General features: G+C 49.6%; 3 protein-coding genes across 9 annotated transcripts in view; all 3 read right to left on the reverse strand.

Moving 5' to 3' along the window:
- The window catches only part of LOC106822074 (solute carrier family 22 member 6-like), a 19,046-nt gene extending 10,040 nt beyond the window's left edge, over positions 1–9,006 (reverse strand). The window contains 6 exon segments of the mRNA XM_014827090.3: positions 630–745; positions 893–1,016; positions 1,377–1,545; positions 2,726–2,880; positions 4,748–4,851; positions 8,638–9,006. Of these exon segments, the coding sequence (XP_014682576.2) occupies positions 630–745; positions 893–1,016; positions 1,377–1,545; positions 2,726–2,880; positions 4,748–4,851; positions 8,638–9,006 (1,037 nt within the window).
- A 9,971-nt stretch (positions 9,007–18,977) lies between these two features.
- SLC22A6 (solute carrier family 22 member 6) lies at positions 18,978–26,560 on the reverse strand. The gene is made up of 10 exons (XM_014827099.3): positions 25,812–26,560; positions 25,346–25,449; positions 24,936–25,090; positions 23,538–23,706; positions 22,931–23,054; positions 22,659–22,774; positions 21,382–21,596; positions 21,136–21,244; positions 19,580–19,783; positions 18,978–19,280 (listed from the first exon to the last, which is right to left on the reverse strand). The coding sequence occupies exons 1-10, from the start codon at positions 26,178–26,180 to the stop codon at positions 19,190–19,192; spliced, it is 1,656 nt and encodes a 551-aa protein (XP_014682585.2). The 5' UTR covers positions 26,181–26,560; the 3' UTR covers positions 18,978–19,189.
- Positions 26,561–33,361: 6,801 nt separating this feature from the next.
- Positions 33,362–52,115, reverse strand: SLC22A8 (solute carrier family 22 member 8). 7 transcript variants are annotated; one of them, XM_070488042.1, is made up of 11 exons: positions 51,981–52,115; positions 50,951–51,307; positions 40,281–40,384; positions 39,581–39,735; positions 38,873–39,041; positions 36,569–36,692; positions 36,242–36,357; positions 35,147–35,229; positions 34,313–34,421; positions 33,962–34,165; positions 33,362–33,881 (listed from the first exon to the last, which is right to left on the reverse strand). In XM_070488042.1, exons 2-11 carry the CDS (start codon positions 51,281–51,283, stop codon positions 33,782–33,784), a joined length of 1,497 nt encoding a protein of 498 aa, XP_070344143.1. In that variant the 5' UTR covers positions 51,284–51,307; positions 51,981–52,115; the 3' UTR covers positions 33,362–33,781. The 7 variants fall into 7 exon arrangements, with proteins under 7 accessions (XP_070344143.1, XP_014682579.3, XP_070344145.1 ...); XM_014827093.3 differs by having other exon boundaries at positions 35,147–35,361; XM_070488044.1 differs by having other exon boundaries at positions 50,951–51,169; positions 51,981–52,110.
- Between the last annotated feature and the right edge of the window lie 17,417 nt (positions 52,116–69,532).

The raw sequence follows: 69,532 nt of genomic DNA on the forward strand, positions 1-69,532 counted from the left end.
ACCTCCAGCTGACAGCCAGCAAGAAGCTGGGGCTGTTGGTCCTACAACTGCGGGGAAACGAATTCAGGCAGCAACCTCAGAGAGCTTAGAAATGAATCCTTCCCTAGTCAAGCCTCCAGATGAGAACAGAGCCCATCTGATGCCTTGGTTTCAGCCTTGCAAGACCATAAGCAGAGGACTCAGCTAAGCTGTGTTTGGATTCCTGACCCAGAGAAACTGTGAGATGAGAAATGTGTGCAGCTAAATTTGTGGTAATTTGTTACCCAGCAGTAGAAGAAGATTACAGACATCTTCAGGAAAATGTGAGGGTCTATGACACAGAGTTCTTAGGGCCAGAAGCTCAGAGCTTCTTGGGGGTGGCTGTTTCTTTTTTTTCCCCGAGATCAGTGAGGCCACTTGGATGAACTCAGAGCCCTTGGGAGGGAAGGGAAGAACTCTGTAGTCTGAAGGACAGCTTGGCTTTCCCTAGAGAGGTGAGGAAGCCTCTGAGCCTCCAGAGAACCTGTGTCCTTTTCCACTTGCTGTAGGGCCTCCTCCAGCCTCTTAGCTTTCAAGCTTGCCCTGTTTTCTCAGTCTGCTTATCTGTTCATCAGTTTGTCTGACTCCTGCCTGAGTGGGGATGGACCTACCATGGTGGTAAGAGGCAGAGGAAGAGGCGGCGAACAGCAGGAGAGCGCAGCAGCTGCAACATCGAGGGCTGGGCTTGGCCCATGGTCAGGTCCTTCTGCGGACTCATCTGGAGCAGCTGCTTGGATAGATGGGATTCAGGGCCTAAGTTCCCCTAGGGTCCCCTCCCTGTATTCCATGACCTGGGAAGCACCAGATGTCTTGGGTTCTAGGGTGAGGATGGTGGCAGCCAGAGCCCTGCTGGTGTATGGCACAGGGTTCTCACCCCTATACTCAGCTTGGCACCCTCCTCCTGCTTCCCATTGATCTGGGCCACTCTCCAAAATACCTTCAGGGTGAGGTCCAGTCTTCCCAAGGAGGAGTACCAGAGGGCAGACTCAATTAAGAATCTGTGGGTGGAGGGTAAGGGAGGGTATGACTTCAGCCTGGGTTGACAGAGAGAGTTATGGCTGCCTGATAAGCGCACAGACCAAAGCAGAAAGGCACCTTGGAGGGATGGAAAGAATTATGGGCTGGTAGTTAGGAGCCCTGGTTTCCTTTCCAAGGATTGCCACTGTCTTCTTGAGATATCTGGGACAAGTCCTGCCCCTCTCTGGGCCATGATATTCCCCACCTATCAAACTGGGCATGGGTTCTTTTTGCTTTGACCTGCTTTGATACTAGGAGGGAGGTAGGGGCTGTTCCAGGAGATGCTTTGCCCACCTGTGACTTATTGTGATCCCTCTACCCTACCTTCAGGCTCCACACACCTGGAGTAGATGAAGAAAACAAAGAAGGGCAAGGATACCAACAGCTGCAGGTGGCGCCATTGGGGCATGGCATAAGCCATTCCAGCTACAAAGAACTGGCTCAGGCTGGGGACAAGTCTGACTAGGAGGCCCAGACATGGCCGGGCATGGATGGGCAGCCACTCCAGACCTGAAGAGAAGAGTAGAGCTCAGGTCAAAGTCAGGGCTGTGTGAGTATGTGTGTATGTGGAGGGTGGTAGTCAGTTCCAGATGGACAAGGATCCTCACATCAGAGCAGAAGAGCTCCTCTCTTGGGTTCAGTCCTACTCTGTACCTCTAGGCCTCTCAGAGGGTAAGGCAAGGGTGATTTGAACCCTGGCTTGGTTCAGTGTGTGTGTAGAGCAAGGGATGGGATGGAAGGCTCTGAATTCCCAGGCATGCTCATATTCAAGTCCTCAATCTCAACACTTGTATTTCCTCACTTCCCCCAAACCTCTTTTGACCTGCCTACTGCCATACCCTCTGCATTTCCTTCAACTCCTTTTAATTCAACAAACATTTAAGATTGGCAACTCAATGCCATGCATTTTGCTTGGCCTGGGAAATAGAGATGAATGAGCCCTGCCCTCACGCCATCCTGCACCACTTTCATTTCCTCCAATGGGTCACGCCCTGGCTTCTGAGTCTTGTATATTCTATTCTTTTGTCTAGAACTCTGCCCCCAAACCTTACTCCTTCTCTCTTTCTGCCTCACTTTTCACTCAGTTCTGAGCTTAGATGTCACCTCTTCTGGGGAGGTTTCCTGGCTTGCTAGGTCCTGATTGAACACCACACTTCTGAGCTCCTTCATCACCTGAGATAGCCCCCTTCCCAGCCTTTATCACACCAATTTTTTACTGCTTGGCAGTCTCCTCCGCTAGACTGTCAACTTGTTGAGGTCATGGGTAGTGTCCTTCTTCACTTCTGTATCCGCAGAGCAGGGTCTGATACAACAAACGAAGTGCCTTTTGAAATCGTGTTGAATAAATGAATATTCAGTTAAAGGCTCACAGTTTGATTGGCCTCTCTAAGCAACCCCACTCCAATCTCAAGTCTTTAACGAGTTCATCCTTTCAGTGATCCCTAAATATCTGGGATGAGTTCCAGCCCCAAATGATCAGAGCCACCAAAGAGGCCACGATCTTAATTTCCTTCTGCCCTGGGCACTGCCTACTCTGTGAGAGGCCTTGATAGGCAAGGATAGGCTGGGACAGGTGGATTCAGCTTTGGATTCAGGGAAGGAGCTGAGGTCTGAATTTTTCAGGTCCCCTTGTCCACTGAACTGTGATTCAGGAGTTCCCACGAGCTCAGCCCTCCCAATTTCCTCTCACTCAGTGTCACCGAGTTGCTGTTGATGGGAGATGTAGCCATGCCCGAGAGGAAACGGCAAATGCAGTAGGCTGAGAAGTTGGGTGTAAAGGCAGTGCAAGTCCCTGACACTGCTAACTGCAGGTAGGTCCAGATCAGCACCTTCTGGCGGCCCAGCCTGTGGAAGGAGGAGAAACTTGGGTCTGGGGAGCACATTGCTTCCTCCTCTGCCCTGTATGCTAGGCTGTCTCACCCTTGGTGCCCTGGCAATCTAACAGATGCTGTGAGGCTGCCCACATGTGACCATGAGTTTAGGTGCTGAGACGGGAGGTGGGGAATAATAAGGTGAAGGCTGGCATTTGGGGGCCCTGGTTTTGGGAGGATCGTTGGGTTGCTGCTGTCCAGGGTCCTGACACATCCCAGCACACCTCAGGGGAGCGGCTGAAACCCTCTCATCAGAATCATAGGGGTGTCCTGAAAACAGCTCTGATGCCTGAGCCCCACTCAAGGCCTGTTGAATGTCTGGAAGGTAAGCTGGAATCCTGATTCTTAACAAGCTCCCAAGGTTTGGGAATTGCTGCTCTGGGATCTGGTTGATTCTTTGACTGTTGGTTGATGGTGACTCCCTTTAGACCTTTCCTAGGAGATGGCTTTTTGTGATTTTTTCTTTCTGAGATATAATTGGCATATAACATTATGCTAGTTTCAAGTATACAACATAATTATTTGATATTTGTATACATTGGGAAATTATCACCACGGTAAGTCTACTTAAAATCTGTCGCTGTACATAGTTACAAAAACTTTTCATGTGTGTGATGAGAACTTTTAAGATCCACTCTCTTAGCAGCTTTCAAATATGCAATACAGTGTTATTGACTGTAGTCACCATGCTGTACATTACATCCCTATGACTTATTTATTTTATAACTGGAAGAATGTACCTTTTGACTCTCTTCACTCATTTCACCCACCCTCCTCCCCTGCCTCTTGCAGCCACCTGTCTCTTCTCTGTATCCATGAGCTCTGTATCTATGAGCTGTATCTATGGTTTATCTGGTTTATTTTTTGGAGAATCTTTGCAAAGTTTATGCTTTTGCAAAGTGGATGTGACTGTGGCTTATATTTTATGAATAATAAAGCTGATTTTGTGTAACTTTGATCTGCCATGACATTTCTAATATTTGCAAATTTTGTTCTTTAGAAAATTATCCCCTCATTATCCACCCTATTACCCAAACGATAATCTTTTTATGGTCTTTGGCCTGGAAGATAGTCAAGATTAGGGTAACCAACATTGAGTTCCAGGTACTAATTTAATCCTTACCACAACCCTTACCACTCCCATTTTATAGATGGAAAAACCAAGTCTAAGAGAAGTTGTTTAACTTTTCCATGGACATACAGTTAGTGGTATATCTGAGACTTATTCTTAGCTCTTACTGATTCTTAGGTCTGTGTTTGTTCCTGTGACACTCATGTGTCACATACAAGGCGGAAGTAGCAGAAAGCGACTTATTCAGGATGTCAGGAAACATGGATTCCTGTCTTGCTTTGGCCACTTATTAGCTATGTGACTGTATATTTTTAAAAAAGTAAACATTAAATTTTTACAATTATAAAAGTAATGAATTATCATAAAAGTTCAAACAACATAGTAACAAAAAGTGAAAAGTTCTCCTCTTCTTTCCAATTCCACTCCTCAGAATTTTAACAACTAATAATTTTCTTTGGTTCCTTCTAGACAGTTTGGACAAGTTATTTAACGTTTCTGAACCTCAGTTTCCTCATTGGTAAAATGTAGATAATAGTACCACTCGTGCTGGCTTCACAAGGGTATTGTGAGGAGTAATGGAAATGAAGTGAGGCATGGAAAGTGCTGATGGACTGTTGCAAGATTCCTGCAGACTTTCCAGATATGATCAGGCTTGGATGAATCAATCATGTGTCCCTTCGCAGATTCTCAGGGATGCCAGTCTCCCCTCTGTGTCCAGCCTAGAGGGCCCATGACTTTGCTCTTTGATCCAGCTATGTCCATCACTGACCTGTCTGCCAAGGTCCCGAACATCAAGGATCCAACCAGTGTCCTTGCCATGAAAATGGATTGACTCAGCTGGGGCAAGGTCTTGTGTGTGCACACGAGGTCCCACTGTGAGGAAAGAAGAGCTGGGGTCAAGGGGAGCTGGGTTGGTCCCAGGGAAGCTCCACTCTCTCTCTCCTGGTGGGGCTGAGGGTCTTGGATTAGGACCAACACATAAGGGGTGCCTCCTCCCCCTCCAACAAATCTTTCTCATCATCTTATCCTGGTGAGAATGATTCAAGTTATTTCAAAACGTGTAAAAGATGCCTTTTGGGGTGTCTGCTAAGACTACTCCTCTTTCTCTGAGCACTAACCCCTCATCCTTCTTCAGGACTCCTGAACCTGCTCCTCCTTGGCCACAGCTGAAAAAACCTGACTCTAGAGCTGGACTGGGCTAATCAGATTCTTTTTTTTTTTTTTATGAATTTGGAAATGTGACTCAGAAAGAAGATTTGTAAGGACACCTAAAGTTGGGGTTGGAGGACAAAATTTGGAATATAGAAGTGGAGTTGAGAAATAATGAGAGGAGTGAGAGAGAGACAGAGAGAGAGAGAGAGAGAAAGAGAGAGAGAGAGACAGAGAGAGAGACAGACAGAGAAAGAGACAGAGAGAGAGAGAAAGATGGAGGAGGAAGAGGGACAGGGGGATAAGAATGAAGTAATCTAGTCAAAGAGAAGTCAGAGTGAGAGCTCAGTCAGCACCAAAGAAGAGATGGAGAGTCCATCTGCCTCAGTTTCCAATTACTTGATCCCAGTCCCTTATAAGGCTGGGTTCAAGTTCTTGATCTTGGGTTCTGTCAAATACCCTTGCATCCTTCCATTCACTTTCCATAAACAAATTTGAGAGGGTTGTGTTTATTTGAAAGCCTAAAATAAACAGCAATTAGATACCTCAACACAATTTAATAGTTCAAACAATTAAATTTTGTTGCTCTTTTTAATGATTATAAGAAAAAAATTCTCATTTTGAAAGTACTGCCTCTCTAGGTGGGGTAAAACAGCTATATAGGCTGCAGAAAAATCATACCGCTGATGGATGTGCCGTTAAAATTAAGCAAAAATGATAAATAGATGTGACATTTCCTTTACCATTAAGAGCTAATTTTGTCTACTTTTGAGTGAATTTAAAAAAATTTTTTCTTTTTTCTCCCCCAAAGCCCCCTGGTACATAGTTGTATATTCTTAGTTGTGAGTCCTTCTAGTTGTGGCATGTGGGATGCCGCCTCAGCATGGCTTGATGAGTGGTGCCATGTCCACATCCAGGATTCGAACCGGTCAAACCCTGGGCTGCCACAGTGGAGCACGCGAACTTAACCACTCGGCCATGGAGCTGACCCCTTGAGTGAATTTTTAAATGGGCATTTTTTTTGTTAACAGAATAAAAGAAAAGGATCTGGACTGACCAGGATGGTTAAGGAATGTCCCCTAAGATGTGTTAATACATATCCAAATCAATTCATCTTCAAGTGTAGTTACTTGATAATCTTGATTTGGTTGGAGAGAAATCCTTATTTGTGAATATAATTACTACTGGAGAACTTTCAAACACCATATGATGTGAATTTGAGATGTTGGCATTTGAACACTTTCTCCAAAGAGCAATGGACTTTATTGCTCTTTTATTCAAATAATTGTGATTCTGTAATTCTATGTGTTGTCTGATATAGCTTTTATTTGAAAAAGATTACGGGGCTGTGTCAGCCTTGGAATTAATTTTATCAGTAGTTTATTGGAAATATGTGAATGGAATCTGACTGTGGAGATGCATGTAGGCCTTTTAGTACCTATGCCCATGTGAGGTGGTGGATGATGGTCCCATCTACAGTGCCTATTAGATAAGGATTGGATTATACTTGGCATCTCCATACATCTCAGGGAATGGGAGAACTGGGCATCTGGTCTTGTCAGTCATTGAAACCAAAAATGATGAGATTACTAGAAGTCTCCTTTTAGAAGAAAATCCAAGGTGTTCACTTACCCAGATTCTTTCTTTCTTTTGTTTTTTTTGAGGAAGATTAGCCCTGAGCTAACTACTGCCAGTCCTCCTCTTTTTGCTGAGGAAGCCTGGCCCTGAGCTAACATCCGTGCCCATCTTCCTCTACTTTATCCGTGGGATGACTACCACAGCATGGCTTTTGCCAAGCGGTGCCATGTCTGCACCTGGGATCTGAACTGGTGAACCCTGGGCCACTGAGAAGCGGAATGTGCAAACTTAACCGCTGCATCACTGGGCTGCCCCAACTTATCCAGATTCTTCGCTCTAGATGGCCAGAAATCTGAGCTTTTGGATCAAACTGCCTGCTGTTTTGAACAGAAGGGCAACAGCTAGGGTGATAGTTCCTAGAGTATTGTCCACCTTGGAGAGCAGAGTGTAGAGTTTTAAGGAGGGAAATGGGGAAGCGGAATTGGAAGGACTGATAACATACAAGTTAAGATGGGTGGATGAGGATATCTCAGAACTTGGGTTGAGGCTTGCAAATAATGAAGAAAGTCCACTCAGCTGTGCATGGAAGGAGTGGCATATGATGCTTGCATGCCTCAGAGGAAGGAGGACTAGCCATACTTAGCCACCTTCTGCTTCTGGGTCTTGGGTCTGTCTACTAGGAGTATGGCTTAACTTTTATCAGTTTCAGACAGATGCTGCATCAGGCAAGTTTGGGGACCATGCCTGACTACAGGCCTTTCTTAGGGCATCTTCTCTGCACAGCCCTGACTAATGGGCAGTGTGCCACAGAATCCCACCATATTGTCCCATGGCATGATGATTAGATGAAGTATGGACACTTGAGCCAGTTGCAGGGTGGGGGTGGGGGCTCATCAGTGTGTTGCACTGAGTCAATTAGAGCCTTTTCTAAGAATTTGAATTAAGATACACAGAAATATTCTGGTTGGTGGTGGACCCTAAATCTGAGAGGTAAAGGATCATAGCTGGGACTGGTGGTCATCTTGCAAGATGAGCTCACAGGTGAAATGTGTTGAGAAGGAAAGAAGAACAGAGTAAGTGTGTAGAGATGCTCCTGGTGCTCCCATTCCTGGTTCCAGTTTCCATGAGGCCTGGACACACTTTGTTTCCTGTCCCTGGATTCCCTGAAATCTCGGGGTCCTTGCAGTAATACCCCCTTTTCCTGTGAGCTGATTTGAGAGAGCTTCTCTTCCTTGCAACCGAAAGACCATTGATTAGAACAGGTGTTAAAAGCATGATCAATGTGACAGCTACAAAGTGCAGAATTCAGCTGGATGAACCACTTAGCAGACCAGGGTGACTCTACAATTGGGGATGTGCGTGTTTGGGAGGAGGAGCTTTAAATTGCTAGAGATGAAAGGACACCCCATAACCCTTTTCTCTTTCCCGTCTCAGTTCCTTGGCTGCTCTCCATCTCCTGGCCCCAGCTGCTGAGAGCTATTTCTAGATAAAGGCAGGAAACTGTTTTTGTCTCTAGGACTCTGAGCCCAGAATCCCCTGCTCAGGCATACCTGCTTTGCCCTCCGCCACCTGCACACCTTCTTTCTTCCTTCTTCGGTACAACCTCCCCACCTTCCTACCTTGTGAAATTGTCCAACCCCCAAAAGAAATCAAAGTAGAATATTAAACTCCCATAGCAGCGTCTCTCTCTGGTGGGGGCAGAAGGGCAGAGAGCAGCTTTCTTCAAGGAGTTGCCTGACATCCTTTACCAGAAAGTCCCCAACTCCAACCACTGCTCTCTTACCTGCATTTTGGACAAAGCTCTTCATAGCTCCAGAGTCTTCCCATATTCAGACAAACACAGGTCAGTGTCACACTGTCTGTGTCTGTGTGTGGGATGATAAGTTGGGGAAGCATGGGTTGGAAGGGGGATGGGGGCCCGGGTATCCTTACCTCAGTTACAATGTTGGAAGGGAAGGTGCTGTTGTCATAGATCCAGCCATTGGTGCAGGGCTCCGTGGCCCCGGTGCCATTGGCCTCTGTGCCATTGGGCAAGGGAGGTTCCCTTTGTGGGAAGGTAAAGCGGAGGCAGGACTCAGGCTGCCCCTGCTTGTCCCGGGGCAGCCACACCTCCAACTCCCTGTCTTTGCTGAGGTTGCCATCGGCAGGTGGGCGGCAGTGGTGAGCGGGGATGGCGGCAGTGAAGTTCTGCAGAATACTGTGCAAACTTGTCAGGAACAGGGGGAGGATCAGCAGAGTGGACTGGATCTTCTAGAAGCAGCCTATGGCCCCTACCTGCTGCAGGAGGTCATTGAAGGCCATGGGGCAGGACTTCGCAGGTGCAGCTGGAGCTGAGGCCTCCCACTCCCACAAACTGTTTCCTGTCTTTCAGTGCAAGGGGGGGGAGAGGGACTTCCCTTTGTCTCCTCAGCAAATCAGCTCCTGAATCTGCAGTAGCCCTAGCCTCCTAATGATGAGCAGTTTTTATAACTTCTTTACAGGAGACAATTTAAACTGTGACTTGAGAATAGGACATTCAATTATTAAGACTCTTCAGGTCAATGGTTTGTTCAAGGGGACCTAAGGGCAGGCAAAGCTGGATCAGGTGGAGGAAACTACCTTCCCTCGAAGGAGGGATATGCGCGATGCCCTAGCTTCTGGAAGTCTGAGTCTCCCCACCAGGCTGAAACAGGTGACTGTCTCCTTGGAGAAGAAGGTAAAATACGGAGGGTGAGCAGGGAGGTCCATGTTGGTGTGAGCACGACCTGAGCTGACCTCCCTTTTCTCAATGCCATGCTGAGCCAGATGGAGTTGGGGAAAGACTCTGAAGACCCCACACAGCAATGCTACCGTGCTATGGGTCTCAGCATCCCCTAACCGGTGAGCATTGCCCTTGTGTGAATCCCAGAGCCTGGTTCTTCAGCCCTAGGCAAGGTCCAGGCCACAGTTCAACCTTCACGCAAAGAATAAACCCTTGTCAGGGTCTTATATCATCAGTCTCTTTCCTCATTATAATATCCTCTACAATCCACGTCTAATTTTCCTCCTTCTCAGAATTGTAACAGCTAAAATCAAGGAAATGTCCACCATAGTCTATCCCATTAGCTGGTTAAACATCTTCAAGCTTTTTTTTTTTTAGATAAACTTTATTGGGGTTTAGCATACACAATAAAATGCATAAATTTTGGGGAGCACATTTTGACAAGTTTTGACAAATTTATACACCCATATAACCCCTATATAGAGCTTTTCCATCTTCCCCCCAAATTTCTTGGCACCGTATTCAAGTTAATCTCCACCTAGCCATAGGTCATAGATTTGTCTCTTCTAGAATTTCAAGTGAATATCATACAGTGTATACTCTTTTGTGTTTGTCTTCTTTGGCTCAACCAAATGTTTTTGAGATTCATCCAGGTTGCAGTGTACCAACAGTTCATTCTTTTTTATTGCTGGGTAGTATTCTGTTATGTGTATATGCCACAATTTGTTTATCCATTCACCTATTGATGAACATTTGCATTGTTTCCAGTTTTTGGCTATTTACAAATAAAGCTGCTATGAACATTTGTGTCCAATGTGTGGACATATGCTTTAATTTCTCGTGGGTACATGCCTAGAAATGGAATTGCTGGGTCATATGGTCAAGCGTGTGTTTAACTTTATCAGAAACTATCAAATTGTTTCCCAAAGTGTTTCCCAATTTTATATTTCCCCCAGAAATGTATGAGAGTTCCAGTGATTTCACATTCTTTCCAACACTTGGTATGGTCCATCTTTTGAGTTTTAGCCATTTGTATGGATGTATATTGATATCTCATCGTCTAATTTGCATTTTCTGGATGACTAATGATGGTGAGTACCTTTTCATTTACTTATTGGCTATTCCGTATGTCTTCTGTGGTGAAGATGTTCAATTTTCTGGGGGGGGGGGCATTTTTGAATTGGAGTGCTTAGCTTCTTCTTATTGAATTGCAGAGTTCTTTATATACATTGCAGATTTATAGAATTCTATGTTTGCACAACTCTTTCCTCTCCAGAAGTTTGCCCTGCAAATTCCAGCTGCCGTGGCCACTCTAAACTTGAATTTTGTCCTCCTCAACTCAGTGAGACTGTCAGGCTCTCTTTGGATTCCACTTCTCTACACTGCAGTCCAGAAATTGCCCCCAGAAAGAAAGTCTGGGTGAAGATCAGTAGGTCTTGCATCATTTGTTTCTCTTCTCAAAGAAACTACTCCCCAATGTGTGCTGCCTGTTGTCCAATATCTGAAAATTGTTTCTTACATTTCCTTCAGTTTTCTAGTTGTTACAGGTGGAGAGTTATTTTGGACCTGGATATTTCCTCATGCCTGAAACATTTTCTTTTCCATTTTTAATACTTTTAAAACAACAAATCTCTTTACGTAACTGGAAGTGGACTTTATCCCTCCCTAAAGTCCTAGGTAGGGGATGTGTGAGAAACCTCCATTATTCTGGCTTCTTGTTTCCTTGTGGAAGAAGGAATGGGTTATCTGATTGGTGAGTTTGGAAGAAGGATCAGGGCATGTATAGGCTCCTTTCTTCTCCCTCTCTTTTGGGGTCTCCCTGCCTTCAGAGAGCATGTGTTTAGATTGCCTTTGACCACATAGTAAGGTATATAACTGCTTTGTGTCTCTAAGGAGGTTCCATACCTCAGCACAGAAAAAATGGGTGTTTTGACAGTTTGTTTCATCTAGCTCCAAGTTCAGGATTCCTGGGTAATGTCTTCTTCTTTAATTCTGTTGCCATCCTGTCTTCATGATCTGTATACATTGTTTTTTATTTCTTCAGTTGTTCCTGTTTATGGAAATGTATTTGGCAAGAAGTCATGAGGACTATAATAATGTAACAGTTGCTGGGACTTCTGCTTCCAGCCAAGAAGGAGTAAGAGAGACTGGATTTACTCTCCTGCCTTAAACTAATAAAAAGCCTGTCAAATTATGTACAACAACTGTTTTCAGACATTGGACAATAACAGCACAGGACAGATATTCCCTGAGAGAAGGGAAACAAACAAAAGAAGTCTCGTGAATTGGCTTACTGACTGGAGAAAATTTCGAGGCTGTAGAACAGTGCAGGTGGAGAGAAACCTAGAAGGCTGGAAGTGTCCCAGAGTTAAGGAGATGGTTTTGGGAGTTTGGATATCTTGTAGGAAACCATGCAAGCCAGAAGATAATGGAGAAATATCTTTAACGAACTTAAAGAAAAAAACCTTGTCAACCTAAGATTCAATACCCAGGGAAAATATCCTTCAAAACCAAAGACGGAATCACAACTTTCTTTCTTTTGCTGGACAAGATTCACCCTGAACTAACATCTATTGCCAATCTTCCTCTCTTTTTTTTTTCCTCCCCAGAGGCCCAGTACATAGTTGTATATTCTAGTGGTAGGTCCTACTAGCTCTCCTATGTGAGCCACTGCCACAGCATGGCTACTGACAGATGGGTGGTGTGGTTCTGCACCTGGGAACCGAACCCGGGTCACTAAAGTGGAGTGCATCAAACTTTAACCTCTAGGCCATCAGGGCTGGCTCAGAATCATGACTTTTTCAGCCACATAAAAGTTGAAAGAATTCAGCGGTGGCAGACCTACACTACAAGAAATGTTTAATGAAATTAAATTTGTACTTAAAAATTATGTGCAAAGAACATTCCAGGCACATATGACTTCACTGGTTAATTCTGTGAAACATTTTAAAGGAATAAATAATACCAAATTCTACACAAACACCTACCAAAAGTTGAAAAGTAGAAAATAGTTCAAAACTCATTCTACGAGGCAGCATTACCTTGTGTCTTAGCTCGAGCTGCTATAAACAAAATACTATAAACTTGCTTATGGTATTTATTTATGGATGGCTTATTAACAACAGAAATTTATTTCTTGTGGTTCCAGAGGCTACAAGTCTGAGATCGTGGTGCCAGGATGGCGGGTTCTGGTGAGGCTCTCTTCTGGGTTGTAGACAGCTAACTTCTCATTCCATCCTCACATGGCAGAAAGAGACAGCTAGCTCTCTGGCCTCTTCTTATAAGGGCACTAATTGCATTCAGAGGGCTCCACTCTCACAAATTAATTATCTTCCAAAGGCCCCACCTCTAAATACCATTGTTTTGAGGATTAGATTTCAATGTATGAATTTGGAGGAACACAAACATTCAGTCTATAATACTCTGGTATTAAAACCAGACAAAAACATTACAATAAAAGAAAACTAGAGCTCAATATGCCTTATGAACATAACTGCAAAATTCTTAATATGATTTTGTCAAATTTATATATATAAAAAAGATAATGCGTTTTGACAAAGTGGGGTTTATCCCAGGAATGTAAGGTTGATTTAACATTAAAAAATCAATTAATGTAATTCACCATATTAATAGATTAAAAAGGAAAAACTATATGTTCATCTCAATAGATGCAGAAAGAGCATTTGACAAAATTCAACATCCACAACATCTGTGATAAAACTTCTCAGCAAACTAGGAATAAATGTGTAATTCTTTAAATCGGTAAAGGACATCTATGGGAAAGCTATAGTTAACCTCGTACTTAATTGTGAAAGACTAAATGCTTTACTCCTAAGTTCAGGAAAAAACCAAGGATATTCACTCTCACTTATTCAACATTGTATTGGAGTGTAATAATGTAAGTAAGAGAAATGAAAGTGTTCCAGAAAGGAAAGAAGAATAAAGTCTGCCTTTATTTTCAGACAACAAGATTGTACAGAAAATCCTCAGAAATCTACAAAAAAGCTACTAGAACTAATAAGTAATTTTAGCAAGTTTTCAGGATGCAAGGTCAGCATACAAAAATTAAGTGTATATAATAGTGACAAACAATTGGCAGTTGAAATAAAAAATCTATAATTGCAGAAAAATATGAAATGCTTAGTGTAAATTTGATAAAATATGTGTAAGCTCTGTATACTGCAAATTAGAAAACATTGCCGAGAGAAATTAAAGAAGACATAAATAAATGGAGAACCATATCATCGTTTAGAACACTCAGTATTGTTAAGATGTCAGTTATTCCCAAGATGACCTACAGATTCAATGGAATACAAATCAAAATGGCAGTAGCTTTTTTGGTAGAAATTTACAAATTGGTTTTAAAATTTATATGGAAATGTAAAGGATCTAGACTAGCCAAAACAACTTTTAAAAAGTTAAATAAAATGGAAGTATCTACACTATCTGAATTCAAGACTAATTATAAAGTTACAGTAATCAAGACAGTGTAGCATTTATGTAAAAACCAGTAAATAGATCAACCGAACAGAGAGTCCAAAAGAGAGCCACACACTAGCCATTTGATCTTTGACCAAGAAGTCTAGATAATTCAACGATGAAAAGAAAATCTTTCAACAAATGGTGCTGGAACAATTGAATATGCATATGCAAAAAACAATGAACCACAACCCTCTTACCTCACGTTATTCACAAAGATAACTCCAAATGGATCATAGACCTAAATGTAAGAGCTAAAACTACAAAATTTCTATAAGAAAACATAAAATTTTAGTGTCCTTGGGTTTGGCAAAGATTTTTAAAATCACATCAAAAAAGCATGAAAAGAATCAGTAAATTGGTTTTCATCAAAATTAAAAAAATTTTGCTATTCAAAAGTCACTGGTATAAAAATGAAAAGGCAAGCTATAAACTTGGAGAAAATATTTGTAAAACACACATCTAGCAAAGGACTTGTTTCTAGAATACATTAAAAAAAGCTTTCCACTTAACCATAAGAAATCCAACGATTAAATAAAAAGTGTGTAAAATTCCTGAACAGACACTTTGCCGAAGAAGAGACCAAGATGGAAATAGGCACATGAAAAGTTGCTCAGCATCATTAGTCATTAGGGAAATGCAAATTAAAACTACAATAATGTGCCACTACACACGCACTACAATGGCAAAGATTTAAAGTATCGATTATACCAAGTGTTGACAAAGATGTGGAGCAACTGGAACTCTCATCCATTGCTGGTGGGAATGTGAAATGTTACAACCACTTTGAAAAATGGCTATTCTTAAAGAGTGAAATATATACCTTCCATACTACCCAGTCATTCCACTTCTTGATATTTGCTCAAGAGAAATGGAAGCCTATGTCTATGCAAAGAAGGAACATGAGGAAACTTTGGGTAGTGATGGATATGTTCATTGTCTTGATTGTGGTGGTGGTTTCATGGGTATATGCATCTGTCAAAACCCATCAAATTGTACAGTGTAAAATGAGCATCGAATTGCCTATTACATTTCAGTAAAACTGTAAAAATATATTAGTTAAGATGTCTTTGGTTGCAAATCACAGAAAAACCAATTCACACAGGTTTAAAAAAGAAGCAGGATTTAAATTTAAATTCCCAAACTTAACAATTAGAGTAGAGGTAGGTGGCTTCAGGATTGGTTAAATCAGTGGCTCAATGACATCATCAAACCTCAGGTTAGTTCCATCTTTCCACTATGTTACTCTCAGTTGTTGCCTTAGTCCTTGCTCTGGTTTCCCTGTTGGGTCACAAAATGGCTGCCACAGTTCCAGACATCTCATCCAGACTCAATGTTGTCTACTACCTAAATTTAAACCCTGACCAACTGGGGCCCTAACAAGGCTGCTTGGTTTCTTTTACGGGTGTGGCTCACATGGGACTTGCTACTGGGGTCTGGGCTTCTCTTGGGGGCAGAGTTTAGTATAAGCAAGAGCAGACCTCGCCAGAGCTGATCAGGGAAACTGAGCCTAAAGTTCCTCCAGCTTATTACTCCAGCTTTTTACAATGGAGTCAGCTACTGTTTTATGCCTACAACAAGAACCACATGGAGATAGTTACATCTCAGAGAACATCATTAGATCATTTTCTTGAAAGAGGAGGAAGAATGGGGCAATAGGGTCCACTCAGTCCTTTTCTTTTGCTCCCTATACTTATGACAAAAATCCTTCTTCCCACAATTTTTAAAACATATGAAGATGAGGTGGGGGTTTAACAGAGAGGAGTCTAGAAGTCTCAAACTGAATGGCTACAAGGGTCATAGGGTTATATAAATGGGTGAATCTGACCAGATGTAAGACAATAGGGAGTGCTGAGGCCTTTGGTGATCTAGACAGTACAACCCTATGCACACCAAAAAATAGTTCATGGGAAAATAAAATCCCTATGGACCAGTTTGACCCCCCCCTGGAGGAGTCTGAGAATAAGGGATGTGCATTAGTTTCTGACCACTGTTATAATAAATTGCCACAAATTTAGTGGCTTAAAACAGTATAAATTAATTTCTTAGGTTCTAGAGGTCAGAAGTCTAAAATCAATGTGTTGGCAGGGCTATGTTCCTAACAGAGGCTTCAGAGGAGAATCTATCTCCTGGCCTTTTTCGGCTTCTAGAGGCTGTTTGCTTTTCTTGGCTTGTGGTCCCTTCTGGCATCACTCCAGCCTCTTGCTTCTGTTGTTACATCTCCTACTATCCACTCTGATTTCCTGTCTCTTTCTTATAGGGACTGTTGTGATCACATCAGGCCCACCCAGATAAGCCAAGATAATCTCCCCATCTCAAAAGAGTCCCTTTTACCATGTAAAGTAACATATTTCCAGGGTCCAGGGATTAGAATGTGGGCATCTTTGGGGGTCCATTATTCCACCTACCACATGATATGAAAGCTTCACTGGCTGGGCATTTGTTCTCTAAGGGGCCATATAAACTTCTGGGAAGGGGGAGAGAGCCTAACAGAGGAGCTTGGTGTGAAGCGAAGGCTGGGCTGTAGAGGTGGGACCTGGGATGCAAGGGTGGAGCCCTGGGAAGGCGGCTTCTTATGAGCCTGCTACCAGGGCCATGCAGTTGAGGAAACTCCTGAGTGTGCCATCCTGGCCAGGAAGTGCTCAGAGCTGCAGGTAGAGAAACGGAGGGTGGCCACAAAGCCCTACCAGCCCTGGCTGAGGATAAGACCTTGTGGTCAATACGGGAGACAGCATCTGAAGCCACTGGAGTGAGGCATGACTGTTTCAGAACTCAGGCTCAGGACCAAGGTAAGATGATGAGATGTGAGCTGGCATTCTGGGATGACTCCTTGGGGAGACAGGTCAGAAGTCACCTACTGGTGACTTAAAAGTGGGAGGAAGGTAGGGTTCCATTTCGTTGAGGGCATGGGATGAATGTAGGAAGCCCCAGTCTAGGAGCTGGGGAAATGGATTCTGTGTAGATGGTGTGAGCTGTTTGAGTCAGCACCAGGACTTGTACCAGGTTGAGGGGGTGGTGCTAGGCAGCTGGGGACGGCCGGGGGCTGGCTCTGATTGAGGCAGTTGCAGATACCAGGTGATCCAAGCATAGAGATGAGAGATCCACAGGAGTCAGAACATATCAGAGTTGCTGGTAAGGTTCTGAGGCAGAGATAGGGCAAGTCGCCAGTCCCAAGACCCCCAGATCTGCAGAAGCAGGGCTGGATCAAGGTGTCCCGCCTCCCAGGCCCAGTCCTGCCTCCTTGCTCAAGGCTGGTGAGGAAGCCATCCTAGGTGACCATCGTCAGCCATGAGGGTGGTGCTGCCTGAGAAATAGCAGCAGATGTGGGGCTGGTGCACCTTGGGCATCTACTGGGTCCTATTATGGGGAATATGGGCAGTGTCAACACCAAGGCTCCAGATGTTTCAGGAGGTGGGGTGGGCTAAGGTGATTTCTGCTCTACCCAATTTGTCCTGAGAGTTCTGCTGTCTGAGCGGCTGTAAGCTGTCCCAGGACTTTGTGGCTTTTTCAGAGGAGCTTCGGGCCACCTCCCCTCTCCAGGCTGCCCTGACTTAGCTCGAACCCTAGAGTCCCATCTGCAAGGCAACGCGTACAGTTTGAGAGGTGTGGACTTTTCTTGAGGGATGAAGGGCCAGGGGGCTGGGTTGCTGCAGGGGAAACAAGAAGAGGCAGCGTACCAGGAGAGAAGCATGACTGAGCGGGCACATTCATGGGAGGGCACAGCTGGCTGCTCACTCTTGCCACCTGTAGGTGCTAATAGGGCTGTCTTTTCCATGCCCCACAGGCTTCCCCGAAGTGAGCTTCTTTGCTGACACAAGTGATTTGATATCCCCGTCTTTCCATAACTGTGACTCCTAAACTGCCTTCCATCCCTCCTTTCACATGATTCCTATCAGGATTCCTTCCGTCCCTCTTTTCAGCCCCAAAGGGAGGACAAGCTAAAGTCTAGGTGCTTCACAACTCTGGGCAGTGAAGGGGTCAGGCACACACATTCTTGAGCAGCGTTGTCTGTGTTCTAATCCTGACTCTGCAATTTACTAGCTGTGGGGACTTGGGCAAGTGGCTTAACCACTCTGTGCCTTGATTTCCTTATCTGTAAAATGGGGGAGAATAATAGTGCCTATCTCTAGAAAGTTACTGGGAGGATTAAATGAGTTAATATACGCAAAGTGCTTAAGACCATGCCTGGCACCAAAATAGCACTCAGCGCTGGCGCCCTCTCGCAGGGTTCTACCTCAGCTTTCTCTTTTCTCTCCCCGACACCAGCCCAGGGCCCTCAGGAGGCAGAGCAGCAAAGAAAGGAAGTTTGGTGGAAAGGATTAGGGTAGCTGGCAAGCTGAACCTCCAGCCACAGAGCTGGAAGTGGCAAACTCGTTTTTTGTTTGTTTTTTAAAAGATTGGCCCTGAGCTAACACGTTGCCAATCATTTTTTTCATTCCTCTCCAAAGCCCCAGTAAATAGTTGTTTATCCTGGTTGTAAGTCATTCTAGTTCTTCTAAGTGGGATGCCGCCACAGCACTGCTTGATGAGTGGTATGTAGGTCCACTCCCAGGAGCTGAACCAGCAAACCCCGGGCCACTGAAGTGGAGCTTAACCACTCAGCCACGGGGCCAAACAGCAAACCGGCTTTGAGTCTGGACACTGCTGGAGCAGGGGCCAGCAACCTGATGTCACAGTTGCTGGTGTCCTTTTTTTCACGCCTTTCTGCCAGAGGTTCCCATCAGCCCTCCCAGAGGGGGAGGAGCCTGAAACAAGGCCTCTGATTGGCTGCTTTCATTTTAGTCCCTTTGTCAATTTCCAGTCTGACAGGGAAGGGGAGGGGCGTAAAGTATTTAAAACTCACAGAAATATTTAAATAGGTTAGGGAAGGAGTGAGGGAAGAGGGAGGGAAGGAGGGACAGAGGAGGGGGCTGAGGTAAGAGATTCTTCTCCAGTTGTCTGGGATGGTTTGTAAAGTCCTGGGGCTTGAGGGCGGGGAAGAGACTGTATACACTTTTGAGCTGGAAGCTCGCTGATGCCGAGTGGCTGTTACATTTGAGACAAGAGAGACAAAGGGAGGTGCTGCACACAGACAAACTTTTTAATGATGTGTTCTTAGTGGAGTCTATTCAGAGCGGGGGGCGGGGTGGGGGGTGCCTCTGGGAAGGTACTTCCCTAAACCACAGCCCTGACACTTGGGCTGCCATTCGCCCTTCTGGTGTGGATGGCCCGAGACCTGTAGGACCCTCACTTCCTTTAGGGCTCTGTGAGGCCCTTTCTCAGTGCTCAGAGTCCGTTCTTCTCCCCTGCTGAGGCCTGGAGTGGGACCATCTGCTTCTGCTGCTCTTGCTGCAGTCGGTTCCGATTCCCTTTCCTCCTGGGGGACAAGAGAGTGGTGTCCTGGATATGCAGCCTCCAGGCCAGGGCTGGGACCTGGGGGCTCCCGGGGGCTCTCTACTCAGCTACGCCCAGCTACTATCTCTCTGGCCCCAAACATCTACTGACCCCTGGAGTTGGGAGGCCCAGGAAGGACTCTAGGAGACTCTCACCCAACTGGGGGAAATAGGGACAAAGAGCCCTGACCTGGAAGACGAGGCCTGGGTTTGAGTCTCAACGCCACCCCAGCCTGGATATGTGACCTGGGGTGAGTCTCTGCTCTTTTGGGTGGGGGCTCACCTGCTTTCTATGTCCTGCACAGTGTCTGGCAGTGGCTGGCCCAGGGTCTCTGGCAGGAGGGCAGTGGCAGTGCTGGCAGCCACAGGGACAGCGCCGTAGATAAAGAGAGGCAGGGACGAGTAGAGCTCGGAGGTCATGCTCACCAGTGGGCTCACGATGCTGCCCACTCGGGCCATGGTGCTGCCCATTCCCAAGCCAGTCTGCCTGCAGGGCCCGGGCAGGGGGGTGGTGTCGGTTAGTGTTCTGGCACATATACCCAGATGTTCAGGCCCCCTCCACGCCCCCCTCCCGCCCTGCCCCGTGTCTCCTCTGTTCCCTATTTGATTACCAAGCCAATTTAGCATTTGTTTTAGAGATTAACAAAACAAAACAAAACAAAACAGGTTGGGAAGGGCTCTGGCCAGAAAATCCGGAGATTGCCTTTTGCCCCTGCCCTTAACTTGCCATGTGACCCTGGGTAAGTCTCTTTTCCTCTCTGGGCCTGTTTCCAGCGGTCACATCAGACAGTTGAGTTAGGCTGTTCATCCTCAGATCACCTGAGGGGTTTTTTGAGTTATAGTTGCCCCGGCCCCCGACACATGTATTAGATTAGAATCCCCACGGGAAGGGACCTGGAGTGACATGTTAAGAACATTCTCTATGAGAGCCGAGGTTAAAAACATTGACTCAGGAGACAAACTGTTTGAGTTCAAATCCACGCTTCCTTACCTGTGAGCTGTGTGACCTTGGGCAGGGACTTAAACGCTCTGTGGCTCAGTTTCCTCATTTGTGAAATGGGAATAATCGTAGTACCTACCTCAGAGGCTTATTATGAGGGTCAAATGAGTTGATAGTTGTAAAAAGTTTAAGACAGTGCCTGGCACATAGGAAGTGCTTTATACTATTGTTCTGCTCCCTGAAATCCCATGAGGGGCACTGGACAGTAACCATGACCCCTCAAAGTTCTCATTCCAAGGAGCTTAGGGAAGCCTGACATTTCTTTGACATCTCCTGTGACTTTTGTGTCCCATTCTTAAAATAGACTTGTGTTTCTTGTTTCTTAATGCAAAGACACTCCCTCCTCCCAATCTTATCACTCGAAAAAGCTGTGTTTCTCTACACAGATGGCATATTATCAAGTACCACCATTATTAAGTGTCGCTCCCATGATAGAAAAGTGCTTTCATATTTGTGTGCTTTGGTTTCAGATGTACCACTTGGTTTATAGCTGGAATTTAGATTTGGTGGCGGATCCTAACGTGTGCTTTGAAGATCAAGGGGGGATGTCAATTCATTGCCTCTGAGATGTGTCTTCTGGGCTCCCTACCTCCCTGCCCCGATTGGTGGCTCCTTTTGAGGTCTTCTTCTAGGGTCAGGTAAGGGCTTAGTGGGAGCCACACCTGTGTTAGCCAGGCCACAAAGCGTGTATTAAGTGGCTGCACAGGTGTACCTTGCACAGATGGGTGCTGGGAGGGGGCCTTGGGCTGGGGCACACTGGACCATGTTTTGGGGTCTGACCCACTTGCAGGGGAATGTCTTGCCCCAAGACCCCCCCCCCCCATTAGGTTCTCACTCACCGGATCATTGTGGGGTACAGCTCCCCAGTATACAGGAAGATGCAGTTGAAGGAGGAAGCCAGGCAGCCCTTCCCCAGCACAGCGAAGGAGGTTCGGACAATGTACTGGTCTAGAGAGAGAGGCAGGGGATCAGCAGGAGCTTGAGAGTGGGGGTTGGGAGGAATTGGCCCCTCTCCCTTCTGAGAAATTGGGTCATGTCTGGGGATGGGGCCAAGGATGAGGGACCAAGGTGCTCGTGGTGCTCACCCTGGGGTACCACCCCATTGACCAGGATGCAGATGCCCGCCAGAAGCAGTGAGGCCATCTGGGCAGGCCGGCGGCCCAGGTAGTTGATGACAAGGAAGCCCACAAGCTTGGCAGGCAGGTCCACAGCACCAAAGATCACCTGGATTAGGTAGATGCTGACCCCAAAGCCCTGCAGGTCCATGACCAGCCCGTAGTAGGCAAAGCTAGTGGCAAACCTAGTGGGGAGGGATGAGGGGTATGGAGTTTGTTAGGAAGTCTTAAAGGGGGAGGGGGCTGCTCATTCAAAATAGAGGTGAGCTGCATTGAGTACCCTGCTTAAGAAGCTGGAATCTGCCTTGGCTAATATTTCCTTGGATACTCAGTACACAGTTTAAATATTGGGGTAGTCCTCCAATACCCCAAATTTCTCAATCTTCTGATAACTAGTGTCCTCAATGTATTAGGGAATTTTGACTTAGTTGCTATGTAGGATTTATACAGTTGTAGTCTTTATCTTATGCATTGTTACTGGGCTGAGGGAGGGAAGGTGCCGCTCCAGGCCTTGTCTTAAGGGCCAAGGTGTTGGGAGAGGCCAGAGCCTCCAGGACCTGTCCACGGTCCTGGAATGGGTATTGTGCTTCTTAAGATTTCAAGAGCACACAAAATGAAGATCAGATCATTGGATGGAACCCAGAGCCTGGAGTAAATCCCAAATTGGAAGCAAAGGATTAATTGATAGGATTGTTCCTTCTGACCACGCTTCTCTTAACTGTCATGGGATTGCTATGGTGGTAGGATTGGGAGGGTAGTGCATAAGAAGGGTAATGGGAATGTTACAATGGGAAAGGATGATTTTTGGTTGATAGCAGCCTTGGCCAAAGTGTACTTTTAGAGATGAACTTTAGGCATCTTACTGCCTGGGCCTGGGTTTCTGGCAGGCACCACAAGGACAGTAAAGTGTCCAAATGTTTTGCAAGCTAGGCTGGTCTCTGCCTTCATGATGTAATACTATTGACTGTAGGGGCCACCAATCCTGATGAAGTGTTTCCATATTGGAACAGAGTTGATAAAAGGAGGAGATGGAGAGACTGATGTCCAGTATGGGGACTGGAACTGAACTGAGGCTGGAGGTCATCTGGTTCTCCAAGACTCTCCCTTGTGGAGGATTACTTCCCCTCAGAGCAGGTCTGCTGACTTTTCCTCCCTCTCATGAGGCTTCTTCCACCAATTGCATCCACTGTCTCCCCAACCAGCCGTTTGTCTCTTAGTCTGTCTATCCGTCAGTCTGTCTGTCCTACCACAGCATGGAGAGGCAAAGGAAGAGGCGGCGAAGGGCAGGGCAGCGTAGTAGCTCCATGGCTGAGGCCTGGCTTTTGCCCATGGTCAGCTCCTTCTGTAGACTGGCCCGGAGCACCTGCCAGGATGAGCAGGACTCAGGGCCTCGACTCCTCCAGGAGCTCCTCCCAGCCTAACCCCTTACTCAGGGAAGAGCTCTGGGTCCTGGGCCCTGGGTTTAGGGTTTGGGGATAGAGCCCTGGTGGGGTATCATGGGAGGTCTCTGGGGTCTCACCTCCATGCTTAGCTTGGCCCCCTCTTCCTGCTTCCCATTGATCCAGGCCACTCTCTGCAGGGCCCTCAGGGTGAGGTCTAGCCTCCCGGAGGAGGCGTGCCAGCGGGCCGACTCGATGAAGAACCTAGGAGTGGGGGTGGGGGTGGGGGTGGGTATCGGTATGGCTTCAGTTCCAGTCGGCTGGGCTAGGGACAGGGGGTAGGCTTTCTAGGGGCCTGCAGTGGGACTTTATTTAAGGCTGAGAACCCAAGGGCTTTACCAAATCCTTTTCTCTAGGACCACAAAGCAGTGCTCAGCTTGGTGACCTTTCATTCCCCAACCTAGGAGTTCAACTTTTGGGTGCTGGGTTAAAGGAGCAGTACAGGCAGGCTGGAGAACTGGGGGAAGGTGAGGGAAGCCAGAGAATGGATACCCTTGGCCAAATCCCTCCTCCCACAGCCTCTATTTCCCCATCTTTCACATTGAATCATTGGCCTGGATTTGATCTTCTGCCTTTGACCTTTTCTGATTCTATGGAGTGGAGTGTGCAGCAAGATCTGGCGGATGTCTTATTCCTTCAGCCCTCTGGGGTCCTGTGGCACCCCCACCCACTCTGAGCCCCACGCACCAGGAGTAGATGAAGAATGCGAAAAAAGGCAGAGAGACGAGCAGCTGCAGGTGGCGCCAGTGGGGCACGGCATAGGCTATACCGGCTAGGAGAAACTGGCCCATGCTGTAGGTGTAGCCCATCAGGGTGCCCACAAAGGCTCGTGTGTGGATGGGCATCCACTCCACATCTGGAAAGAGGGTTAGAACAGAATGGTGCAACTTCCCAGGCTACCAGGTGGAGACCCCTGGGGCAGGCAAAGACCCCTCTCTCCATCCAAACCTTGGTCTGTCCCAAGGATCAGTGGAAGATACATCAAATGAGGTTGGATGCCATGGGAGGGAAGCGGGGGATAGGGATGGGGAGGGGGGTTCAGAATCCCCAGGAATTTTCCCCTCCACTCCCCTACGGTTTTTTTGTTCCCTCCCAACCTACTGTCCTGGCTGGGGGCCTCTTTCCCTTCAGTGCATCTCTGACCACTAGTCCATCCTTAGCAGCAGCCACTCCTCTGGTCTTCCTTAGCCTGGGTCGGATTCCAGCCTCAGTGGCCAGGGCAGCTTGGAGGAGGCAGTGAGCTTCCTCCATCCTGGAGAGTTGAAGTGGGAGTGGGGCTACCTCTTTACTGCAACCTAAAACCCAGCTCTGTTCCTTGTGTGCTCCTGATTTGGCTGCTTGGGCAGCTGCTTGGAAACTTAGACGGGCCTTTGGGGCTGGATTCTCTTGTTGTCCTGCCCCCGCTCCAGCCCAGTCTTGATTAATTTCTTTAGGCCAGAGAATCTCAAATCTTTAGATTCCCTTCTGGGCTTGAGGGATGACCTTGGGTAAATCCCTTCCCTTCTCCTCTGTCTCAGCTTCCTCAACTGAGAAACAGGGGGAAGGGGAGTCGTCTATCAGGGGATGAATACTGATGGATCATGGACAGGCCATGCTCAGTCCATAAATGTGTCTTGTCTATATGATGCTGGCTTGCCCTTTGTTAAAAATATTAGAATTAATTGCTAACATTAAAAATTGGGATATTTTGTATTAATAAAAGGGAGGGAGAAGATCTGATAGTCCTGAAACCTTCTGATTGGAGCAGCTGAGTGCTGTGGCCCCTCTGGATGGATGTGACTCTCCTTTGGATACAGTCCTCACTGCTCCCTAATGTCTCTTGTACTCAATCTACTTCAGTCATTTATGGCACCTGCCTGGCCCTAACAATTGAGTTTGCAACCTTGTATCTAAATGAAAGATCAGGATGGAGTAAACCTGAGAAAAAGGCTGTTATGTTGGCTGGAGAGGCAGACCCAAGGACAGGCCGAGGGCAGGCAGAGCTCAGGAGGAGTGGGCTAGGAGAGAGGCTAGGAAGGGGCTGCTGGACCGAGTGGTCAGGGGGGAGTGGGTAGGGACCCGCCCTGCTCTCTCAGCATCACTCACTCAGTGTTATGCTGTTGAGGACAATGCCAGACAGTGACATGCCCGAGAGGAGCCGGAAGACACAATAGACAGAGAAGTTGGGCGCGAAGGCTGCACAGGTTCCTGACACGGCTGTCTGCAGGTAGTTCAAGATCAGTACCTTCTGGCGGCCGAGCCTGTGGGGGAGGGAAGACGTGCAGCAGGGGTCCTGAGGACCAGCAGAAGTTAGGCTGGGCAGGGAGAGGAGTTTTTGCCCCGGGTGAGGCCCTGGGGTGGGGGCCTTCTGAGGACCTGTGAAGTATCATGAGGCTGGCGCTGTAGGTCCTCAAATCAGCCCCAGCTGGGAATGCCAACCTCCCACCTGGGTCCCCCTGAGCGCAGCGAGGAGTCCCCAGTCCCAGCCCGGCCCCTTGGCCCTACCCAGGACTGACCTGTCTGACAGGGACCCGAACACCATGGCTCCGAGAAGCACCCCTACCATGTACAAGGACTGAGCCAGCTGGCGTAAGGCCCTGTGAGAGCACACGAGGTCCCACTGTGGGAAGAAGCGGGGCAGGGGTCAGGCAGAGACGAGCCTGGGCTGCAGGGCAGCCCCTTACCCTCCATCAAGCTGCCCTCTGAGGTCAGTGGCACCCTCTTCTCTTGACACTTCTGTTTGCTGTTTGTGTCCCTGGTCCCAGGGGCTGAGAGACTTTTCTTGACTCTGCAACTCTCACATCCACCTTTCCTACAAAGGCCCCCATCTTGAACTCTTTTCTCCATCTTCCCATCTTGGCCTCTGGAGAATTTGAGACAGTCTGTGCATGTGTGTGTGTGTGTGTGTGTGTGTCTGCCTGTCTGTCTCACAGGGTAAGACACAGTCTGGAGCGAGCATGGAGGGGCCCCAGGTATCCTCACCTCAGTCACAATGGTGGAAGGGAAGGTGCTGTTGTCATAGATCCAGCCATCGGTGCAGGGCTCTGTGACCCCTGTGCTGTTGGTCTCGGTGCCATTGGGAAAAGGTGGTCCCTGTTGTGGGAAGGTGAAGCGGAGGCAGGACTCAGGCCGCCCCTGCCTGTTCCGGGGCAGCCAGGCCTCCAGCTCCCCGTCCTTGCTGAGGTTGGTGTTGGCAGGTGGGCGGCAGTGGTGGGTGGGGATGGCGGCAGTGAAGTTCTGCAGGGTGTTGTGGGAGGCCATCAGGAGAAATGGGAAGATCACCAGAAGGACCTGGATCTTCTGGAAGCGGCCGACGCCCCCCACCTGCTTCAGGAGGTCATTGAAGGCCATGGGGCCAGACCCAGCCGAGCAGCTGGGGGCTAAGGACTCCCAGTCCCGGGACCTCCGTCTTTGTGTCTGTCTGCGCTGTTCTTCACTGGAGGAGAAGGGCGGCCGTTGCTTCCGCAGCTGAGTTGCTCCGAGAGCTGAATCTGAGCCGGCTCTGTGGGGGGACAGCAGCCTGCTTGGGCTGCCCCTCCTTCCTTCTCTCTCTCCTTGTTCTGTCCCTCCCTTTCCCTTGCTGCCTCTCCTCACTTGGGGGCAGGGGGCTCAGCTTTCAGGGTCTGCTGTAGCCCTGGTCCCTACATGGGCAATATTTAATCCTTAGCCTGGAGGGAATGAGTTAAAGTGTGACTTGGTATCAGAGGGATTAACCCTCCAAGTATCCTTGTGTCAGTGGAATTTCTCCAAGTGGGTATAAAGGGCGGGAGAGGGTGGACTGCAGTGGGGGTGGTGGGAGGGCATGTGCTGGGAAGGCCCATTTGAGTTTCTGGGGCAGAAGGGGGCAGGCTGGGACCTTTCTGTCTTCCTTTTAGTGAGAAGACTGGGCTCTGGGGAGTGTGGTAGCCTCTTAGGGGCTTCTGTCCTTTTTAGTGGATGGGATCCAAACAGTCTGTTTTCGGGAAGAGTTGCCAGAGAAAATACAGGACACCCAGCTAATTTGAATTTCAGATCAACAAGTAATTTTCTTTTCTTTTCTTTTTTTTGGTGAGGAAGATTGGCCCTGAGCTAACATCTGATGCCAAACTTCCTCTTTTCGCTTGAGGAAGATTGTCACTGAGCTAACATCTGTGCCAATCTTCCTCTATTTTGTATGTGTGATGCCTCCACACTATGGCTTGATAAGCGGTGTGTAGGTCTGCACCCAGGATCCAAACCCCGGGATGTACCCCGGGCTGCTGAAGTGGAGTGCAAGAACTTAACCATTGTGCCACTGGGCTGGCCCCCCAAATAATTTTTTCTCGTGGAACTATGTCCCTAATATTAGATAGTGTATACTTATACTGAATAATTATTCATTGATCTGAAATTCCAATTTAACTGGGCATCCTGTATTCCTATTTGCTAAAATTAGCAACCCCGGTCTTTGGTCTTCTGGTGACAGCTCATGTCTTATAGGACCATGGCTTGTTCAACTGGAAGAAACAATAGAGATCAGAGGCTACTTTTGAAGGAGTGGAACCTAAGACCAACATCACACATGATGTAGATCGATTCTTCTAGTGTCTCAACTCTCACCTTCTTGCTTTTCCTGATTCAAATTTTTCACTTTGTCTTCTTGTCTTCTGTCCATAGTTTTCGTTTTTTTGAAATGAGCATGAACTTATTTCACTTTTAGGCACAACTCTAAGGCAGTCACTTGATTTCCTCCAACAGCTTGGCTCTTGAGTTCTGGTCACTGATGATCTGGGTAGTGCCGAGCTCTGATTGGATGGGTTTCTGTGGGATCCAATGTGTTGGATCATGGTTGGGGGTGCCAAGGGAGCAGGCTGCAGCTTCTTGCTGTTAATTTTCATAATGCATGTTATATAAAACACGGATCTGGAGTGAATCTACTTGGATCCAAATCCTCATTCTACACTTACTGGCTGTGTAGCCAGGGTGAGTTGCCTAACCCTTCTGTATGTCACCATCTTTGTTTTCAAGGTGAGGATAATAGTTCCATCTGTGTCATTGGGTTGTTGTTGGGTTAAATGAGAGAACACAGGTAAAGATCTTAAAGCAGCCGCTGCCCTGTGGCTCAGAGATTATGAGCTATTCTTATGATTTGTTTCTGGTACAAAGGTGAAACATGCATATTGATTTTAGAGAGAAAATATACCTAGGCATGTGTTCCCCTAAGAACAGTGACTCTCCACTGGGGGCGATTTTGCCCCCCAGGGGACATTTGGTAATGTCTGGAGACATTTTTGGTTGTCACTGGGGGTGGTGGTGCTACTGACTTCTAGTGGGTAGAGGCCAGGAATGCTGCTGAGTGTCCTACAATGCACAGGACAGCCGCCCACAGCCAAGGATTATCTGGACCCAAAATGTCAATAGTGCTAAGGTTGAGAGACCCTACCCTAAAAGATGTCTCAGGCTTATTTTGTAGAGTGATCAATCCCATACCTACTTGGCAAAGGTTATTAAAGTCATACAGGTGACGCCTACCAAAATATTTCTAAGAATCCCTACACTTTTGTTTGAGGGGGAACATGTTTGCAAGGTGAGGCAGAGAACTCCTCCTTCTCCATGTTCTGGTTGAGGACAGTAGGCTCCAAAGTGTCATAACTCTTTCCCTGCCCAAGCCTACCAGCCAGTTTTGCCACTGGGGTGGCCGAATCTGGACCCTGATCTTTCTGTGTCCAGTCCAACACTCTTCTCCACCAGGTTTCAACTTGACTGTTGGGTTTGGGTTGCCATGCTAGACTCTTCTTTGCCCTTTGTGGTGTGTTTCCATTTGAGGTCTCTGGCTGTCCCTCTCTGAAATCTGCACCCTATTGACTGTCCCTCTACCACACTTCATCAGCTATATTGGCATATGCCTGAATACGCTGGATGATTAGGGTTCCTCAGTTTTACAGGAGGTACCACAGGCCCTGAATAATTAGCTGATGCAAAGGGCTGTGAAGGGAAGGGGCATTTCTCAGTTCTTCTGGGCACAAATTTCCAAGTCTTGTTGATGGGAAGCAGTTTGATTTCTTGACTGTGGAAAGGAGTCAAATGCCCCGTTATTGTTGTGCAGTTTTCACGAACTGCACTTGTGTGTATTAAGTTGGGAGGGTTTTTGTTGTCTTTTGAGGCCCTGGGATACGTGAGGTCTTAGACTGGTTCAAACCTATTCTGTATAACTTCAAAGCCCAGTTCTTAACTGCTGCTCCTGAGGTGTGGACTGCTAAAGAGGTCTTGGAGATCATCTGGTCTCATATGTACAGAAGAGAATAGGGGAGGCCCAGAGAGGGATGTGACTCAGCCCACCCTCCCTCCTCCCACCCAGTATTGGCTCTAAGCTGGGACCCAGTGGGTGTCCAGATGCCTGACAACATTCTCTGGGCCAAGGTATATAAGAGCCTTGTGGCCTGGGGATGTGAGAACAGCTGGACAAACAACTTGTGGGCTCTGGGGTCAGTCTCCCGCCAGGACTTGGTGCCCTCATGGGGGAGTGGGTGGAGTTCTGAGGGTAGCGGGGGAGTCGGTGGGGCCCTACAAGCACCCTCCCTCTCTGAGCCTGTGCCCAACTGCATCTGGGAGAAGAGCTCCCTCCCTACTGCCTGACCAGCTCCGAGCAAAAGACCCTGTTGGACTCCAGGGACTGAATTGTGGTTGGCTCCTGGGATCGTCTGGTTAGTAAAGGGATTCTCTACCAGCTAGCTCATGGAGAGTTTCTGGATGGAAAAGCTCCCATGTCAAATGATTTGTAAAGCCAGGAACTATCCTGTAGGGACATTCTGGGTCATTAAATACTTAGAATTAGACTCCCCCGTGCTGACTGGAATGTGGACTTAAGTTCTGGCCATGTTCACTGAGAAGAGGTCAAATCTGGAAGCTTCCAATTGGCCAAGAGCCACAGAACCACATGCCATCAGAGATGAATGCCATGACACAGGTGAAAACTTCTCATTCTGTAGATAAGGAGACCAAGGGCCAGAGTAGGCAAGGAATTTATCCATGATCACACTGCAAGCAAATCTAGAAGGAAGCCCTCTTGATTCCATTTCTCTTTCTACCATACTAGTAGACATCACATATCCCAGATTTTCTGAGAAATCCGGATTTTGTATAATTTTATTCTGTTAAATAAATGGGATTTAAGGTGTGTGACTAGATGTGATTTTTGATTTTGATTATTTTGTGAGAGTTTTCAAATAAATAATTTACAGATCAAAAAACCCCACCCTTCCTCAGATCACATGTCCTAAGTGTGAGTTTGAAATGATTGACCTGAAGAGAAGTCTGGCCCCAAGTGCTTGCCAGGCCCATAACAACATTCTGAGCCAGGAGCCAAATCGTGAGCTTTATGCTTTGTGGCCTGACTACCTTGGCCAATAGGCAGTATGGAAATTAGAAATTCATCCAAAGACTGCCATTTAAAGGCTGGACATGAGTCCAGTAACCAATGAGGTGGCTCAGCATGAGGACTCTGCCCAAGAGAGGTGTTCCATATTGGATGGAAATTCACTGATCCCGTTGGAGGCCCAGCTCAGGGACAGAAAGAAGAGAGTAGGGAAAGCAGGGGGAGCTGGAGTTGCAGAAGAACAAGCAGAGATGGAGAGAGGGTGCACTCCAGAATGGGGATTTGGGAATAGCAAGAGGAATGGGTCACGTGAAGGGTCAGTGCATCCTGACTAGCATCCCAGTTCACCCTAAGTCTTGACCATGTAATTAAGAAGTGATTTCCTGGGTGTCTTCCCTTCCTTTCCTTGAACACCTTGAAACAGCACAGGAATGGTCATGGCCAGGGCATCCTGGGAGCCACCCTGAATTCTGGACAACTGAAAGATGATGGTGGGGTGAGGGGTCCAGTGTTCCTCACTGAGCCCAATTCTTTTCCTTCTAGGTTTGGAAGCCAAGGAGGGAAATTGGTGGCCCCATTGTCAGCTGAACCTTAGCCAAGTGCAGTAGGGATGGGCTAGGGAGAAGTCAAGCGCTGGGCATGTATGAAGGGCGGGGGGCAGAGAACGTTGGTGCAGTCTAGGAACGGAAAGAAACGGAACGAGACTGGATTTTAGGGTGCAAGGTGGAGGGCGTTAAAAACTGAAGCCATTGAAGCAGGTTGGGGCCTGATCATGAAGGGCCTCGTAAAAGAGTTCAGAGTTCATCACAATGGAAAGTCACCGAAAAGTCGAAGCAAGGCTGCAATATGGTCTAGCTCATGTTTATTAAGCTCTCAAATATCTAATTACAGATCTGAGAGTAATTAGCTCTGTGGCTGATAATTGAAGCCTTGGAGTGTGTCTGAGGTTTCCAATATGGTGGCCACTGGCCGCTACTGAGCACTTGAACTAAGCTAGTCCAAACTAAGGCATGCTGTTAGGGTAAATACACACTAGATTTTGAAGACTTAGTATGAATTGAAGGCTATAAAATATCTCATTGAAAACTTTTATATTGATTACATGTTTAAATGGTAATATATGGATCTATTGGGTTAAAAAATTATTATTATATATAATATACTATTAAAATGAATTTCACTTTTTTAACTTTAAAAAATAATTACTAGGAATTTTAAAATCACATTGGTGTCTTGCATTATATTTCCACTGGAAGTGCTGGTAAAGAATATTAGAGGGAGAGGTCCTAGGAAGGATGTCTGAGGAAAGTTAATGTTTAAGAGATGACGGAGGAAGAGGAGCTGCTTTTGGAATTGTTTGGTTATGAGGCACAGAAACCCTTGAGTTTAGCTTAAACAAAAATGGAATTTATTCAGAGAACTCAGGGTATTTAATAGAACCCAGTGTCAGAAAGTACATCCAGGGGTGATGAGGTGCTGGGACCTAGAATCCATTAAGAATCAATGCAAATATTCTCTCCAGCAATTTTTATCTGGACTCATGTTGTCTCTTGTTCTCCTTTTCTCTGTGCACCTGTTTTATTCTTTCTCCGCAACTGGCTTTCTTGTTCTCTTTGCATGTGGGCCAGCCCACCCTCACGCTAACTTGCCTTCCCAGGACAAGGACCAAGAGATGAACTAGAACCTCCATGACTCAAATCCCAGCCCAGAAGGGAACAGGTGATTGACAAGATTTGGATCAGGAGGGCCCTCTGGTCCATCAGTCATGATCGGAGGTGTAGGTCATGTAACTTCACTCAGCAGGTTCTGGAGATGTAGACCCTTGAGGAAGGCATGGGGGCAGGCCAGGCAAAGTGGCCACTGCAGCATTAACAGGAAACCCCAGAGGAGCCTGAGAAGAAGAAGCCAGTGTGTTGGGGGAGCTGCAAGCATGCGGCATCCCAGAAATCAAGGGAGGAGGGCGTGGCCAATAAAACCAAATCTGCTGAGGGGCCGAGTTAGAGGAGGGATGAAAAATGACCTCTGGATTCAGCACAGGGGGTGATGAGTGTCCTTGGTGAAAGATGTTTCGGGCAAGGGGTGGGAGCTAGGGTGCAGTGGGGAGATGTGAGAGGTCATAAAGTAGAGTAAGACAGCTCCTTTATGAAGTCTGGCTGCAAATGGGAGAAAGAGATAGTATATGGTCCCTGAAGGGAGATATGGCATCTAAGGAGGGTTTGTTTGTTTGTTCCGGTTTTTGTTAAGACAGGACAGACCTGAGCTTATTTAACTGGTGTTCAGAAGGAGCCAGGAGAGAGGGAATGGGCAGAGAACCAAGGGGGAAAGGGGCTGGCTGCTGGCAGCAAAGGTGGGATGCAGAGCCCCAGTGGGAGGACTGGATCTTCTGCTGTGATTGGAGGGAACTTGAAACATGGTAGCAGACATTGACAGTGTTCAGCTATGGCTGCAGTCTTCTCAGTTAAGTAGGAGACAACGCCATCCGGTCGGCGTGGGGCTGGGGCATGGATCAGAAACTTGGGGCTTGCAGGGGAGGGGGATTGAGATTGGAGGAGCTTGGCTTCTGTCTGCAGCCACTGTGGGCTTGTCCAGTCATCTGCTCACACACACACTGGGACATGTAGATACACACGTGGTATTTCCAAGCACGGGCCTTGCTATGGACTGCGTTGTGTCCCTGCCCAAATTCACGTTGAAGCTCATACTTCCGAAGTGATGGTAATTGGAGATGGGGTGTTTGGAAGGTAATTAGGGTTAGATGAGGTCACAAGAGTGGGCCTTCATGATGGGATTAGTGTCTTTATAAGAAGAGACACCAGAAAGCTTGCTTCCTTTTGCTCTCTCCACCATGTAAAGGCACAGTGAGAAGGTAGCCACTTGCAAGCCAGAAAGCGGGCCCCCCCAGGAATTGAGTCTACCAGCACCTTGATCTTGGACTTCCCAGCCGCCAGAACTGTGAGGAAGAAATGTTTGTTGTTTAACTGACCCGGTCTGTGGCAACATGCTATAGCAGCCTGCGCAGACACACAGGCTTGGTGTATACACACCTCAGCATATCACACATGCACGCACGTGTTCACATCAGCCCAGCTTGCATGTGCCTGTGTGCACATCCATGCAAGTACGGCTGGATGGATGTGCAGCTCACACATCCACATAGTGGCCTGCCCCCTTCTCCACCTCCATTCCTGAGCAGCATGACTTGAGTCCTTCATTGTTGTTTATTGAAACTTCCCATTGAAGAAAGGAGTGAGGGGCAAGAAGGGGAAGCTGTCTCTGTTAGGATTGAGCCGGGAGACCCAGGGGCCCTCAAGGGAAGGGGACTGGAACAATGTGGGAAGGTGACCAGTGTGGAAGGGCCTGGGCTGCAGGGCGGATGAGGGCAAGAGGCGGGGGTTATGGCAAGGCCTGTGGCCAAACTTTTGATCTGGCCAGGGCTGGGCTGGGGGCTCTGGCGGTGGTGGTGGACATGTTTTCACTAAGCTCTCAGAAGACTTTGTCCCAGGAGCATGGACCTGCCCAGACCCCCTGCACCCTGGAGGGTGCCCAGGGAGCCTAGAGGCAGGCAGGGACCTGGCTGAGATTAGTCTCTGGAGGGCAGGGAAGGGGCGTTCTGTTGCCCTCAACTGGGGCTCAGGCCGGGTCCACAAGGCTTCAGGGGGATCATCTGGGATGCCTTTTCTGCTTCCACCTCCTGCTTTGACTCCTTTTTGGGCAGGAACCTACAGAAAGAGAACTCAGGAAAAGCCCTGGACCTGGACCAAGGAGGAGCACTGATGGGGACAGAAGCAGGGGGACTGACCAGCCTTCCAAGTCTTCAATAGTCTCTGGCAAGGGCCGATTGCGGGTCTCAGGTAGAAAGAGGGCGGCACTGCCTCCCACAATGGCGGCGGTCCCAAAGATGACATTGGGGATGAAAGGCTTCACCTCCCCTGTGATTTTCACCAGCGGGGCCATCATGCTTCCCACGCGGGTCCACATGTTACTTACGCCCATGCCTGTTTGCCTGGGAGAGTTCAGAGCAGGGATTGGCAGCCCATGTGTGGTTTTCTTAAAGGACAACTCTGGGCTTCTGGGCAGGGAGCAGGAGGATGCCACAATTCCACTTGACCCCGTGTCCTTTGGCTGGACCAGCCACAGGCCCAGCACCTACCGGATGACAGTGGGAAATAGCTCGCTCGTGTAGAGGAAGAGGCAGCTGAAGGAGCTGGACAGGCATCCCTTCCCAAACACAGCCAGAACTGTCCTCAGGGTCCTCGAGTCTGCAGAGGGAAGAAAATGCAGAGAGCCTTGGGGCTCAGGAGCACCTGAGTGTTCTCACTCCTCAGCAGACCTTGTCTCCCTTTTTGCTTTGGCTGCTGGAAAGCTCAAATCCAAACTTAAAGCTGAGTAATAGATGCTCCACTATTCCTAGTGCTTTGCAGGCTTGTATCCTGCTGCATTTCTGTTTTTCCCTGGCTCTGATTCCTCATTCTCATTTATATTTCGTTGTGTATATTCCTGTCCTAAAATATCTCAAGTTCCTTTGAAAGGGTACAGGTGTATCAAGATATAAACATCTATATAAAAGAAAAATGGTTTTTCCAAGGTCGTGGTGGAGTAGGCTGTGGGGTCTTCCTTGAGCACTGGGCTCTGTTGTTTCCTCATCTCAGCTCGTCTTCTCCAGTGATGTCATTTAGGCCTTGCCCAGTCCTTGAGCAATTCCTCATACTGTCCAGACACCACCATACTTTGCCTGGTACCAGTCAGATCTGGAAAGGAGCTTTCATATCATCTAGACCAACTTATTCTCTAGATGAGAGACCTGGGTCCCAGAGAGTGCGGGGATCTGCTCAAGGTGACACAGTGAATTACAGGCTGAGTCAGCAGATCTGGAGTCCCTGGTACCCCACTTCCCAGCCTATGGCAGCCCGTGATGCCCATGGACATGTTGGTCTGAGGGGGTCAGCCTCTTTCAGAGGGTTCTGGGGTAGCCCCAGCTTCTCACCCAAGGGCACAAAGATGAGAGCCAGGATGGACCCTCCTGCCAGGAGCAGAGTGATGGCCTGAGTGGTGTGCCGGCCCAGATAGCTTATGGAGAGAAAGGTGATGAGCTTGGCTGGGATGTCAACCCCACCAAAGATGAGCTGGAGGATGTAGAGGTTGACTCCAAATTCTTCTACACCCATAGCCAAACTGTAGTAGGCAAAGCCGGTGGCAAACCTGAGGGGCAGAGAGGGATGGCTTAGCACCAGCAGCCAGGCTGGGTTCTCTCCTCACACTGGTCATTGGATCACCAGGATGAGGAATGGTTTCATTTCTTGTCCCAACTGCAACTGATTGCTGGGGCTGTTTGAATGCCATTTTGAGGTCTCTGAGACTGTGTCTGGGTTCAGTGAGAAAGTGCTGAGATTGACTGGTTATGTCTGACACAGGTGTGGTCTAGGGTGTGGTGGCAAAGATGCCAGGTAGTTGACTCTAGAGAATATCAGGACTGGAGGGACTCTTGGAGACCAAGGGAGGCAGTGAATGATCTCTCTAGGCTGGGTAATAGTTTAACATCCAGAATGGGGGAGGTGAAAGTTCAGCTGTGCTCTTGGGTCAGATGCCTCCCCTTCCTCTCTCAGAACTGTGGAATTCCTTTTCAAGAGTTCTGGACAAATTGGATCCTATTCACATGGGGATGGCCAGGATGGAGAAGGGCCTCAGAAACAGGTCACAGTAAGGGCTTTGGAGGACTTTGATGGATGTCCTTCACTGAAATTGATGGAATGTCAAGACAGAAGAGAAGACTCAGGAGAAACATGATTTCTGTTTTCAAGTCTGAAGCCCTGAGGGCCAGCATTGCTCTGTGGGGTCCAAGAGGGCAGAGCTGAACAAGTGGGGGGCACCCCAGAGGGAAGCAGACCCCTATGGCAGGACCCGGGGTATGGGGCAGGGATGCAGGAGATTTCTGGGGTTGGGGAGGTCCAGGGAAGGAGATCTCTTGACTCCTCATGCAGGTGCCCTTAGCCTTGCTTTCTGGTGAGCCTGCTGGAGGCTTTGTTTACCCCCCTGCCTGGTGGACATACTGGGGTGTGGGCAGGGAGGGGTGGGGGGTTACCAGGCCAGGGAGAGACAGAGGGTCATACGGCGCAGGATGGGAATCCGGAACAGGACAGCTCTGCTGTACTTGACTTTGGCCAGGGTGATCTCCTTCTGCATGTTGAGTTTGATCTCCTTGGGGTAGAGGAAGGGGAGAAGTGCCGTTAGTGACCAGCTAGTGGGCAAGAGGAAAAAAAGAGGGAGGTGCAGGCCTCTAGAGGAGCTTGCTTAGGGCATCAGAGGTGATGTTGGCTTGTGAGCAGGGGAGACAGAGGCAAGAGGACAGGACAGCCCGAGAGCAGAGCCCAGGTCCCTGTCCCAGACTACAATCCCTCTCAGCCCCTACCTCCAGGCTGAGTTTTTCTCCTTCCTCCTTCCTGCCATTGAAGGTAGCCACCCACCGGAGTATCTTCAGGGCCTTCGGGGACTTTCCAGACAGGATCATCCAGCGTAAGGATTCTGGTACCCACCTGGGGGCCAGAATCAAGTCACAGTGGCTCCCCCCATGCCAAAAGCCCTTTTGAGGGCCTGGAAGAGCATCAACAGCCAGGGCCAAGGGTAGGAGGCCCAGAGACCTGAGCTACCTTACTGCAAATTTCATGGAATTTAAACTTGGCCAAGCTTTGCACCTGGGCTGCCTGCAGCCAGCACAAATTCTGGCATTCTCTTCTTCCCCTTCCAGAATAGCCTTTCCTCTGCTCCTAACCTGGGCTGCTTGTTATCACTGGGTATCTTCCTTAGCCAGGAGCCTTGGGCCCTAGGCCAATCAGGTGGGGCCTGGGGAAGGGGCAGCATGTTTGAGGGTGGAAAGCTGGAGGGTCCTGCATGTCCACCTCCCTAGCCTTCCTTGGGTTGCATTCCAGGTCCTGGATGAAGAAGGGCAGGGCTGCAGTCCCCGGGCAGCTTGGGAAGGAGGCTAAGATTAAAGTTGTGGCCTAGGGAATGAGTTTGAGGATGCTTTGATTTTCCTTGCAAAGGACTAACTCTGCTGGGGGTTGCGAGCACAGCATGGGGTCTTGGGATTGGCAAGTGGACAGTCAACCTCACTCTCCCCCACCCCCAGGCTGTACTTTTGAGATTGGTTTGCCCTGAGCAGTCCCTGAGGGTCACTAGGAGAAGAGGAATGGAGGAGGCAGAGGTGAGGGGAGAAAGGAGTGAAGTTTGGAAAAGTCTGGTCCAAGGTGGGGTCAGCTCTGGCTGTGGCCCCCACAGGCACCCAGGACCTGGATCCAGCAAGGCCCTCAGAGGAGTGGGCATTGGTCACTTGGCCTCAGACCTTTGACCCAGCTGATAGTGATGGTCTCCTGGGCTCATTGCTACCCACCCTCGTGGTCTTGTTTCTGCCCCGACAGTCTTCCCAGCCTGCTCTCTCCAAGATTATCAGTGGGACTTCCTTTCAACCACCATAACCAGGACCTGGGCTGTATCCTCCTCTCACTGAGAATAATGACAACAATGGCTTCCAATTAGTGAGGCTTCCTGTGGACCAGGCACAAGTAACTCTGGGTGACAGGCATTATTATCTCCATTTTGCCTAGAAAAATCTTGAGGCTCAGAGTGGGTGGGGCTTGTCTCAAGTCACACAATGAAGTGGCCTGAGCTCTCCACTGTACCCTGCTGACCGGCTGCCCTTATTTCGCCTCCATATTCTCTGCTCCTTCTCTGCTCCATCTTAGGCTGTGGACTTTCCCCAGCCCTCTCCTGGACTCTCTGACCATCCCTCTCACTGCGGGATTGCCCATTCCCTCGAGGACCTTCTATTCTCATTTGCAAACGGAGGTCCCAGCCCAGTTCTGCGTCTTTTTGTGTAACCTTGGGGGATTGCTTCACTTCCGTGAGCCTCGGTTTCCTCATCTGTAAAACGGAAATAATAATGCCCCCTTCACAGAGATGCCACGAGGATGGGGATGATGTAGGCTGATGTCCAGAACAGCCTTGAACATAGTTCAGTGCTCTAAGGCTTCATTTCTTTTCCTGAGCTCGTTCATTATCTCCTGTTCTTTGGCTCCAACTACCTTCTGGAGCCTGGTTTCCTGTCTTCAATGCATCCTCAGGTTTGATGTGCTGATAATGATCTCTTGACCCGCTCGGGGTCTCTGACCCAGACAACTTGATCCTTCCAGGTCCTCAGGTTTGATCTTTCCTTTCCTTTAGACCTCAAATCCAGAAGTCGCCAAACTCTGGATTTTTCCTTCAAAATGCCTCTCAGACTTGTCCCCCAGACTCCTCCTGCTCACACAGTCCCCTCCCTTCTGTCTCCCATCCCCACCCACGTGGCTCTGTCCGTCTGTGCTCTCGTGTCACAAATGGAAGCTTGGTCAGGGCTTTCAGCCCCACAGACATCTTCAAAGGCCTTCTCTCTCTTCCTCCACGTGAAGCTGAGGCCTCCTTGGCTTTCTGTGCTCTCCACAGCCTGGCCCCATCCCGTTCACCCCAACTTACCCTTTCTTCCGCTGCAGGCAGTCCCTGAATGCCCCCCGGTCACCTGCTCCCTCCTGCAGTGCGCTTTTGTGCACGTCATGCCTCCTCCCTGCCTCTGGGACAGAGGTGTCCTGGGACAGAGTCAGCCAGCCTGGTCAGGCATGGGCTCCTCTTGATTGGTCCTGGTGGGCCTAAGGAGGGAGGTGAAGAGGAGGCGAGGGCCACATACCAGGATGCCGCGAAGAAGGCAAAGAAGGGAATGGACACGGTTAACTGTAGCCAGCGCCACTGGGGGATGGCGTAGGCCAGACCGGGCAGAATAAACTGGCCAATGGTGTAGAAGTAGCCTAGTGAAGTTGACGTGATGGCCCGTAGCTGGGTGGACATCCACTCGACACCTGCAAGAGGAGACCAAGGGCAAGATTATGGTCTGCTGGGCCATGGGCACCTCCCAGTGAAGGGGCACCAGCTCCTGCTCCTCCCTGGCTACTTTATCTGACTCTGATCCTAAGGGCTCATCACCCTATTTTACAGATGTTGTGACTGAGGCTCAAGATGATAGGACTCAAACTTAAGCCTTTCTGACTTGGGAGCCCATGCTCTTGACTGCCTCTCCAGTGGGAAGTGATTTCCCTATTTTGCCTCAATTTCCTCATCTATATAATGGGGGTAATATATCACTTGTGTCCATGGACTGAATGATATCATGTACCTAGCAGAGTGCCAGGCCCAGGGGAGTCCTCAGTATCAAGAGCTGCTATTACGCTTATTGTTGTTATGTTCAGAGGGGGCCTCTGAGGTCCTGAGAGGGGCAGCACCTTGCTTGACCAAGGTCACAGGGAGCCTGTGGTTGAGCCAGGCCCAGACCCCACTCTCCTGGCTTCAGGCTGATGCTCCCCAAGCTCTTGCTCCCTGGCATCCTCCCCCTGTGGCTCACTCAAGATCACGGTGCTCAGGGAAATGCCTGAGATGCTGAAGCCACACAGGAAGCGGAAGACCATGTAGGAGGCGAGGGTGGGGCTGAAGGCTGCGCCCGAGCCACTGGCCGCCAGCAGAAAGTAGGAGCAGGTCAGGATGGGCTTGCGGCCAAATCTGCAGCTCAGAGGAGAAGAGGGGTGGGTTAGCCCATAAGCCAGCCAAGACGAATGACTCTGCAGGCCTCAGGGCAAAGGGCTGGGCCCCCCACCTTCCAAAGGGCCAGGGGGGGCATGTAACTCCCTCCCCGACAGAGCCTTTCCGGTAATTGCTATTTTTTTGGACAAGTTTGCAATTAGAGGTTTGAGTTAATGAGTGATCTCCTCCACCCCCAGCTTGCCTGCCCGAGGAGGGGTCAAAGGACCATCTGTCTCTAAACAGTCCATCCACCCCACCTCCACTGCCACACAACCACTACACTGAGTCTGAAAACCTTGAGGCTTTCGCCTCCTGGGTCTGGGGAGGCTGGAAGACTCAAGTTGCAAGGGCTTTGGGACAGAGAGAAGGCTGTGGCCCAGAAAGGGATTGGGACTTGCCCAAGGCCACACAGGTCCTCTCCTCCTCCCCCAGCTCTTTGCCTCTTTGGAAGTGCATGAGTAGAACAGAGTGGGCCGGGTGTCTCCATTGGCTTGTGCCTCCCCTGGGAAGCCCCAGAGTCTCACCTGTCTGACAGGTCTCCCAGCAAGATCCCCCCAACCAGTATGCCCGCCATGAAGATAGACTGGGCCATCTCCTTCAGTTTGTTGGAGTTGCACACCAAGTCCCACTGCATAAGAGAAAGGTAGCGCCAGCCCAGCTCAGTCCAGACTGGCCTTCTCAGCCACGTTCAGCCTGCACCCTCACATGTGCTCGCTCACTCTCCCAGCATATGACTTCCCCTACTTGACTTCCCCAAGCCTGGCACCTACTCCCAAACGCCGTTTCCCCTTGCAGTCTAGCTTGGGGCTCCTCGGGTTTGCCAGTGGCTCCTTATGTTCCTGACTTGTGGTTGTGCAATGACAACATCCCTCCAGCATATGTGCCCTGTCCTACGGCTTACAAAGCCTGCTTAGCTGTCACATCCAGGTCTGTCCCCAACCTCCTCCCCCATCTGCTCCAAGCTTGCCTGTACTGTATGACTCCCTGCTTGTCTCCTTCCCACCTCACATGTCTGAGGTCAATCCCTCAGCCTACACCCCCTTTCCTCCACAGGGACATTGCTCACTGTTGCCTCCTCCCTCCATCCCGAGTCTTCATCTCTCTCTCTCTCTCACTCTCTCCTAACTCCTCCTCATCAGCATTTGCATGCACTCAAATCTCCCCCTCTTAGAACCTCTTTCCCCTCCATCTTGGCTTCATTTCTCCCTTCTCTTCAAAGCCAAATCTCTTGGATGAGTAGCTATACTTGCTATCATCCTGTCCTCATCTCCCATTCGTTTCTCACTTCTGCCCCCCACCACTCCACTGAGTCTGCACTCACCAAAGCTGTTGAAGACGTCTTTTTCACTAAGTCCAGTGGAACCTTCAGTAGCTTGACCTGACTTGACCTTTGGCAGCTCTCAACACTGCTGACCTCTCCCTCTACCTGGTCTTCCTCCCTCCCTTTGCCACCCCTCCTTCTCCTCCATGGGCTTCTTTCTCTCTGCGTCTTAAAGTTTCCCTAGGGCTGTTGTTGGGTCTTCCACTGTTTACTTCCACTTTCACCAGGAAATGCCATCTGCTCCTATGGCTCTGATTACTATTTTATAATGAAGACTCCAAATCCACATCTCCAGCCCAATCTCTCTTCTGGACTTGAGACCAGTAGATTCAGCTGCCTACTTGAAAACTCCACCTGGATGATGTCACATGGACATCTCAGAGTCCACGAGACTTGTCATCCCACCCCCTGTGAGGTCTGGATCTCAGTGACTGGTAACTCTCTTTGACTCCTCTCTTCCCACTTCACCATCACTTGATCCTCCAGTTTCTAACTTTTTAATATTTCTTGAATCTGCATTCTTCTATTTCCACTACTACTATCTTAGTGCAGGCCTCACCATCTTGCGCTTGGATTAAGAATAACACCCGATATTTATTGAGGGCTTACTGTGCACCAGGTTCCATTCTAAGTAAGCGCTTTTCAGGTCTTAACTTCTTCAATCCTCACCACGGTCTTATGATATAACACTACTATCATCTCCATTTTACAGGTGAAGAAAATTGAGGCCCAGAGGGGATTACTGCAACAATCTTCTGATGGGCTTCCTTCCAGTCTTTTATCTCATTCTCTGCTATCCATTCTTTCTCTGATAACCTTAGTGGCTTTCTAAAACACAGCTCAAGTCAGGTTCCTGTCTTGCCTAAAGCCCTCACTATTTTCCTCTTGCCCTTTAGGTAAGCATACAGCTCTATTAACACAGATTTACAAAGCCCTCATGCTCTGGCCTCTGCCTACCTGTCTGGCCTAATCTCCTGCTAATCCCCAACATGCACCCTTTGTCCAACTACCCTGAATTACTTGTGTAATGAAGTGGAGAATTTTATTCACCAGAAATGCCCCTCAAGAATGTTTTGGAAGTAAAGCAGCGCGGGGGAAGAACCACACATCCCAGGGAGATTTTTCCACTTTTCTCTGTTGGAAGTGAAGGGGGATGGGAGTGGATGAAGACTCTGGGTCCTCCAGCTGTCTTAAAGTGGCCCAGCATGGCCAGAAAACCCAGCGGGCTCTTCTGGCACAGAAGGAAGACTGTATGGTGTGTGTGTGTGGAGGCAGGGGAAGGGAAAAGGGTAAACGAGGAAGTGCAGAGATTGAGGAGGAGTATGCCGGTGGGTATCCAGAGAAACTTCTGGTACTTTGTGGCATGTTGTAGAAAGCCCCTTTAGGAAAGTCTAAAGTAAAGGCATACTGTCCACCTAAATTAATTCCCACCTTTCCCAGGTGACCCTGTAGCGAGGTGGGGCCATATATTTCTTTCTTCTTCTTAGTTTTTTTTTTTTTTTTTTTGCTGAAGAAGATTGGCCCTGAGCTAATATCTGTGCCCATCTTCCTCTATTTTGTATGTGGGACATCACCACAGCATGGCCTGTTGAGCAGTGTGTAGGCTCATTTTCAGGATCTGAATCCATGAATCCCAGGCTGCTGAAGCAGAGCACGTGAACTTAACCACTATGCCCCTGGGTCAGCCCTCATATATTTCTTGACAAGAAATGTGAGTGGAAGAAATGTATGCTACTGCCACCTCATTTGATTCAGAGGGAATCCCTGGCCTGGACTTGCATGTTTTCTGCCTTCCTGTTGGTGGGAATGGTGACAACTAAAGCAACTCTGGAAACCATGTGTTGAAGATGGCAGAGCTGCTGTCAGTCTGGGTCCCTGAATGACACTATGGAGCAGAGCCACCCATCAGCCCGAAATGCTTGCCTTGGAACTATTGCACGAGATAAAGAACCACTTCTATGTCCTTGAAGCCATTGAATTGTTATTGACTCTTTATTATGGCAACCTAGCTGATCCTGATACATCCCACCAGAAGTTGCAAATGGAAATCTCATTTTTTTCCCCAACCCCCATGTTATTTGGTGCCATAAGAAATCAGGCAATGTCAGATCGACTTGGATTAGTTTAAAGTTGTCCTGCTGCACTGTCCGAGACCAGATCTCCTGGGTCTTGGGTTCTACCACAGTACTTGTGATGGTGTAGACCTTAGAATAACCATCACAAGCCAGTTTCTACCAGAAAATTATCTTTTCAATGAGAATTTCCTTGAACACCCTATTTATTGTAATCCCAACAGTCTCTATCCCTTTACTCTATTTTCTCCCTAGCACTTATACCATCAGACATACTGCATATTTTTCTATTTTTTTTCATTTCTCCTCCAAGAATGTCATCTTGATGAGGGCAAGGCTTTTAGTCTGTTTCCTTCTCTACTGTGCTTCCATTGCCTAGAACAGTGCCCAGCACATAGTAGATACTCAGTAAATACTTGTGGAATTGGTGAGTGAACATTGCGCAGGAAGAACAGAGAGATGGAGAGCCTTAGGGGTTAGAGATAGGTTGACGTCTAAATGAGAGGTCTTAGGGTCCACACTCCAAACGCTATGTGGATGACTGCCTCACTTGGCCAGAGTGAGCGCATGTCAGGATGGAGAGTGGCTAGGCTATGTGCATCGAATCCATAATCACATGTCAGTGAGAAGGAAGGAAGTGTTCCTCCTTTACCATCAGACTGGAAAAAACTTCCATGGCCAATTGTCTGCTAGGGGATAGTAAAATGAGGTTTAGAAGCTCAGAAGGAGGAGTGCTTTGTGGTTAGATATCAAAAAAATCTTGTCCCTGAATTGCACTCTAAGTTGCTCCTAGAGATTTCATGGTTAATGAGACTCATTAGAGCCGATGATAAAAATGCGGCCATGGTTGCCCTGCAGATCAGCCCAAATCCATGGAGCTCAGAGCTAGGATGTGCGACTGTTATGGGTTGAATTGGGTCCCCCCAAAGGATAGTTCGAAGTCCTAACTCTCAGTACCTCAGAATGTGACCTTATTTGAAAATAAGGTTGTTTCAGATGTCATTAGTTAAGATGAGGTCATACTGGGGTAGGTATGGGCCCTTAATCCAATACGACTGGTGTTTATAGAAGAAGAGAAGAGAGAGACACATTGGGAGAATACCATGTGACAATGGAGGCAGAGGCTGGAGGGATGCATCTATAAACCAAGGAACGCTGAGGATTGCGGGCAACCACTGGAAACTGGAAGAGGCAAGAAAGGGTTCTTCCCTAGAGCCTTGGGAGAGAGCCTGCCTCCTCCTTGATTTTGAACTTCTAGCCTCCAGAACTGTGAGACAATATATTTCTGTTGAAAGCCACCCGGTTTGTGGTACTTTGTAATGGAAGCCCTAGGAAACGAACACACTGTGTGGTTCCTGTTTGTTTGGAGTAACTGCTGGCTCGGTAGGTGGTGATGGGAAGGGGATGGAAATAGAAGAGCATGGCAATGAGGGAACCAGAGGAAGACTCAGTACGTGGGAGCTGTTGCTGTGAGCCGCTGTAAGACAAGTCTCCCAGGATGGGCTGGAACTGTGGTCGAAGAGGGAGCCTGGACCAGAGCCAGGTGGGCTGATCTGACATCAGGTCCAAAGGGTGAGAGACAAGCTTAGGAGCTGGAGCGGCAGCAAGGTAATAGACCAGGAGGCCCCTCAGAGGGTAAAGCAGAAGGCGAGCCATAAAAGGTCAGTGCAAACCATTTGTGATCAAGACCACGATCAGCAGTATGGGGGCCCTGCTCTGTGTGTGTGTGGGGCTGACTCTGCCAGGGGACCCTGCATATGGTCCAAACCCCCCAGAGCAAGAGCAAGGGAGACAACCTTCTCTGGCCTGGGAGTATTTTAGGTAAGCAAGGTCAGAACTTGCTGCAGCCCCTGTGTACTCTCGAGGCCCCGTTGGAACCTGTGCTGGAGCACAAGGATCAGAGAGGATAAGCCAGGGACCTGGGGAGGGTCAAAAGGGCATGAGTCTCCAGCTCTGCCACTGAGTAGCTGTGTGTTCCTGGGCTAGTCACTTAACCTCTCTGTGTTACTTAACCTCTCTGTTGCTCACTCTCTTCATCTGTAGTATGGGGGTCATACTAGTACTTGCTTCTCAGGATTATAAAAGAGCATAAAGAATGAAAAGCACCCAGCTTATACCTGGTAAACAATTGACACTCAATATGGTCATGCACTACATGACAATGTTTTGGTCAATGACAGACCATATATAGGATGGTGGTCCCATAAGATTAGTACCATATAGTCTAGGTGTATAGTAGGCTACACCATCTAAGTTTGTGTAAGTGTACTCTATGATGTTTGCACAATGGCGAAATCGCCTGACAACACATTTCTCAGAATGTGTCCCCGTTGTTAAGTGTACTGTACGTCTGTACACGGTAGCTGTTTTACCATTACTGTCACAGGCGTTGTAGGGCCTGTGCTCACAGGGACATGTGATGCCGTAGAAAGGGCATGGATTCCAGAGTCAGTACTCCTTGTCCCACCTCCGATAAAAGCTTGACCTCACTGTCATGGCTGGGAGGGGAACCTTCTGGATGGGGATGGTATTTGCAGTGCTTGATTTGTGGGATCATGAGAGAAGGATTGCACAGCACCAGGCCAGGGCCCTGTACAGATTAGGTACTCACTGACTCAGTTCCTGACCCTGGAGAGCCCACAGGATGGAGCCAGGACCCTCTCGCACACATGGTCAGGCTTTCTAGGTGAAGGTTGTCACTGGGGTCAGGCTGGGCCAGAAATGTGGCTGGGGTGGGGCTCCCTGCTCCTTACCCAGGAGTCAGAGTAGAGGCCAGGAGAGGGGAGATGATAGGAGGGGTGCCCAGGACAGGGTTGAGGGTGAGCAAATGCGGACATGAAGCAGGAGTAGAGTTGGAGACAAGAGATGGACATGTGGTCTGGGAGGTGGGCAGCCTGGAGATTTGGGGGTGGAGGTGGAGGAAGGCCAGAGACTCTACAGGGGAACCTCCCCAGGGTAGAGACCTGCTTCCAGAAGGACCCACTGGGCAGGTTCTGCTCTTCCAGCAGCTGACCAGGGACCTCCAGGGACCTATGTGGGGGCACAGGATTCTCGTGGCCTGGAGACAGGACAGGAAGGCTCAAAGCCCAGAGAGGCATCCCAGGGGCCGTAGAGGGAAGGGCCTGCTCACTCAGGGCCAGGCTCAGGCCTCTGAGGCCGGGGGGTTGGGTTTCAGGAGCCCCTGGGTCCCAGGACCCAGCTGGGCACCCACAGGGCTGAGGTTCAGTGGTATGGGAGCTGTGGGCTACGGCTCCTCTCCAGGGAACCCAGAGCCCACAATCCATGCCCCTCACACTTTCCAGACTTCAAAGAAAGGCCTTTGTTTCCTCTTAAAGCTCCTTCTGAAAAATTCCGACCTTGTCTCTGCTGAACCCAGAGAAAGGAATGTGTGGTCACCTCTGCCAGGAGAGCTTAGGGGGTCAGAGGGGGAGGGGAGCTCCCTGCGCTGAAGGCCGGACCCTGTGCTGTGCTCACTCTCGCATCAGCATAGTCCTCCCACACTCTCCCCTCTAGGAGAGAAGCTCTTCATCATCCCATTCTACAGATGAGAGGACTGAAGTGGAGAGGGGAGGCGAGTTGCCAGGTCACCGACTGTGGGGGAGGAGCTGGGACCCACACTCAGGCCAGTGCTGTTTCCCCCAGAGGAGGGCCAGGTGGGGGCCACGGAGTGAGGCAAAGCTGTGGGGCCTAGGTGGGCTGGAAGAAGCTGAATCCAACTTTACTGAGGGTCCGCCTACTCTTCTGGTGGGGCTAATCCCTTAGTTCTCAGGACATCTCTATTAATAACAATAACAATAACAATGACAACAGTGGCAGCCAGCATCTCTTGAACGCTCTGTGTGGGCCAGGGCCTGTGCTAACACTGTCCTTGCATGATCTCCTTTCCTCTTCACACTTGCTCCGTCACTCCATTTCACAGTTGAGGAAACCGATGCTTCTGGGGTTGTGACATCCCTAGTAAATGGCAGAGTCAGGATGTGAACTCTGCCACTTGACCCCGGCTCACCATCCCACGTGGGGGATGGCTGCTTGCGTCTACTAACCAGGGTCACCTGGACCGAGCTGGTTGCCACATGCTGCCGTCCTCATTACCACCCTCCCCATCAGGGCCGGCGCACCCAGTGCCCTGCCTCTGCCCTAGAGACCCACCCCCAGCTAATGCCCAGCCGCTGCTCCACCTCCACCATGCGGGGGACTGGAACCCGACTCCACTCTACCCCGAGCAGACAGGGCACGGATTTGCCATGGACTGAACCACCAACAGAAAAATCAGAGGCGTTCGCCCCTGCTGTACTGGTACCAGTGCCCACATGGGTCTGGCCACTGACACATCCCTGGCTGTGCAGAGACCCCCTCCTATGGGCTCTTACAGCTGAGGGTCCTCAGGGCGCCAGCCTGCACTAGCCTCAACCTGGAGAAGGGTGCAGTCCCCTGAGGCTGGGATGCAGGTTCACACAGCCCCAACCGCTGGAACTGTGACTGGGACCTTGGTTAGCACAGATGTGAACTGATGCTTGACCAGGTACTAGACCTGCAAACTCTGCTTTTGGCCAGGCTCCCTGGATCCCGAGGTGCGCCCTGGACGGGAAGCTACTTGCCAGCAGTCAGCAATGCCCCCGTCCCTCCTGCTGGACTCTGAGGGGCATGGCCTTCATTCAGCATTAACTGAGCACTCACTATGCGCTTGGCCCTGAGATGATAGAGATGGGTGGGAGAGACACCTTCCTTGCCCTGCAGGGGCCGCTGCCAGTGAGGGAGGCAGATCCAAGAACAATGGCCTCCTTGGGGCTGCAGGGAGCACAGTCAGTCTTACGGATCCTGGGTCGGGGGCTCTGGAGTGTGGCTGCCTGTGTTTACCTCTCAACTCTACTACTTATGAAATGGGGTGCCTTGGGCTGGTGACCTGTGCCCTCAGTCTCCTCATCTGTGAAAATGGGATAATCAAGGTGCTAACCTTGGAGGGCTGTTGTGAGGATTAAATAAGTTAATATGAGCAAAGTGCTTAGAACCATCTGGCACGGGGTAGGCACGCAGTAACGATTATTATTTAGTTGCTCCCTATAGGATTTTTGTTTCTTCGGCTAGGTTCTGTGTTTTTGGAGGAGGTGGGTGGTAGCTTTTATTCCTCCTCTCCATCCTCCCGGGGACCAGATGTACAGCAAGCCACCCATACATTTGGAAACTTATTTACAGGTATTGAGGCATCTTCGGCTCCCTCCCTGTCCCTCACTCCCCGCGTCCACTCAGTTCCCTAGTCCCATAGATTCTGACTCCCTAACCTCTCTGGAACCTCTTCTGATTGTCCTTTCCAATTGTCACCTTAGTCTTGGCTCCCTGTGGCAACCTGCTAATTGGTGTCTCTGCCATAGGACTAAAACGCTCCACAAGCCACTCTCCACCCTGCAGTCACAGTGACCATCCTTAGAAGGTGACCTGAGCATGCCACTCTCCTGCTTAGCACCTTCGATAGCTCCCTGTCGCCCTCAGGGCAGAGGCCACACTTTGGCCTTAGCATCCAAGCCAAGATGTCCTGTTGTCCGCTCCAGCCCCATGTCTGGCAGCCTCCATACCCCTGCAGCCTTCCTCTGTCTCTTGCAACACTGACTGTCTTGCTCTCTTCTGTGCATTTGACTCCACACACTGGTCCTTCCGCCTGGGGCGCAGTTGCCCTCTTCAGCCTGCTCGCTAACTCTCGCCCCTCCTCACACGCAGTGCAGGGGTTGCTGACTCTCACAGGCCCTCCTGGGTGCCCCCTCCAGGCTAGTTAGCTGCTGCTCCTCTGGGCTCCCAGAGTGCTCTGAGTTTATAAAGCTCATATCCATTCATTCCACAAATATTTATTTCACAGAGCGCCTCCTCTGTGCCAGGCACTGTTCCAGCTGCTGGGGATATAGCAAAGCAGCTGAAAAATCCCTGCCTCAGGAAGCTTGCACATCCCACTGCCCTGCCTGTAATCCTGAAGGGTGGGTCTGTCTCTTTACCAGAGGGGAGCTCTGGAGGGCAGGTGGGCTCGTGGGTTCTTTGACTCTGTGTCCTCAACACCGTGCATGTAGCTGTCAATAAATGTTTGTGGGATACTGGAGGCACTGTGCCTGGTGCTGGGGAGAAAAATCACATATGACAGGGAGGAAATATAATCTAGGGGATATAAGAGTCAGCAAATGTAATGGTGAGGAGTAGGGCTCTGGGACCAGGTGCCTGTGTTCAGATCCTCCATCTGCTGCTTATTAGCGATGTGACCTTGATCAAGCTCCTTAACCTGTCTGTGCCTCGGTTTCCCCATCTGAAAAAAACAGGCTTATGGTGTTGTCAGGAAGGTTAAAAGTGTTAATATTTATAAAGCACTTACGACAGTGCCTGGCACATAGTAAGCACTTTATATGTAAATAAATATTCACTAAACAAGTGAATAACAATCTTAGAGCATCTTATAGATGGTCCTGGATTCAAATCCTGCCTTTTCCAGGTCCTAAACATATGTAATCCTGGAAAAGTCGTGGAACGAGGCTGAGCCTCAGTTTCTTTGTTTGTGAACTGGAGATACTACTACTTCCTTCGCTGGGATGCCAACTTCTGGGATTCCAGGAGCCTGTGCACATAGTATGCCCAGTGCAGGACTGGCACCGGGTAAAGAGTTTGAACTGTGGCTCTTCTAATGAGGCAAAAGCAAGCTCCTGCCCTCAACTGATGCATGGTCCTCGAGGGGAGAATGAAAACAATGCCTCTGCTCACTGCTCAGATGCCACCTCCTCCAGGAAGGCTCCCTAGCATCCGATGGCTCCTCCCTCTCTTGGACTGCCATAAACACTTGTCCCCCATGCCTCTTATGGGCTTGAGCTTTAAATTCCAGTTCTGAAACTGATCAGCTGTGCGGCACTGGACCTTCGCTTCCCTTCTCTGAGTCTTAGTTTTTTGATCTGTAAGAGGAGATAAAATCACCTTCAACAGAATATCGCTGTGGGAATCAAATTGTGGGAGCCAATGTCTGCACAACACCAAAATGTGCCTGGCCATTTGGAAGCCCTCAATAAATGCCAATTCCCATTTCGTCCTCTTCATCCCACCGTGATCTCCCGACTGGCTTGTCATTCATTCAAGAGTCTGATTTAACTCTGTAATTCCCAGAGATGACAGGTGGAAGAGTCAGCGAATCAATGAAGGCATGAATGAATGGGAGGTGAACCTCCAAGTGACTGCGGGAGTGGATGAGATGTTTTCTGGTCTGCTCAGGCGTGTTTCAACCCTCCCTCTGGCCAGTCCCTCCTCCACACTCCCTCTCACCTTGGGGCCTTTGCACAGGATGGAATTTTCCTGCTTTCTATCATTGCCTGGTTAACTCTTGCTGCACATTCTGAACTCAGCTCCCGGGTCACTTCTTTAGGCAAGCTTCCTCCAAGGCTGCCCCCCCCCCGCCCCCCACCATGCCCCTACACCCTGCCCGGGGGGTGGGCCATAGTCTAAGGTCACAGTCCTAACTACTTTGACATTGTAATTTCGCATTTCTTTGTGTGGCACTCTCATTAATTGATGTCACCCTCACTAGGCTGTGGACCCTGTAGGAGCAGGGGCGGAGCATTTTCGTATCCCCAGAGCTTAGCACTGTGCCTGTCCCAGATGGGCTGATTGTTGAGGACATGCTTGCAAACCCTTGGTGGGTGTGCATCTGCACCCAGCTGCTTCCTCTCTGTCTGCCCAGTGCCCTGTCCCTGGGTTCTAAGGAGACTAGGCCCCAGCCCGCTGTCCCGTCCATGTGTGCTGCAGGGCGAGGGAGTGGAGGCAGAAGGGTTGCCTCAGGGCGTACCTCAGTCACAATGGAGTCCCTGGTGCTGACGTAGGCCCAGCCATCCAGGCAGGGCTCCGTGGCCCCCTGGGTGTCGTTGGGCAGGCTGGCGTTGGATGGATACACGAAACGGAGGCACGTCTCAGGCTTCCCATTCAGGCCCATGGGGAGCACCCAGGGCCCTGCAGAGGCATTGGGAGGCGGGCGACAGTGGTGCTCGGGGGTGGAAGCTGTGAAGATCTGCAGCAGGTTGTGGTTGGCTATGCCGAAGACAGGGAGGCCTAGCAGGACCACGTGCAGCAACTGGAAGGGGCCCTTGCTGCCCACGCGATCGATAAGCTCGGAGAAGGTCATGGCGCCGGGCAAGATGAGCCAGAGCTGCGGGCGAGCATCAGGCCAGAGAGCGGTATGTGTGCATGTGTGCGATGTGGGAGCATGTGCTTAGGTGTGAAACAAGTGTGTGGAACGGTGCATGTATAAATGCGCAAGGATGTGGGGCTCAGCAGATTTACTTGTGCATACGTGAGGATGTACCTAGCTGCATGTATAGATGTGGGATCACGGGTGTGGTGTGTGTCCACAGGGGTGTGTATACTTAGGCTGGAGTGAAGGGCACAGCTGTGTGAGCTTGGGTGTGTGGACTTGCAGGTGTGAATATCCGTGTGCTCAGACAGGCTGGTCACACATACTGCATGCATGGGGCAGTGCAGGCCACACAGCTGGGACCAAGGAGCCCAGACTTGGATGTTGGCCACACAGGACAGATGGCAGGGGTAGGTGGGGGAGGTCCCTGGTTGCCTCAAGCAGACGCACAGGGTTAGCAGAACCCAGGCTGCCTGCTGGGAAGGTCTCCCCAAGCCCAGAGCCTCCTGGCTTTTGGCTCTCCCCTCTGCGGCTGGACCCACCATACTGAGGCAGCAGAAAGAACCCAAGCAGGTTCCAAAGGGCATAAGGGACTTGGCCAGTCACCATGAGGAAGCGGGGTCTGGCCTTGGGGGCTTCCCAGGGCTCCCTGGGGGCTGGGGCTAGGGGAGCTTCCATCCCTCCTCACCTGGTAGCTGAGTCCGTCTCCCTCCGATGGGCCTAGTGGTCGATGTGCCTGAAGCCCTTGCTCGGTCCCAGGGTCTGGCAGCTGTTGTAGTTGGGCAGCTCAGCTCCAACAAGCTGTGTTTGTACCTTCCCCAGGGGGGCTTATATAAGGCATAAGCTGCTTCCCGGGTTAATGTTTGACTCCCTTTTGAGGATTAATGGCACCGACAGGGAGGGTGCTGTGGACCCACCAAGCTCATCTTTCCTCAAAGGGCTGCCTCAGCAAAGGCTGGGGTGGTGGTGTGGCTGAGCCTAGCAGGGCCGCTGGCCGGACAGACGAATGGTGGGAGGGGGGGGTCCAGGCAGGTTCGCCTAAGGGGGAGTCTGGGAGAGGTCTGCTCTGAGTCCTGAGGGCCCAGGGTCATCTCTGAGCTGACGGTCTGAGGGCTTGGAGCTGAGAATAGTCATTAAGAGAGGTGCTGCTGTGTGAGCAGAACACCTTCTCCGGGAGACCAACTTCCCCCGCCCAGTCCCTCCTGAGATGGGACCTGGAGACCTGCCTCCCAGGAAATGGTAGGGCACAACCAGGCAGAAAATGTCCCTTGCATCTGTCCCTGAGAACTCAGAGATGTCATCTCTTGGGCCCCTGGGGGCAGCCAGGGCTCCCCTGTCTGAGCTTTGGACCCAAGGGAACATCCCCCTTCCAGGCCCCCTCTCAATGGACAGGCTCTGCTTCTGACTGGCTGTTTCCCCTTGGGGACAAATCCCAGTCCCTATTGTTTTGTTTTTTCATCTATTATTTTGATTATATTATAATGTGTTTCTTGCATAAATATAGGAAATATAAATAAGCCCAAAAAACAGAACATCCAGTCTCACCTGAGAGCCAACCCTGGGAGTGTTCCAATGTACGTCCTTCCAGCCCTTTCCTCATCAGACACTGGGGTCTGAGCCCCCATTTTCTCACAGCCAGCATGAGGCTGGTTTACCCTCACAGAAGCCTTGTTACTATTCTAGCATTATAAATTAGGACACTGAGGCACATAGAGGTTTAGGAATTTGCCCATGGTTCCCCAGCCAGGAAGTGGCAGGGCAGGGGCAGTGTGGTTCTAAGCCCACTTCCATCCCTTGGAGCCAACGTTTTCTGCAAAGTCTAGGGGGCATTGTACCATCCTGCTTCTCCCTCAGCAAGGTCACCTAGCCTGGGCTTCAGCATCACTTCTGCCTGCCTTTAACTCTCTGGTTCTACCTCCAGGAGCCCCTGGGAACTGCCCCATCTCACTTGCTCTGGGGCTAGGGAGGGGGCCCACCCAGGGCTCCCCATTCTCCTCCTTGGCCCCCTCCTCCACCCAGGCAGCATCCAGCCCCCCTGGCTCCGGTTGAGCTCCTCCCCCTGAAGTCTCCTCCAGCTCGCTCCCCCCACCCAGGACAAGGTCAGCTGGTCACCCAGGTCCAGCCCCTCCTCTCTGCTCCACCACCTGGGCCCAGCAGTAATTGATGTTCTTAGAGTGGCCTGAGGCAGGGAAAGATCCGGAGTCATCAAAGGAATATTAAATTATGCTCGGAGGCAGCCAAGGGGTTGTTTTAGGAAGGTTTTCGACTGTGAGGCTTGTGGAGAGCTGGGCCGCCACCCCGAGCCCCCCTGGTCTGGGTGTTCGCCCTCTGTGAAATTTTCTGGCTCCTAATTGGGCCTGGGTTATCGTCTGTTTCTGGCCTAGTGGAATGTTGTTTAAAGGAGCCTGGTGACTTCCCACGGAGGCTGCTGGAGGTGAGCCAGAGTGTAGATGTCTAAGCTGCCCGGTCAGGGACAGCGCCCCCCAGTTCCCAAAAGATGTGCTTGGATTGACCGGATCTGAATTGAGGGGGACTATTGGCCAGGCCCATGGGGATTGTGTCGATGCACCTGTCCTGTGACCTTGGGCAAATCACCTCCGTTGGGGCCTCCTGTTTCCCTTCTTGAGTTAAGTGGCTTTAAAGAAAAAAACCCTTCAGAAATCTTTTATTCAAACAATATATTGGGTTCCTAAGATCAATATATAAAGCAGATACTGGAGGAGGTCGTCTGGCTAAAGTGGGGAAAGGGGTGGAGAGAAAGTGCCCAGAAAAGCAGCCCTCCACACTCCAAACCTCCCCCAGACATCCTTTCCTTTGGCATCTTCTGCCCAGGCCACCCCTGCCTGAGGCATCTCCACGGTATTAGAGGATCCGTCACTTCTTACAGGCTGGGATTCTGAATTCAGTATGTTGAAATTAACTTTTTTTTTTTTTTAAAGAAATGATGCATTTGGGAAATCTTACATGCTAAATGCATTTTTAATTTGGGACATGGAAATTGATTTTCTTTCTTCCTCCTTCCCTCCTCCCTCTCTCCTGCCTCTCTCCCTCCTCCCTCTGTTCCTCCCTCCCTCCCTTTCTTCTTCCCTTCCTTTTCTCTCCTTTCATTCTTTTTCTCTTTCTCCCTTTTATCTTTCGTCTAAACTCTTTGGGCCTCCTTTAAGCTGAACTGGGTCGAGTCAGTTTCCCTTGTTCTCTGCTGGGTCCCAGCACAGACTTGTGTATTTCGTTTTTGTTTCCTGTTTTGGGGAGGAAGATCAGCCCTGAGTTAATGTCTGCTGCCAATCCTCCTCTCTTTGCTGAGGAAGATTGGCCTTGAGGTAACATCCAGGCCCATCTTCCTCTTTTTGCTGAGGAAGATTGGCCCTGAGCTAACATCCGTGCCCATCTTCCTCTATTTTATATGTGGGACGCCTGCCACAGCATGGCTTGATAAGCGGTGCGTAGTTCTATGCCCTGGATCTGAACCTGTGAACCCTGGGCTGCCAAAGTAGAGCACGCAAACTTAACCACTATGCCACTGGGCTGGCCCCCAGACATATGCTTTGAGCTGGAAGGGCCCAAAGAATCATCTAGTCCAATGTCCTCATCTTAGATACGAGGATACTGAGGTCCAGTGAGGGAAGGAACACAGATCTGACTCCCAGCGTCCCTTGCATCTCCACGTGGTACAGTCTTTCTGAATCTTAAATTCACTGGGGCAGGAGAGGGGCTCTGACAAATGAAAGAGGGAAATCTTATTCTCCTGGAGCAGTCTGGCAATCTGGGTGTTCTGGCTAATTATAGGGGCCTCAGTGAACTTTCTGTGGGCCATGAACTCTCCTACCCACTCATTTGTTCATCTGTTAATCTGTTCATCCCCCCATCCATCCATCCATCCATCCATCCATCCGTCCATCCATGTCCCAATCCATGCATCCTTCTATCTGCCTAATGTGTCCCATGCCTTGTATGTGTGAGGCCCCGTGCTAGGAGACTGCCCTACCCTCCAGTCTGCTTGTCAGAGGAGACAGAAGCCCAGAAAGGATTACAGCATAAAGGGGAGTGACCTCAATGCCAGAGGAGAGGTCCACACAGTTTCAGTGGTCTCAGAAGAGGGAAAGAATGACCAGGTTTGAGGGATCAGATCAGGGTGGGTTGCCCAGAGAGGGTGGCATTTACACTGGGCTGTGATTGGAAGGGGATCAACAGGTGGAAGTGGGGAAGGACTTGTGACTCAGGGGTGTGAGTGCAGGGATGCTGGGGAAATGGGAGGTAAACTGGATGAAATAGTGTGAGCAGAACCTCTCTTCCCATGCAGGGTGGTGGCCTTGGTCTCAGGGGCTAGGACATGGGTAAAAGTCTCAGAAGGGCTGATGATCCCTTGGGCTTCTCGGTTCCCTTGGAGGTGGGAGTGGGGAACCTCCGAGGCTCGTGGCCTGCCAAACTGAGTCATGCTCAGTGGTGCCTGAACTCTGTGTAGAGTCTGGGTCTCTTGCTCCTCATAAGGGTCCATCCAGCTGAATGGGCTATTTGAGCCATCCTGATGTCTCTGTGCCCGGCACTGGCTGTTGCCCACCTGCCTGCTCACCAGCCCCTCAGGTTCAAGGCAGAAGCTGTAGCATGTGTGGGGCCTTGTCCTGCTGCCTAGACTGTGGCTCCAGGTGGGGATGGTGAGGTGTTCAGTGAATTCTCAGGAGCCAGGAGCTATTCCTCCCTGGTGGCCTTGCTAAACCCCTGAGCCCTCATCATTGGCTCTGGGGCCGGATTCAGCCCGTCCTTGGGCAGCTCCAACAGAATAGGTGGCCTGTGTGTGGTGACCTGGGCAAAGGCTTGTCCTCTGTCCTCAACCCCAGCCTCTCTCTCTCCTCTCCATGGGCTTTAATCTAAAATTTCCTCATGGGGACAAAGCTATCCAGGGAAGAGAGGTTCCACAGGCCTAAATCTGAATCTTGACTCCACCACTTGCTGGTTGTGTGGCCTTGGGGAGGTGATGTCACCTGTCTAAGCCTCAGTTTGCCTACTTGTAAAATGGAGATTAATCCCTACCTTTATCGATTGTTGGTATTTGAAAGTCTATAATTTGTAAAGCTCCGAGCACTGTGCCAAACACGTAGTACCTAATTTGAGGATCAGCCCCGAGGGAGCGGGCCTCAGGAAGGCTGAGCAGTCCCAGAAGAAGAGGAGGAAGAGAAGGTTGCTGGGAGAAGGGGAGACAGGAGGGGTGCCCTACGGCCCCAGAGTCACAGGCCGAAAGAGCTTCCAGGTGGGTTGGTGGGTGTCCTGGCCCAGCCAATCGCTGCCGAACCCATCGCGTTGCCACGCAGGCTGGGCCTCAGCTGTCACCCCAAGTGGGAAAGGGCAGGGACCCAGGACGACGGACGGGCTGTGCTCCAGGAGCCGAGCAGCCGGGGCAAGGCCGGCAATGGCCCCCTGGGGCAGCTCTGAAGGAATGGCTTGGAGTCGCCCCCTGCTGGTGCACACCGGAACTGCATCTCTCGCCTCAGGACGTGTGGCTGTGTTGGAGGTTTCACCCCAAACCCCTGGGCACTGGACAACTGGGGTAAGAACTTGAAGGAGGGGACCTCAGTCTAATTCTGTTTAGCTGCAGGCTGATGGGGGACAGATGCCATGGTCCCCATGCCACTGGCACGGCTTTCTTGCTCATCAAATGTCTTAGCCCAGGGTTGGCCGACTGAAATGCCGGTGGGGCTAGGGGATGTGAACCAGTGAGGCGGGCTCCATGTCAGCAACAGCGAGCGGCCGGGTCCGCAGAGAAGTGCAGAGCGCATGTCCAGTCTGAAGGGGGCAGCGGCTGTTCGGCACCAGCTGGTGTTGCCATGGGGATATGCAGGCGCGGGGTTGCCAGATCTTCAGATATTTTAAAAATAGCTTGAAATCTGGACTTCTGTGTGAAATTTTCCAATTGTGTAGGCTACCCCTCCTCCCACCTTCTGGAATCCCTTTGTCTTTTCTGCTTCTACCACCTAGAGGAGCCACAGGCTCCATCAAGAGATTCCTTGTAGAATAAGGTAGGATTTCCCTGGATTTGTCCTCACAGTTCCTCCTTGCTGGACCTCAGGATTCGGTGAGCAGGGGCTTTAGGAGTTTGCTCGTTCGGCAGACATTTATCCAGCACCTGGGCTGGACCTTGTGCAGGAAGGTGCTGAAGTTGGGAGGAAATGAAGAAGACACAGAGTACTGCTTTGGGGGAGTCACAGACCGCTGGAGGGAGAGTAGAGGGGATAGTCATCCATGGAGCCAGTGCCAGGTGTCAGACACACCTCAGGGACACTGTCCCACGTGCCTTCCCAATGAGGACTCATATCAAAGCCATGTGTTTCCTCTCTGTAATCATCTGTGGTGGGGTGGGTGGATTTGATACCATGCTGTACTCACTCTCTTTTAGCATCTTTTCGCTCACTGTTCCCAAGGCCAGCTCCTTCTTGGCTCTTGAAATGTCACCTCCTCCAAGAAGCCTTCCCAGACCACTCTAGCTAGCCTAGGGTAATGCTTCCCACTCTGGTAAGGCTTTCTTTACCTGGCGTTATGCTCTTAATGGCATTGATCACTGCCTGAAGCTATGTGCTTATTTGCTGTCTATCTCCCCTGCCCCTGACTGTGAGGCCACGAGGGCAGGGCGTGGCTCTGACGTATTTGCTGCTGACTGGGCTTATGGTGGGAGCTCTGTGAGTGCACGTTCAGCATATGCACTCTGTCTACAAGCCCCCTTTCCAGGAAGCAGTCTTAGCAGAGGTAGGGCTCAGCCCTGGACCCCACTTGCTGGGCCCTAGTTTCCTCACTTGCCAAATGGGCACAATGATAATAGTTCCAACCTCATAGGGTTGTGAGGTGGGTGGGTGCATGTGGTCCCGTGAGGCTGGTAGGCCTGCACCCTATCATGGGTCTGGTGTCTCTGGGTCCTGGCTGGGAGCTTGGAGTCTATCTTACAAGCCCCTCCCTGCACGGAGCAGTGCATTTATTCTGCTTGCCTTGTTTCCTGCCCACAGCCCTTGCACAGACCTGCTCTGCAGTTGGTCTCCCTCAACTTGGCAGCAGAGCTGAGTGAAAAAGATGGGCTGAGCCTCTGGGAGCAGACGGTGCAGGACAGAAGAAGCCACAGATGCAAGGGGGGATGCTCAGAGCCTGAGAAATCCCAATGCAACTGCCTTCTCCTGGTCCTTGGGCTTTAAGGCTTCCTCGTGGGTAGGGACATTGGCAGATGAAGCTTACCATGATGTAGGCAAGGGCCAATCGCAGCTGGGCTCCTGCATGTAGAGGACTTGGCAGTGGGGACCAGTTTGTAAAGATGCCAACAACCAGATACATAGCTGCTTGGACATGGGAGTGAGCCTGGGGCTGGGGCTGGGGGTGGGAGAACGGTCAGGTGGCTTACTGTCAGGTGCATTTGTATCTGCTGAACCCACAGGATGCAGAATTGTAGACGGCTGTCCATCTGGGGTAGGGGGCATCCGTCGCCCACCCCAGGGCTCTGACCTCATCTGCGTTTCATCAGTGCTGTTGATGAAATTTGGAGAGGCGAAGTTTATCCGGTTTGCAGAAAACCCAAAGCTGGGATAGAGGGTATCTAAGTAGGAGGACAGAATCAGAGTCCAGAGAGATTAGAAAGTTGAACGGCTGAGCCAGCCACTTTCTAGACATGCCACTTCAGACAAGGCACATAAACTTTTTGAACCTTGGTTTCCTCATCTGCAAAACGGGGCAACGTTGCCCACATTGCAGTGCCGTGAGGGTTAATGGGACAACCTACGAACAGCACCCAGCGCGGGTGCTAACCGGTGGCTGCTGCCATCATTAATGATAGTGTGAGCTCCTTAAGGGCAGGGGACTTATCTTTTGGTGCTGTATCCCCAGTGCCTGGTATGGCGTGGGCACCGAACAAATGTTTGTCAGATGAATGAACAAGATGAAATTTGACAGGGATAAATGTCAGTTCCTGGACTCGCATCCAAAGACCCAGCTGCACAGGGATTCAGCGTGTGGGGGAAATGGCTTAGCAACAAACAGCACATGTGAGAAAAGTTGAGGGATTTAAGGTGATGGAAATTTTGGTCAACAGGAGGTGGCTGCCCTCACCAACCAGAGCAAGCTCGGGTGGCATTATTAGGGGCCCCGTGCTCAGAAGGAGGGAGGCCACAGTGGTTAGACCTGCCACATACCATTCTGCATTACCCCTGTGGGATATCTGCCAACAAGATGAAGTGGGCATGAGGCCTAAAGACCACACTCATGACGTATGGTTGAAGGAATCAGGGCTCTGAGCTTGGAAAAGAGAAATTGACCAGGACACGTGGTGGCCTTCAGATCTTGCCTCTTCTGCTTGCTCTGGACAGCCCTCAGTTTCCTCATCTATGAAATGTGCAGGCCACGGGCTGGAGCTCACTCAGCTGCTGCAGAAGGGCAGGAATGGGAAGCTGAGCTGGGCTCAGTTCCCCTGCCTGCCCCACTATGTTCCTCAGCACTGGGGGACAGCTGGCAGGGAAGCTGCGAGTGGCTGGCGTCTGTCTCCTGTGTGGGGTTGGATCAGGATGACAGAGGCGGCCCGTCCCACCCTGACCTCCCCCTTTCCTCCATCTGAGGCTGATCTTGTAGTTCCGTTTCTTTCTGCGCAGCCAGCTTCCTTCTCATCTGCATGTTTTGGGTGTACAATTGTGTGTGCAAAAGGCTGGTTCCAGGTGCCTCTTCCTCCCACACACCACCCTGCGCCTGCTGCTGGCCTCCCCTGAGGGTCCCTGTCTGCCCTCTGGTGGCCGCAAGGGGCACTGCACTGGGCTCGAGGAAAGTCTTGGAGAAGAGCCAACCTGAGTAGGGTTAGAATCAGACATCTTGGTAAAAATCCTGGACCCCAAGCAGTGGATACACACAATGTGGTCTACACACCCAGTGGAATATTAGTCAGCCTTAAGAAGGAATGAAAGGGCCAGCCCCAGTGGTTAACTTCTGTGTACTCCGCTTTGGAGGCCCATTCAGTTCCCAGTGTGGACTTGCATTGCTCTGTTAGGTGCCGTGCTGTGCTAGCAGCCCACATACTAAAAAATAGAGGAAGATTGGCATGGATGTTAGCTCCGGGTGAATCTTCTTCAGCAAAAAAAAAAAAAAAAAGAAGAAGAAGAATGATATTCTGACACATGCTAAAACATGGATGAACCTTGGAAACATCATGCTTAGTGAAGCCAGACACAAAGCAACAAATATTTTATGATTCCACTTACAGGAACCACCTAGAATAGGCAAATTCACACATATACAAAGTACGATAGAGGTTACAGGTTACCAGGGGCTGGGGCAAGGCGGGAGTGGGGAGCTATTGTATAGTGGGTACAGAGTTTCTGTTTGAGACGATGAAAATTTCTGGAAATGAACAATGGTGATGGTTACATTACATTGTGAATGTACTTAACGCCACTGAGTTGTACACTTAAACATGGTTAAAATGGTAAATTTTCTGTTATGCATATTTTACCACAATTAAAAAAGTACCAAAAAAAAAAATTCTGGTCCTGCCACTTAAAGGCTACATGACCTTGGTTAGTCCCTTCTCTGAGCCTCAGTTTCCTCATCTGTAAAACAGGGTGCAATAATGCCTACCTCACTGCCACCTCTCTGGTACAAGCCACCACTGGCCCTTCCCTGGAGGATTGCAAACAGCCTCCTCAGTGGTTTCCAGGCTTCTTTCCTGGCCCTCCAGCCCAAGTCATTTCTAACTAAGCAGCCAGAGAATCTAGAACCATAAGTCAGATCAAGTCACTCTCTTGTTTAAAATTCTCTCCTAACTCCTCCCCTTGGCTGCCAAGATCTGACCCCTCATCACTTCTTCTCTCTCGGTACTTTCCCCCACTTCTCTCCAAGCCATCACTTGTGCTCCTTTCTGCCTCTAGGCCTTTGGCTTTGCTGGTTACTCTGCCCTGAACAGTGTTCTCCCAGTGGTCTTGTTTGCCGGCTTCTTGTCATTCAGGTCTCAGCTCAGATGTCGCTCCACTCCCTGCCACCCACTCCAGTGTTGTCTTGCTGCTTAGTCTTATCTTGTCACTTCTCTCCTGTTTTATTTTCTTTCTTCACAGCACCCATCATTATCGGAAACTGTCGTATCTTCTTCTTCTTCTTTTTTTTTTTTTGAGAAAGATTAGCTCTGAGCTAACATCTGCCACCAGTCCTTCTCTTTTTGCTGAGGAGGACCGGCCCTGAGCTAATATCCGTGCTCATCTTCCTCTACTTTATATGTGGGACGCCACCTGAGCATGGCTTGATGAGTGGTGCCTAGGTCAGCACCAGGGATCCGAACCAGTGAACTCTGGGCTGCCGAAGTGGAACATGCGAACTTAACCTCTGCACCAGCGGGCTGGCCCCACGTCTTATCTTCTTTATGTAACTAGTGATAAATAAATGGCAAGCAATAGGATATATTGGAGTATATGAGGAAGCCATCTGGTGTAAAACTAATTTGGCCTGACCTTGTTTTTCCCAAAGGGCCTGACATGGCCGTTGAGCATGCGTTGTATATCTGCTTTAAGCATTTGCTGTGTCCCAAAGACAAGAACAATGCCCTTAAAGATGAAGATGCAACTTCCCCAACATTAGCATTTCCTTAAGGATAAGCATCTCTCCCTAGGCTGGGATTGATTGCTGACCTGCTGTGTTCATGGGATTGTGGAAATGCTCTGCAGGCGGAGGCAGTCTCATGACAATTGTAAAAGGGACATGCTAGTCATATGTGATATATGCTCTTTGATGGTATATAACCATTCTGTCAACCCTCACTTCTTTGGAGTGCTCCATTCCTTTGTGAAAGGACTGTCCCTGGCTACATGATCCCCAGATCTGGCTGATAAGAATAACACAAATTTTGATTTATAGATTGGTTATGGATTATTTTCACCGACACTGGTTTATTCAACTGGCTGGACTTTGCAGGGTGCAGACATGAAATAGTTTAATTTTTCTCTGACCACCATCCTAGCTGTTGATGAAAATAATCCATAACCAATCTATAAATGAAAATTTGGGTGAGTTTATTCTGAGCTTAAATTTGAGGATTATAACCTGGGGCCTTTCTTCCCAAAGGAAGAAAGGGCAGCAAAGAAGTGGTGTGCCCAGAGTGGTTATATACCCCCAGAGAGGATGTTTCTCATAGTATTGAAATGTCCCTTTTATAGTAGTCGCGAGACTGCTCTGCGATTGATGGAAACAGCAGGTAGGTCTTCTGTCTCGGTGAACACAGCAGGGTGGCAGTTCTCTTGTCTCCAGCTGACTGGTCACAGGTGAGCTGGGTAGTCAAAGGTGAGTGCAGCAATCAGTTCCTAGCCTAAGGAAAGATGCTTATCCCTAAGGAAATGCCAATGTGGAGGGAAGTTGCACCTTTATCTCAAGGGCCTTTGTTCTGGCCATAGGAAATGTCTAATATCCGTGCTCATCTTCCTCTACTTTATATGTGGGACGCTCAATGCGTGCTCAACAGCCACAGTTAGGCCCTTTTGGAAAAAAACAAAGTCAGGCCAAATTAGGTTTATACCAAATGGCTTCCTCGTATCCTCCAATATATCCTATTGCTTGCCATTTTTATTTGTCATAGCACTTGTTTTTTTTTTCCTTCTCTCTTCCCCCTCCTTGAAAATATTTCAGCTAAGTATAGCTTTACCAATTTCTTTCAGGTATTAGAGCAATTTCAATTTCAGGCATGAAAAAGTCTGATTCTTTTAGGAGGATGTACATTGAAGAATTTAGGAGTGAAGTGCCGTGATGTCTGAAGCTTGCTTTCAAATGGTTCAGCCAAGCCACACGTACACACTCTCACACACACACACACTACAATGTCAACAATTTTTGAATCCAGGTAGTAAGGATGTGGGTGTTTATTGCACTGGTCTTTGAACTTTTCTGTGTGTTTGAAAATTCTTATAAAAAGTTGGGCGAAAAAGAAACTGTTTTGCCAAGTTGAAAAAGGGGCCTAGTCCTATCTAAATAAAAATATTTATCTCCCATCTAATATAAGCTTCTCCTATTCAGGCTGACCTGGTTTTCTGCAGTGGGGACGGTGGGGGTGGTGGGTGTGTGGTCGAGGCTCATGTCTTCATTCCCTTTGATTCACCTCCTCTCCCACTGCTAGCAACGGCTTTCTGGCTCCTTCAGGATCCAGAGGGGAGTAGGGATGAAAGGAGAAGGGTGAGGCTCCTTGATTATGCTGTTTTCATGACTGTGGGGTGTACTGGTGGGTTTGCCCTCCAGGGACTCTGTCTGCACCATTCCCTGCACACTCAGGTGCCCCGAGTGTCCCTGAGAGTCAGAGGCTCAGACAGCACCCAGGGCGGTGAGGGTGGGGATGAGGTGCCAGGGTCCCCTCTGGCAACCCCCGCCCTCCACAGTGGTGCTCCTGAGTCCCCTTCATCTGGCGTCAGGAGTGGTGTTTTTGGGGTGTGTGTAAACACCGCTCCCTTCTTCCTCCTGGGCTGACAACCCTCCAGGAAGAAATTCTCACTCGGAACAGTCTCTTTTGAATTTCCCAACCTGTTTTACAGAGACTGGGGGTGGTGATGGGCTAAGGGGAAAGGGCTTGGCTTTGTTATCTCACAGTAAGTCCAGCCGAGCCGGCTATGCCTCTTGGCTCTGGGGCCTCAGCAGAGCGCCTTCTGGGCAGGAACGGTCCTATTCACGGTCCAGCCCCTCCATTTACTTGTTGCAGTCTCCCCAGACGGCTGACACAGACCAAGGTGGTTGCAGGTAAGGCCAGACAGCAGCCAGGGCTCCAGTAGGGCAGGAGGCAGGAGACACGAATCAAGAGCTCACAGTGAAGAACCCAGGTGGGCCCAGATCCCTGTTCCTGCCCAGGCTCAGTCTCACCCCTGTTCCTCCCACCCTTACAGAATCAGCCAGACTCAGTCTTAACTTTTGCTGGGTTAAGGCAGCTCAACTTAGAGGGTTAACCGGGGAAAGAAAATGGTCCAGAAAGCGAAGGATAAGCAGAGGGTGGGTGAGAGCACGTGTGTACGCATGTTAGTGCACCTGTGTGAGTGCATGTGTGTGCACACTGTTTGTGCGTGCGTGTGCCCATGTGTGCACGTGTGTGTGGTGGCTAGCTCCCAGGGCTTATTTGGGGCGGGCAGAGGTGGTGGATTTGAGGGGTAATGAGTGTTTGCCTCGGGTGTGTAAGGACATATACAAATTAAAAATAAGAAAAGAAAAGTTTAATTCTCCCTGTGGAAAAAAAAAGAGAAGAGACTCTCCCCCTCCCTTTTTTTTTTTTTTTAAAGAGGATTTAGTTTAGAAACCTTGAAATTGTAGGTTCTGCCTCTTTGAAATGTATGTAAATCCTTTCAAAAGCTAAGTGAGCCTCTTGCCAGGTTTGCATCCCAGGAATGTTTCCTCTGGGACCTGGAAGCCATCTCTTTGAGACGGAATCACGGAGGAAGAAAGCGCCCCTTTTCCCACTTTGCGTGGGAGAGTAGCAGCCCGTCTCCAGCTGGTGCCCGGCTCCAAGTTGCAAACCTACCTCCTGCCCTAATAAGAGGAAGGTATTTTTTGTCTGCATACAAGCAATTAGCAAACACAGGTAGCCACCGCAATTACCAGGTAAATTTAGTACGATGTGTAACAAACGGTGCCGTCAAGTCCTCTTGCTGGAGAACTCCTCATCGTTTACCTCGAGAACATGTGGAAAGGTTATCTGCCTGGCTGTATCAAAGGGTGAGAGTTCTTTCTTTGCAGTCTCTGCGGATTGCCCGTGGTGTGCAGCACGTTCTGGTTGAATGCTTATTCAATAATAAAACTGTTTGCTTTCCCTTGCACTTTTGTGGAGAGGTTTTCAGGGTTGGCAGGAGATTTCGTCTTTAATTTGTATTTCCACAGCAGGTGTCTGGGCGCCCTCCAGAGACTTTTTTTTTTTTTTTTGTGCATGCGTGTGCATGCTTTCCAGAGAGAGGCGGCAGCTTGTGTCTCAGGTGGCCTGAGGCCGCCTGGACCACTGGGGCCTCCTTGGGCCAGCCACCCTGGAGGCAGCCTCTCTCAGAAGCGGGTGAGGGGCTCCTCGCCCAGGGAAAGGGGGCGCACCGTCGGCGTGCTTCGGGGCCCACGAGGCGGCAGATCCGGCTGGGCTGGGGCCCTGGACAGCAGCCGCCTGTGGAATCGCAGCGGCTGGGCGGTGAGAGCCGCAGCCTGGGAGCCCAAAGTGGGGTTTTTGGGAGGGTGCGCCGCCCGGGGGCTGGCTCGACAGCGAGGCCGTGTGGCCACGAGAGGCGCCAGCGGCGGGACCGCTGCTGCTCTCCTTGGCCGGCGCCGGGAAGCCACAGACCCCCACCTTCCAGACAGCATCAGCCTCGGAGTGGGGAAAAGAAGGATAATAAGGCAGCTGGGGGCCTGATCCACCGAATGGAAACAATTGGTGCTATCAGCTAACATTTCTTGAACACCAACGAATTATAATGCAACAGGCATCCCTGAGCCCTCTTTCGAGCCTGATCCCCATTTGGGTACCAAAGCAGAAATGGCTGCATCTCAAGGTCAGGCACTCATGGGGCAGCTCAGGGCGGCTCAGGGCCACCGGGTGTCATTCCTGGTGTTTTCCTGAGGTGATCCAGGGAGCATCTCTCCAGGGAGAGTCAGGGAAGTGGTGTCCCTGACTGTGCAAAGGGGTGGACCCTGCGAACATAGGCAAGTGAGGGCTGGAACCCTCCCCCCTGCAAGGGAGCAGGTCCTCTGACTGTCCAGAGGGTCCGGCTCCAGGGCACACACAGGGATGGTACATGGATAATTCCTCGTGTACCAACTCCTGTCCATTAGTATATGTTGGGAAGGATTCCATGACTGTGCTTGAGTTCAGTGGGAAAGAGTGGCTGATTGATTACTGTATGAGTTTCCTGTGGCCGCTGTAAAAATTACCACAAACTTAGTGACTTAAGGCAACGTAAATTCATTGTCTCACAGTTACGGAGGTCAGAAGTCCAAAATGGGTTTCACTGGGCTTAAATCAAGGTGTTGGGAGGGCTGGTTTCTCCTGAAAGCTCTAGAGGAGAATCTATTTCCTAGTCTTTTCTAGCTTCTAGAGGCTGCCCACATTCCTTGGCTTGTGGCCCCATCCAGCAATCACCTCACTCCGACATCTGCTTCCATCCTCACGTCTTCTCTGACTCAACTGCCCCCCTCTCATAAGGACCATTGAAATTACATTGGACCCAACCAGATAATCCAGGGTAATCTCCCCATCTCAAGATTGGCAGAATCCCTTTTGCCATGAAAGGTAACATATTCACAGGTTTCGGGGACTAGGGTATGGACACCGTTGAGGGGACATTACTCTGTCTACCACAGTTATCAGTGTCTGTATCTTAGTTTGGGTTCCCCGATAAGCGTATTGATCCTGGGCCGAAGGTTGAAGTGCAAGCGGTTTATTTAGGAGGTGATCCCAGGACACACAGTAGGACGGGAGGGGGAAGTGGGTCAGGGAAGACAGGGGGCCAATAAAGGAAGCGTTGTCAAGGAAGAAACGCCTGTGGGCAACTGGAGCTGAACCCGCTGGGGAACTGCAGGAGATGGCGTGGAGCACATGCCTCCGAGTTATCCCTGCATGCAGGCTGGGGGAGCTGGGGTGTTTTACACCAACTCTGGTCAGGCATGGGTTGAGGGCTATTGTGTGCGTAGTTCATTCCCCTGCACTTCTAGCCTGCTGTGCCTGGGCAGAGCAGGCTCTGCTCACCAGAGAAAGCTTATTGGCAAAGAGATGCAGGTCCTGGCAACAGGAAGTCAGCCTGTCAATCGCTAAAATGGTAAAGGCCAACAGGATGTGGTCAGGGCATTGACAGTCTCTGCCAGTCTGCCGTGGGTACGGGAGGAGGGTGTGGTGGCAGCATAGCGAGTCCCTGTCCGTCTCTATATCCATAGGACTCTTGGAGGGGCATGTGGCCAGGGCCATCAGCCAGTCAGTCCACCTTCTTTGCTCATGACAAACAAATGACAAGCAATAGGATATACTGGAGGATATGAGGAAGCCATTTGGTGTAAACCTAATTTGGCCTGACCTTGTTTTTCCAAAAGGGCCCAACATGGCCGTCGAGCATGCGTTGTATATCTGCTTTAAGCATTTGCTGTGTCCCAAAGACAAGAACAAATGGCCTTAAGATGAAGATGCAACTTCCCCCACATTAGCATTTCCTTAAGGATAAGCATCTCCCCCTAGGTTAGGGACTGATCACTGTGCTCACTCTGGGACCACCCAGCTTGAGACAATAGACCTGTTACCTACTGTGTGAATGGCACACTGTGTGAATAGCTGTGCTGTGCTAGCTAGGCAATCTCGTGACTGTTGTAAAAGGGACATTCTTATCATATGTGATGTCTGCTCTTTGTTCCAAGGGGGTATATAACCACTCTGTACCCCCCACTTCTTTGGTGCCCTTCCTTCCTTGGGGAAGGAAGGCCCTGGGCTAGTCTAGTGCTCACATCTGGCTCATAATAAACTCACCCTACTTGTGATTTATAGATTGGTTATGGTGAGAGGGTAGGCAAGAGTACGCCACCATCCCCTACCTCAGCCACCACACGTTCAGAGCCTCCATCTCATCTGACCTGTGAAATAGAGATTCGGGATATGACTTTTGCTCACTTGGAAGTCAGGGTGAGAAAGCTTCCCTTCCAGGACCCAGGGAAGACCGGAGGCAGAGGCGGGACATTGTGGAGACAAACGTAAAGAGGCCGTATTACCGGGTGAACAAATGGGCATTTACTGAGTGCCTCTGTCTGTTACGAAGCCCTCTGTCTGTCTGCATTCATCTAATTCCCACAGAAACTCTTATCCTTCTTCTTCTCTTTCTCCTCCTTCTCCTCTTTCATCTTCTATATTTTCCGTTCTTAAAATTGTCATTTTTGCCACTTTGGAATTAAAACACACACCAGACGCATGCACAAACACCAGCTCTGACTTGTACCATCATTTACTAAAACTTTATCTTATGGAAATATTCAAACATATACTAAGATTCTTCAGCTTCAACATTTATCAGCATTTTGCTAATTTTATTTCACTTATATCCCCCCCCATATATTATCATTTTTAAAAGGACAATTTAACATTACAAACGTAAGAAGGATATGATCTGAAAATAAACGACAGTCTTAAATTGAAGAATTTTAGATTAAATGGAAACTTTTAGCATCTTATTCTTTCTCATTTTGCACCAAAGTGGAGTGCACAAAATTAACCATTATGCCACCGGGCCAGCCCTCAGTGGGTACTATTCAAGGTTCTGCTTGCATCGTGATTGGTAACGTCTCGTTGGCCAAAGCAAGTCACACAGCCAAGGGGCTGGAGCAATAGACTCCCTTTGTTTCACTACATTACGTGTTTATTACAAAGGATGTTAAAGGATATGAATCAACAGCCAGATGAAGAGATACATAGGGTGAGGTCCAGAACAAAGGAGTTTCTGTCCTCATGGAGTTTGGGGCTTGATACTGTGGCACATGGAAACGTTCTGGCTCCCCAACCTGGAACCCAGGCTCCACTTCTTGATGGAAAGATCAAATCTCATCACAGGGGTGTAGAGGCAAAGGGGCAGGGGGGCAAGGATTTGTGGCCATTTCTGCTGTCTACCACAGTGTCCTAGTCTGCTTGGCCTGCTGTAACAAAATACCATAGACTGGGTGGTTTAAACAACAGGAATTTATTTCTCTGAGTTCTGGAGGCTGGGAAGTCCAAGATCAAGGTGCTGGCAGGTTCAGTGTCTGGTGAGGACCCACTGCTTGGCTTGTAGACAGCTGCCTTCTTTCCCTGGGCTCACATGGCCTTTCCTCCCTGTGTGTAGAGAGAGGGAGATCTTGCTGTCTTCCTCTTATTGTAAGGGTGGTAATTCCATCATTAGGGTCCTACCCTCATGACCTAATCTAAGCATAATTTTCTCCCAAACCTGTTTCTCTCTCCAAATAACCTCACAATGGGGGTTAGGGCTTCAGTGTAAGATTTTGGAAGGACACAAACTTTCAGCTTATAACATACAGGAACCAAAGAGGATGTCAGTATATGGAAATAGAGTGGTTAGTTTATAATTAATATTATAATAATTATAGTTACTATTAGTTTCCTGAGGCTGCTGTAACAAATTAACACAAACTGCGTGGCTTAAACCAACAGAAATTTATTCTCGTACAGTTTCGAAGGTTGGAAGGCAGAAGTCAGGATGTTGGCAGGGCTGCACCATCTCTGGAGGCTCCAGGGGAGGATTAGTTCCTTGCCTCTTCCAGCTCCTGCTGGCTCCTGGC

Source organism: Equus asinus, chromosome 17, assembly GCF_041296235.1.
Source record: "Equus asinus isolate D_3611 breed Donkey chromosome 17, EquAss-T2T_v2, whole genome shotgun sequence".
NCBI classification, from domain to species: Eukaryota; Metazoa; Chordata; class Mammalia; order Perissodactyla; family Equidae; genus Equus; species Equus asinus.

What these genes read in the sequence shown, in the direction of transcription:
- SLC22A6 (XM_014827099.3), bottom strand. Translation starts at nt 26,180, where the DNA reads ATGGCCTTCAATGACCTCCTGAAGCAGGTGGGGGGCGTCGGCCGCTTC. An exon ending in CTTCCACCATTGTGACTGAG is followed by an intron (nt 25,450 to 25,811) that starts GTGAGGATACCT and finishes TTCTTCCCACAG; the next exon opens with TGGGACCTCGTGTGCTCTCA. An exon ending in CCTCAACAGCATAACACTGA is followed by an intron (nt 23,707 to 24,935) that starts GTGAGTGATGCT and finishes CCCTCTTTCCAG; the next exon opens with ATGTGGAGTGGATGCCCATC.
- SLC22A8 (XM_014827093.3), bottom strand. Translation starts at nt 51,283, where the DNA reads ATGACCTTCTCCGAGCTTATCGATCGCGTGGGCAGCAAGGGCCCCTTC. An exon ending in CTCTGTCTCTCCCTGGCCTG is followed by an intron (nt 35,362 to 36,241) that starts GTAACCCCCCAC and finishes TCTGCCCCTCAG; the next exon opens with GTTTGCCACCGGCTTTGCCT. An exon ending in CTATTTCCCACTGTCATCCG is followed by an intron (nt 34,166 to 34,312) that starts GTAGGTGCTGGG and finishes GAACTCTCCCAG; the next exon opens with GCAAACAGGCATGGGCGTAA.